The sequence below is a fragment of the Lynx rufus genome, unplaced genomic scaffold, assembly GCF_022079265.1.
Source record: "Lynx rufus isolate CCGP_SWC_20201006 ecotype Redwood Valley unplaced genomic scaffold, mLynRuf1.p SCAF_1, whole genome shotgun sequence".
In the NCBI taxonomy this organism is placed as follows: Eukaryota; Metazoa; Chordata; class Mammalia; order Carnivora; family Felidae; genus Lynx; species Lynx rufus.
Window position 1 is genome coordinate 144,903,962 of NW_025814823.1, and position 67,143 is coordinate 144,971,104.

General features: G+C 41.3%; 1 protein-coding gene across 1 annotated transcript; it reads left to right on the plus strand.

The window, feature by feature from the left end:
- Window positions 1–18,911: 18,911 nt before the first annotated feature.
- Window positions 18,912–38,313, plus strand: CKMT2 (creatine kinase, mitochondrial 2). The gene is made up of 9 exons (XM_047088559.1): window positions 18,912–19,063; window positions 20,485–20,683; window positions 22,041–22,136; window positions 22,514–22,735; window positions 24,848–24,933; window positions 25,801–25,924; window positions 26,614–26,748; window positions 28,141–28,266; window positions 38,194–38,313. The coding sequence occupies exons 1-9, from the start codon at window positions 18,912–18,914 to the stop codon at window positions 38,311–38,313; spliced, it is 1,260 nt and encodes a 419-aa protein (XP_046944515.1).
- Window positions 38,314–67,143: the final 28,830 nt, after the last annotated feature.

Sequence of the window (67,143 nt, forward strand, 5' to 3'; positions counted from 1 at the left end):
AACTCACGGACCGCGAGATCGTGACCTGGCTGAAGTCGGACGCTTAACCGACTGCGCCACCCAGGCGCCCCAAGCATCTGACTCTTAATTTTGGCTCTGGTCATGATCTCCTGGTTCGTGAGTTTAAGCCCTACATGGGGCACTGCACTGACTGTTGCAGAGCCTGCTTAGGATTGTTGCTTTCTCTGAAAATAAATCAATAAACATTTTTAAAAACTTTCAATTCAGTGTAAGCCTGGTCATGATGATAGCATATACTTTAACTGAGGTATGAGCAATACACAGTAAAGTGCTTGAATCTTATGTGAACAGCTTGAGGAATTTTTACACATGTGTGCACCCACACAATCACCCCCCAAATCAAGAAACTTTCCAGACCCCTGAAGGTCCCCTCATGTGCCCTCCCCTCATGTGCCCTCCTCAGTAACCTCATGCAAAGGTAAAATATTTATTTTTTGCCTGGTTTAGAATTAAAAGAAGCGGAAACTCTGAAAGGAAACCACTCCAGGTAGGAGGTTATTTCTGGGCTCCACCCCCTGCTCCGGGTTGGATCCTGATTAAAAAGGGAAAGGAACCAGCTGGTGGTGGTGTGCCCCTGGCGTAGAAGCTGGGTACGTGACAGTCGCCAGAGACTTAGGCAGCTCCCTCTGAAAGGTCAGGGCTGCTGCCAAAGTCCTCGTGGGTCACAGCTATTTACAGTCAATCTTTCCGGTTTGGGGCGCAAGTCCCAAGGAGGGCTATTTTTAAGCAGGGATGTGGCCTGCAGGGCCTTCTGGGCGATATATTAAACTGGTAACGATTGAAAGTGAAATTGTCTAGCAGTCTACCTCAGATTGCGTGATCTAAAAGAGAAACGTGATTGTTGTCCCCGAACCCAGGCCCTAGACAACAAGTTGGAAGATCGTCTGGTCCCTGCTAATCGCCCAGAGCCTGATTAGCAGCTCGAGAGGGAACTTTAGACGTCGTCTTCTCAGACCTCAGCTGGTGGGCGGGGGGAGGGCGTAGAGTCATTCTCCAGAGCTAGCCGGGGCCCCCGAGATGGCGCTGGTGAGGGAAGGAGGAAACAAATCCCCGAACAGGTGAGGCAGTCTCCCTGCCCGCGCGCTTCCACGCCAAAGCCCGGTGCTGAATGGCTGGGCGGCCAGTCAGCCAGGTTGCAGGCCCAGGAACCTGGAAGAGCGCTGGGAGAGGCCGCCTCCAGCACCGGACTTGGGGGAGGGCAACGCTTGAGAGAAAGGGCAGGTGCTGGAGACAGCCCAGTGGGGAGAGTCCCGGGCCAGCGTTCAAGGGCACCGCTGTGGGATCCAGCGCGTCCTGACCTCCGACGGGAGAGACGCGATTGGCGGAGGCGCGCCCCAGCCCCGCCCAGCCTGGGAGCCTTTTCAAGGCCAAGGCCCGCCAGCTTCCGGTACATTTCTCAGCTGTTTGCCGGCAGCGGGACGCGGGAGACTCCGCCTCCAAGGTCAGTGAGCCCACGAAGCCAGGCTTCATTCCTGCAAAGTGGGGGCATTGCTACAGCCAGTGTGAGGGGCCATGTGTGCAGTGGGCCGAGGGCTGCGGGCGGGACCTCGTAGTCCGGCGATAACAGTTCGTTCTCGTGGGCACTGCTCCCGGGTGAGGAATTGGTGGTGCCTGTCTGAAGAAGCCTCCTCCCTTTCCCGCACACAGGCGCAGGTGGCCGTTCTCTGAACACACCTGCAGTGAGGTGCTGGCATCCGCACCTTGTTTGTCTCCTCGTTTTTGTCGGCAAATCAGGAATTTTTCTTGATGGGAAATCTCCATGTCTCTGAATTTGGGACGTTATTCTTCAACGAATCCAATGTTTGCTGGGATTGGTTTTCAACCTCAGTGGCGTCAAAGTGCAAATCGGTGACTTGGGATAAGTAGGTGGAAAATGAACATTTTGAGGCCCTCGAAAGGAGCTAATTGCTAATTAACCCAACAGCTGGACCCAATTTAAACTGGTTAACACTATTACTAGAGATTCATTATTGAAATCGCTAATCCATTAATAACGAGCCAAGTAATTGTTTTGCCCCCAGTGGAAGTAAAAATGCTGCGCAATTGGCCTAAACGTGTTTCATCTTATTTGCTCGGTTGGCTCGCAGGGGGTTAGTGTCAACCCTGCTTTTGTCCCTTGAGTGGATGACATCTCTGCCTTCAAATGCTCTGGTGGGTTTGGAGAGTGATGTGCAGGGACAAACCCAGATTCTTCAGATCTCCTCAGTGCTGCCCTTTAGACCTTCCTTCGAGCGTTGCCCTGGCTCTGCGACCCCGCAGAGGGTCAGCTGGAATCCCGTGAGGTGGGTTTAGTGCCCTCGTGACTAGGCTTTGCCCGTTCAGCTGCTGCCCTGTTTCCAGAAGTGCCACTTTCCCTGTCTGCAACTCCCACACCTTCTCTGTTTCCGAACCCCTGTCATTGGTCTGTTTCCTCTCTGCTCAAGGAGAACAGACCCACCCTCAGAACTTCGCAAGTGGGCTTCCTGGCCAGGCAGGCTCTTAGAGAGTATATGGGTGTTGATAGCTGTGTGCCCAGCCCACTTCCTCCTCTCCATTTGTAGGTGCTTTTCCCCAAAACTTCAGCCTTTAGAGTTAAGCCTTCTCTGGGTTAAGGCTCCATTTCAGCAAAGGGCACAAGTGCCATCTACACCCGTGGATTCTGCCAGTTGCATGATCAAATCCTATCCGTAAAGATTGGACCGGAGGCCAGGTCAGTTTTCTTGACCTGGGAGGTTCAGAAAATCATGGGTTAGGAGGCGGGGTGTGGAATGGGGAGTCCTGGGCATTCAGAGGCGGGAGGAGGGTTGGTTCTGAGACAGACTTTGCCTCGGCTGAGAGCCCCTGGGTCTCCACGTCTGCTACAGCTTGGAGGAACCATTTGTCTTCTTGGGTCTCACTGCAGGGAGCCAGGCCTGAAGGTGACAGTTAGAGGTCATACCCACTTTTGCCTGGAAGCCACAGAGGATCCTATCGCTGGGCAGGGAAGGAGGCCACTCCTTTATAACATTTTAAAGGACTAGATGGTTCCTAACTTAATCTTTTCTTGAAAACAATTTAACTATGAGAGGCGAGTCTGGTAATAGTCCTATGTCTTCATTGTCAGGAGGCCTACGAAAGGCCTCTGGTTTACAGAGAAAGACTGTAAATATCTCCTGCTTATGACTTGCTACTTGCTGAATAGAACAGAAATGACCAAGGGTGCCCATTAGAGTGACTATACATCCAGTGGTGGGGAAGTAGCTTGACCCCTGTGCTCTCTGGGAGAATTGGGAGGGAACAGCCATTTTCTGCTGGCCTAGTAGACCGGCATCATGGGAATTTGTTGAGAGTGGTCTGTGGAGCTGTTCCAACCCCAAGGATGTGCTCTGTTTTGGGGTGGCTCTGTGGAACGAGAGCTGACACGTGGTCCTCCCCTTGGCCTTCCACTGCCCTCCAGCCCCAAGGAGTTCAAACACATGGACACCATGTACAGCTGGATTAGAAATAACTCTGAGTCAGCAGAAAGGCACCCGTGGCATCTCTATCCAGGAATCTCAGGCTTGAGGCAGTGACAGAATCTAAGGCCTCCACATTCCAGGATGTGACAGAACTGGAAAACTCTTAGACCAGACCCCAGACTCTGAGTCTAGCCTAGGACAGAGAGCTATACAGCTCTTATGCACTCTGACCAAAGGACTTAATATGGTGTGGTTCTTATTTTTTAATGGAAGGGGCAAGTAGCAACAAACATGATATTAAGGCCTTTTGCTGTGATCTTGCACCCCAGAGAGAAACCTCCCTGGCTTGGAGCCCTGGAATTCTGCCAGATTTTAGCCACGATGGTGTAACCAATGGTTTTCAAATCTAGAGTCATAGAGGTGTTCCAAGTTAGGGAAACAGGCTGACAGCTTCTATGGAGTGAGGGCCATAGACGACCTCCCTCCTCTCTTCTGAAATCCCTACTTCTGCATAAGGGAGGAGAGAGGAAGGAGGGAGACTAGCTCTATCTCCTTAAGAAAAAGGCAGGCGGGGGGCGCCTGGGTGGCTCAGTCCGTTAAGCGTTTGACTTCGGCTCAGGTCATGATCTCACAGTTCGTGAGTTTGAGCCCCGTGTCAGGCTCTGTGCTGACAGCTCAGAGCCTAGAGACTGCTTTGGATTCTCTGTCTCTCTCTATCTCAGCCCCTGCCCCACTGTCTGTCTCTCTTTCTCTCTCTCTCTCAAAAATAAAAAATTTAAAAATTTAAAAAAAGAAAAAGGGAGGCTGGCTCAGTGTCCCCTACATGGCTGGCACGCACATTGCGCACCTGGTGTGTGAGTGGAGAACACTGACATCTGGGCCACTTCAGGAGTGTGAGGACAAAGAAGGAAAATGGCTTATAATATTCTGGGACTCTGGGGAGTCACACGCTTTGAGGTAATGTTCCTGTGCCCAGGAGCTGTCATGATAAAAGGAAAGACACACCTGGGTTCAAATCCCAGCTCAGTCAACATGCTGTGAGACCTGGAGCAGGTCACCTAATCTCTCTTGAGCCTGTTTCCCCATTTCCAAAATAATGCTTACTTGGCAGGATTGTTGCAAAGACTAAAGACAATTTGTAAGACTTCTTGCATGGTGGTGTCTTATGGTAGGAGCTCAATAAATGTTTAAAAAAAAAAAAAGACAGGTTTGACTGGGCACGCAGGGATGGCGGCAAGGACATCCCAGGTGGAAAGGTAGAACAGAGGGTTAGAAGTGGGTGAAGCCTGAAGGTTGTAGTAGGTAGGTGAGGGGTTGTCAGCTAGGGGTAAGATCCCCTGATAACAGGTGTCAGAGAACTTAACAGCCCCACTAGTTAAATCCAATTACTGAACTCAGATTTTGGTTTTCAGAGCATGATCAGTGGATCTGAAAGTACGCACTGGGCTCCTTGTAGAATGTAGTCTTGCTCTCAGATTACAAATAAAACGATTGAATGAAACATTTTAAATGCTAAAAATGTAAGCTAAAATTAACCAACATTCAGAGAAGGGGCAGACCAGTGCGGTCGAGATAATCAGGGGTGGCTTTGAGGAGAGAGTGGTAAGTGTCCCATAACCTTAGGGTCCTTAGGGAGAAGGGACTCAAATCTATTCAGTGCTTGCTTCAGCCTGTCACTTAATCCTTAAAACATACGGGGAGAGGTTTCGTTGAGCCTGTTCTGTAGATGGAGTTGCTCACACTCAGGTTCCCAGACCCAGTGAGGTCTGGGAATCACCTGTGAAGCTCTTTGACAAACACATGTGATGGCTCCAATCTTGCAGAAACTCATTCAAAAGATAGAGCCTAGAAATCTGGATTTTTAACACACTTCAGAGTTGATTTACTTTTTAGCTTTTTACCTTTTTCAATCACGAAGTTAGATATGCTGTTTTTACAAGTGACACAATACAGAGTTCTATGAAGAAAAATTAGTAGTCTGCTTCCCCCCAGTCTGTTGCTCTGAAGTAACCCTTTTAGCAGTTTGAATAACTAGTGTGAATAACCTTCAATACTTATGTTCACTTAAATATATGCAAATGCATATATATTTATATTGTTATAAAACTGGAACCATTCCTAGTCATTATTAAGCAAGTAGTTTTTCCTGTGAGCCTAAAAATATGGCATAAATGTTTATCCAGGTTAAGTGGAGGTGGTTTTAACTAATTCTTGAATAGCTGAGGAATATTCCACTGTCTGAATGTGCCACACTTACTACGACCCTTCTGATGGGCGGGTGACCTCCAGGTTTTGTTTATTTGTTTGCCACTACAAACAGTGCTCCCTCATCTTGGGACTCTCTTCTTATGTACTGGCAGCTGTATTGCTGCAGGATGGATTCCCAAAGTGTGATGCCGGGCCAGTGGGTATGCGCATGTTCATAGATGTTTCTTGGTTCACTTTCCAAAATGGTTGTAGCGGCTCACTGAGCAGTCCAGGTGATTCTGTTCACAGCAGATGAGGGGAGGGCCCTGCAGAGCCACACCCTGTGTCAACTCCTGCCTCCCTAACCCTCTTGCAGGAGCCTTTTGAGACCTAAAGAAAGCCTCTCCTTGTCCTTTGCATGGGCCTTTATTTACTGCTTCCCCGCAGCTTTGTTGCAGTGAAATTGACATATGACAGTGTATAATTTTAAAGTATACAGTTGGGTACATGTTTCTCTTGTCCAGTGGTTGCCAGCATAGCACTAGCTAACACCTTGATAGCATCCCATAATTACCATTTCTGTTTTGTGGTGAGAACATTTAAGATCTACCCTCTGAGCAACTTTTGAGGATATAATACAGTGTTATTAATTATACTCATTATAGTACACATTAGATACTCAGGTTTTTAGTTTTGTAACTGGAAATGTGTACCTTGGACCAACATCTGTCCACGTCCTCCATTCCCCATCCCTAGTAACCACCACTGTACTCTGTTTCTAGGAGTTCATTTTTTAGGTCCCACATAAGTGATATCATACAGTATTCCTTGTTTGACTTAAGTATAAATATAAATATAAATATAAATATAAATATAAATATAAATATAAATATAAATATAAATATATATACGGACCACATCTTCTGTATCCATTCATCCTTTGGCAGACCCTGGGTTGTTTCCATATTGTGACTGTTGTGAAAAATGCTCTAATGGACACAAAGATGCAGATGACTCTTTGAGATACTGATTGCATTTCCTTTGAACATATAACCAGCAGTGGGAATGCTGATCATATCGTAGTTCTATTTAATTTTTGAGTTATCTACATAATGTTTTCCATAGGGGCTATACCAATCCGTTTACATTCCCACCAACAGTGCATAAAGGTTCCCTTTTTCCACATCCTCACAAATAGTTACATCTTGATTTTATTTTATCTTTTTTACTGAAGTATAATTAACATACAGTGTTATATCAGTTTCCGGTGTACAACATGATTCAACAATTCAGTACATTGCTCTGTGGTCATCACAATAAGCATAGTCGCCACCTGTCACTAAACAATGTTATTAGTATTATTGACTATATTCCCTATGCCGTACTTTTCATCTCTGTAACTTATTTCATAACTGAAATTTTGTACCTCTTAATCCCCACCCATCATGTATTTCATCCATCCCCCACCCATCTCCCTTCTGACAACTACCAGTTTATTCTCTGTATTTAAGAGTCTATTTGTTTTTGTCTCTTTTTTCTTGGTTCGGTTGTTTTATTTCTTCAGTTCTACATATAAGTGAAATCGTGTGGTATTTTTCTTTTTCTCTCTTACTTATTTCACTTCACATTATTAGGTCCACCCATGTTGTTGCAGATGGCAAGATCTCCTGCTTTTTTATGACTGAGTAATATTCACGTGTGTGTGTGTGTGTGTGTGTGTGTGTGTGTGTGTGTGTGTGTATACACACCTCTCTTCTTTATCCATTCATCTATTCATGGGCAGTTGGGTTGTTTCCGTATCTTAGCTATTGTAAATAATGTTGCAATAAACATGGAACTACACATATCTCTTTGAATTATTACTTGTTTTCTTTGGGTAAATACCCAGTAGTAAAATTACTGGGTTCTGTGGTATTTCTATTATCAGTCTTTTGAGGAACTCCCATACTATTTTCCACAGTGGCTGTGCCAATTTGCATTCCCACCAACAGTGCACCAAGGGTTCCTTTTTCTCTACATATTTACCAACGCTTGTTATTTCTTGTCTTTTTGATTATAGCCACTCTGATACGTATAAGGTGCTATCTCATTGTGGTTTTGATTTGCATTTCCCTTATGATTAGTGATAGAGCATCTTTTCATGTGTCTTTGGGCCATCTGCATAGCATGGATCTTTATTTAGTGGTCTCCACAGAAACAAAATTTCTGATTTGGAGTAGCTAAGTGTAATCATCCTGTAGAAAAGGTCCTGCACTCCAGCCTCGGGGTGCCCTGGGCAAGCAGCAGACCTACGAAGTCCCTGTAGATGGGGCCGAGAAGGAGAAGATATCAGGTCAGGGCTGAAGAAAATGAGCGTGCCTGGGAGGAAACTACAGTTACCAGAAGGGTTGCAGTCTGGAGGGCAGAAACAGCGCATCCCTGAAGTACCAGGCATCCTTGGGACAGTGAGGAGCCTAGGGACAAGGCTCAGTCTTGGCTGTGCAAACCCAGGATAACCCCAGAAGACAGCCTGACCCAGAAAGTGGCCTGAGAAAGCACCCTGGGAAGAACCTTACGTGGCTCCAGGCAGGCTCCACAATCATCCCCTTGACCTTCCCAGGTCACTGGTGGGTACTTTCAGTGTGTTCAGTTGGTAACCCTGTCAGTCGTAAGGAGTGAAGAAGCCCTCAGACCACTTCCCTGGGACAAAGCTGGGCTGTTTGCTGAGGTGAAGGGACAATGTTCTCAAACACAGTGGCAGCAGGTAGGGGTAACCTCTCAAAAGTAGCACAAAGTAATATTAACAAAAGTGGACACATGTTCAGCCCTTAATAAGTGCCAGATACTGTTGTCCAGGTTGCACATGGACTTCCTTTTTAATCCTTTCTCATTTTTATTATTTTCATTTTATATTTGAGAAAAGTAAGACTTGGAAAGCAAAGTAAACCTTTCTCAAGACAGTAGAGAATTATAAGTGGCAGAGCTGGATATAAATCCAGGATTCTGGCTTCAGAGCCTCAATCATGATACTACACCTGTGTCTGTTTGTTGTCACTAGTTCCCTGTCACTCTCTGGTGTCCAAACAGGGCCTGGGTGAGCATCCAGGAAGGCTGAATGAGAGGATTTAGAAACAGGGTGGATAGCTGGACAATTGCCATCCTTTCCAGACTAGACCTCTCTTATAAGCCCTCAATCACATTAAAGGACATTCCCTCCAGGGGTGCCTGGCTGGCTCAGTTGGTAGAGCATGCAACTCTTGATCTTGAGGTTGTGTGTTCAAGCCCCATGTTGGGGGTAGAGCTTACTTTAAAGAAAGGAAAGAAAGAAAAGAAAGACATTCCTTCCAGAATACATCACAGACCCCTTCTGTTCAACCTGATCGTCCTGTCTTTGCCTGACCCCAAGGCTGCTCCCCAGCCAAGATTCCCAGTCAAGTGAAATTCTCAAGTCAGCAGAAATTCTTAGTCCACACCTGATTGGTCAAAAAAGCCCTGTGGGCCCATGCACTAAGTATCTTGGAAATTCTGCCATCTATCTCCATGAAACCTTCCCCACCACCATGGGGAGAAGCCTGGAGAATCTCCTGCTTAGTTTATTCCAGGACACTAGGACATCATTTTGCTGCCTCTAGACCCCTTTCCCTTCATCACCAATTTAGTAACATCAGCCACAAGAACTTTTTTTTAAGTTTATTTATTTATTTTGAGAAAGAGATGAGCAGGAGAGGGTCAGAGAGAGAGGGAGAGTCCAAAGCAGGCTCTGCACTGTCAGCACAGGGCCTGACACAGAACTCGAACCCACGAGCCGCGAAATCATGATGTGAACTGAAATCAAGAGTCAGATGCTCGGGGCGCCTGGGTGGCGCAGTCGGTTAAGCGTCCGACTTCACCCAGGTCACGATCTCGCGGTCCGTGAGTTCGAGCCCCGCGTCAGGCTCTGGGCTGACGGCTCATAGCCTGGAGCCTGTTTCAGATTCTGTGTCTCCCTCTGTCTCTGCCCCTCCCCCGTTCATGCTCTGTCTCTCTCTGTCCCAAAAATAAAATAAAAAAACGTTGAAAAAAAAATTATACAAAAAAAAAAAAGTAAAAAAAGAGAAAAAAAAAACAAAAAAAAAAGAGAAAAAAAAAAAAAGAGTCAGATGCTCAACCAACTGCGCCACCCAGGCACCCTGAGCCAGAAGAACGACTAATGCCTTTATGTCAGTATTTGTGCTAAGGGCTCATTTAATCCTCACAAAACCTCTATGAGTAGGGCCTATGATTAGCCTTATTGTACAGGTGAGGAAACTGAGCAACACTTCTCAAACAATTTGTGGCAAAAGCTGTTATTAATATCTAATCCATAGTACACCAATACATTTGTAAAACACAATAAGGCACTATTACTAGAAAAATAAAAGACCCACAAAATACCAGCTTGAATTTTCTTCATTAAAATTTCTCTATCAATGTGTCATAAGTGTTCTAAATGCTTACCCTCAGTTTCTATACTTCTCTCATCATGAAATGGTTTAACAGTCCACAGACCACACCTTGGCAGCGTTAGTCTGGAGCCAACCTTCCATAAATCTAGTAAAATTATTCCTCTGCGAAAAACCCTGTCCTTTGACCATCTCGGAATCAAGTTCCAGGTTTCACAGTGACGTTCTTCTTGTTCTGGCTTCTACAGCTCTCTCTGCAGTCTCTACCCCTGCCTTTGACCTCCCTGGCTGCCCACTGCCCTCATGACTCCCTGCCTCTGCATGTTCTCCTCTGTCTGCAGTGTCCTCCTGGCAAAGTGACATCCCCAGAGGTTTTTCACCTTCTCCAGAAAAATCCTCCTGATCCTCCAGCAGACTTAGGTCTTCTCCCCTGTTAATTCTCTTTGCTCATGTCACTTGTGATTATAATCTGTTTTTACAATGATCTCTCACTCTGTCTCTCTTACCAGACCATGAGCTTCGGGAGGGTAGCCCCAGTATCTGACACAGGAATTGATTCTCTAATGTTGTTCAATGGATGGATAGTCAGACAGGTGGACAAACGGGTGGATGAATAAATGAGATTGAAGGCTAGCTCTCAGGCTGCAGTGTGACCCTCTCCACTGCATTCACACTTTGCATTGGTCACTCACTGAGGGGTTGGCCTTGACCTCATTTGCATGTGTCCCTCAAAGCTACAGGTGTTCTAGAATGTAGAATCAGTCAAGGTTGTCCCTAAATCATGGGGTTTTCCTTGGACCTTTGGGGATAGGCAGCCACCACAAATCCTAGGCAGATTCAGTCCCAGTTTAATTCAACTCTAGAAATTTTAGGGCAATTATTTTCCATAGAGTCCCTCCAAAGCCCAATTTAGGTTAGTGACATTGGCCCAGGATGCTGGGTCTTCATCCTGCTGATTCTGGACCCAGGCAGAGAACAGGGGTATAGTTAGCCTTGATTCCTGTCTCCCTTTCTACAGCATTCAAAGGTAGATTAAGTCTCATGTGTACTAAGGGCAATGGCCATTCTCCCACTTGGAAGATGCCTGGAAAGCAGCTGGCCAGAAAGAGGCAATGCATGCAGGCATCCACAGCCGTGTTTATGCACGTGGGTGTGCAGTGTTGGTCATTGTTTTTGCTCTAATCCTTTGTGGTTTGTGACCTGGTACCAGTCACAGGGCAGGCAAGGGCAAGAAATACCTTGGTCTGAATAACACAAGACAAGTACATTGTAGCTGAATGGTGTGGTCCCAAATCAGACTGTGGTCTCCCAGGAGCTCCCAAGGGGCTCTGGCTTCCCTGGTAGAACACCTCTCCCATGACTTAGAGTGGCCCAGGAATGGTGCTGCTTAAGAGCATAGACTGTGAGAACAAACTGCTGGCCTTGAATTCCAGGAGCAAGTTATGTTACCTTTCTTTACCTCCATTTGCCCATCTGTAAAGTGGGGATAATAAGAACATCAACCGGAGCACCTGGGTGGCTCAGTTGTTTGAGCTTCTGACTTCAGGTTAGGTCATGATCTGGAGGTTCATGAGTTTGAGCCCATACCATCAACATGGAGCCCCAAGCACGGATTATTATCCCCCAAGCAGAGATATATTCTCTCTCTCTCTCTCTCTCTCTCTCTCTCTCTCTATCTCTCTATCTCTCTATTTCTTTCTCTCTGCCCCTCCCTCTAAACAAACAAACAAACTTAAAAAAAAAAAAAAAAGAGCATCAACCTCATGAGTCTGTTGTGAGGATTGAATGGGCTAATAGCCATAAAGCCCAGCACATGAGTGCTACATAGGAATTTTCCCCTCAGACTCTGAGCTCTGTAAAACCTGTCCCATAATAAACACTTAAATATTTATCAAAATAAAATAAAAAGATACCTATCATCACCACCTCATCATCCTGTCTTCCCTCTCCCTTCATCGCTGCTCACTGTGACTTCTCTCCACCTGAAGCACGTCAGTGTCATTCACAGTGACTTTGACCCACACCACCAGACTACTTCTGGGAGTTCGCTGTCAAGATGTTCCTGGAGGGTGGAAGAAGCATTGAGTGTACACCCTTTGGTTCTGCTTTCCCTCAGGGGTGCCCAGAATGATGCCTGTGTGTTGGCTGGCAATTTGGCCATGAGCTCCCTGTGGAAACCCTGACTGAGAGAAACCATTCAGTATCCCTAAGAAACCATGAAGGACCAACGCAGCTGGAACTGACTAGCAGCTACATTCCTTGGGAGACCAGAGGTTGGCTCCATCCAAACGTACTGTAGTTTTGATTATTAAATCTTATAAGTAAAAACACAATCTTCATTTAAATGAGTGCCTACTAAAACTCTATATGTACTTTACCTTCATCTGTGTGACCTTGAGCTGTTTGTTAACCTCTGTCTTTGACTTCCCTCATCTGTGACATGGGGCAAGATATTTGCTCCTCAAGGCTGTTGTGGAGAAAGTACCTGGCGCTTAGACATACTCCCTAATTTTGATTTGCCCCCCTTATTGAGACACGGGAAAATTTTCAATAATTATGTAACAGTGAAATGGGTTGCTCTGGGAAGTGGTGAGATGCTCTGCTCTGCTGGTGTTGGAGGAAGGCTGAGGGAAAGGGGGTGCCTGCACTCCGGCCAACTACTGAAGTCCCTTTGACTCTGAGTCACCATGTTCATTCTCTCACTTAGCATTTATGGCAAACCTTCATGCACAGGCCAGTGGGCTTGAGAAGCAAGAAGAATTGTGACCTCGTCCTATGGTCATTGGGTCTTGTCTCTATGAAGTGTGGGATCAGTTCTGAGGGATGTCCACCCTTGGCTGGGGCCCTGCTGAGCTGCTGACGCAGTATTCCCCCACCCATAGGAAGGGGAGAAAACAAAATTATTGCTTCCTAGTGAAAAAAAGGGAAAGAGCCCCTCCCCTTTTCTTAGAGCATTTTCTTTAGAAAACTTGTAAGTTCTTTCTCTGTCCCTTTGAGATATATATAAATCTTATTAAGAGTAAGCAAGGATCCATCCAGTTTTACAACCTAGAAATGTTTTTCTTGAGGGCCTGGGAGCATTTCTTTGAAATGTATACATCAAGAAGGATAGGCCCCTACCTCCCAGTCTCAAGATGCCAGGCTTCAAGTTGTAAAACTACCTGCTGTCATAGCAACAAGAGAAGCTTATTTTTCTTTTGGGTAGAGGCAATTAGCTAACACAAATGGCCACCCCAGTTTGAGATGAATTTAGAATAAGCTCTGTGTGACAAATAATGCTGTTATGTCCTCTTGAGTTACCTCGAGAGCATGTATATAACAGCCGTATCTGCATGGCTCAATAAAAGGGTGAGATTTGGTTCTGTTTTTGCAATGTCTTCTAGGAGACTGCCTGTAATATGTATCACAGTCTGGCTTAGTGCGTAGTCAGCAATAAATTTCTTCTCTTTCTTTCCTATAATTTGTGGAGAGGCATTTCTGGATGACAGATTTTTGTTAAATTTCCCCAACACCCAGCACTGGCTCCTCGTCTGCCGTCTCCTTCCCCGCCTGCCGGCTCAGTCAGAGAATTCCTGCTGGAAGGAAGAGAATGTATGTTAGGCTTCTTGCTCTGCCAGGAGGCTTTGCCTGTTGTCTGTGGGACAGCCTCTACTGGATCTCCCTTGGAAACAGCTGAAGTCAGGCTCAATTGGCTCTGAGAGCTCAGTTGGTTATGGCAGAGAGATCAGAGGCCTGCACTGGGCTCCTCTCCTCATGGGCAGCTTGTAGAGACCCGGAACTTGAGCAAGGAAATGCTGAAATCCAGCCTACTCGTCTCGCTTGGTTGCTTTTATGATAGGATTTCAAAAGCAATGGCTGAAATGGATGTGTTTCATATAAGTAGACTTTTTTTTTTTTTCCCCCTTAAGTTTTGACCGAGGAAGCTAGCTTACAAAATTGATTCTAAGTTGGCTTGGATACCAGGCCTGGGGCTTCATAGCAAATTAAAAGTGCAAATTACTTGGGAGCAAAGGAGCCAGGCAAGAGGGGTAAAGTGCCTTTGGGAATAGCTCAAGGTAAAGGGTCCATTCCCTTAGAACTACATGCATTGTCTGAAAGGACATAAGCAGGAGGCTGGTAAGATTTCCTCCTCCTGGAAATCAGTCAAAGCACTGCTCACAAATAATTAAGTCAGAGAAGAAATGTTTATTGAGCAGCTATTATGTTTAAGGATCCCATCATTAAAGATTTTGGCCATCAGCTGGGAAGACAATGCTAACATAGTAAGCAGTTCCTTAACATGCCAGGAGATATATGACAGTTGAGTTCACTAACAGGTGTCAAAACACTGTGTAGGGTACATGCAGATGAATGAGCAGCCCACGAGGGCTTTGGAAATTCAGAGAGAAAGCAGTCACCTTGGGCTAGAGGGGCACAGAGAAGTTTTGTGCAGACTGAGGCACCAGGCTATGGTTCAGTCAGGAGAAAGATGGAGAGTAAAGTCCAAATTAGAGGGGCAGTAAGAAACAATACTTTAACCAAACAGTAATGATTTTACAAAAACAAATTTGTGTAGTTTATTGCATTATCACAAAACCACATATAAGTAAACTGATATTTTAAAATATATCTTATTTTATATTATATATATATATATATAGACACTAGAATATTAGATATATGGTATAATATTATATCTATATTACAGAGATTGGTACTGAGATCTACAGCTCTCAACCTGAGAGTCAGGCTGGGGCACTGTGTGTGGTGTTTGGGGCACCCATGACAGTCCCTGTGTGTGTACATGTGCCACGTGAGCTTTCCCAAAATTCCTAATGAGTTTATTTAGTTGACACTTGTGCCTCTCCCCCCAGATAAGTCAGGATTCCTCTCCCAGGGAACACTGGCCACTGAGTATCATAACGCTGAGGGAAAGTGGCTTCTAAACTTCTGTTGCCTGTGTTCCTGTGCCCATCTGTTCAGCTCTCTGGCCTCGCATCCCCCACTCTATCCACTTAGTTGACGCCCGCATTCTCATGTGGATCCCGGCAGCCTCAGAGTGGCTTCCTACCCCAGCAAGAAGCTTACAATTCATTTATGAAATAATGCTACTGGGAGCCTACCAAGTGCCAGGTGCTGTGCTAAGCAATGGTGATGCAACCGTGAGCAAAGGAACCAAGTCCCTTCCTTTGGGGTTTATAATTTATTTGGGGGAGATGGTCAATAAAAAAGAAAACAGATAAAATAATTATAGGTGGGGATGAGTGCCAAGATGGAAACAGACAGGGTATTATTCAGAGAAACTGGGAATGATGCCGAATTTCAAGCAAGCTGTCAGGCAAAAAGAACAGCAAAAACCAAAACCTTAAAGTGGATCCCTCTCTCCCTGTGGTGAGGGTGCCTGGATGCGGAGGCCTTTGTCCCTGGAGAAGCACCACAGCTGCTCTGGCCCCTCATCTCCTGTCTCCAGCCATCTCTTCACAGAACAGTTCAGTATGTTACACTAATGCTTGGGGCATGGAGAGAACCAAAAAAATTAAAAAGCTTTGCAAGGAAACCTCAGATTATTTTACACGTCAAACCTCTGTCCTGATCGTTTCACAAGATATACTGACTCATAAAATCACCATGTTTAGAAACTAGGCAAAGCCAAATAGCGACCACTTTGGTGGACATGGATTATCTCTTATATACCTTTTTCCAGCTTATTTATGCCACGTGTTACCTATCATCTTACCATCTGTGTAGGTAACAAATCCAGCCTCTTCTAAATAGAGGCTTCAGCTGTAGATAGTGCTTATGTAATATTTGGGGCCTTCTGGGTAAAGTAAAGCAATGTTCTTCCTGTGTAGCTTAAAAAAATTTTTTTTTCAATGTTTATTTATTTTTGAGAGACAGAGACAGAGCATGAGCTGGGGAGGGGCAGAGAGAGAGAGAAAGAGAGAGAGAGAGAGAGAGAGAGAGAGAGAGAGAGAGAGAGAGAGAATGAATGAATCCCAAGCAGGCTCTGCCCTGTTAGCACAGAACCTGACGCAGGGCCCGACCTCACAAACGGCCAGATCAGGACTTGAGCTGAAATCAAGAGTCGGATGCTTAACCGACTGAGCCACCCAGGCGTCCTGAGGAAAAAATGGTTTTAATGCAAGCCTGGCTCTGGCTCTTTGGGGAGCAGCTGTACCCAGGGTCCCCAGGCTATTCAATGAGACCCTTGGCTCAGTCTCACTCCCAAGTGTATCAATTGGGACCTCAACCGTGAAATTCATTGTTCCTGCGTGTCTTGAAGAGTGAACGACATAGAGTCAATGATGTACGAATCTTCACTAAAACTTTGTGTCAGAATCACAGAAAGAGCACTGAGGACTTTGAGCTCCAGGATTGCTTTGCTTGCTGCACCCAAAGCCTCCGCAGGATTACTGGCAGGGATCCTACGCCATTGCTCGGACAGGAGTACAATGTTGGAACTCTTGGATGTAAATTAACGTTATTTCCAAAACCAGAATCTAGATAAGATGACATTTCAAACATTAATATTCTGAGTCAGACACCCTCCTACACCTCATCCTCACAGGAAGGCCTTTGAAGACCACTGGTTGTCAGCTGGCTACACACAGACACCATTCCCTCCCCTTCCTCCTGACTCTGCTCAAGATTTATCTTCTCAGGGCGCCTGGGTGGCTCAGTCGGTTGAGTGTCTGACTTCGGCTCAGGTCATCATCTCATGGTTCATGAGTTCCAGCCCCGCGTCAGGCTCTCTGCTGCCCGCACAGAGCCTGCTTGTCCCTAGTCTCTCTGCCCCTCCCCTACTTGTGCTCTTTCTCTCTCTCAAAAATAAATACACATTAAAAAAAAAATTGACCTTCTCAAACAGACTCTGATGTGAATACATACTTGTGTACAAGCAAATTAAGGAAAGAAAAATAAAGATGACATTTGAGTCAACCTCAGAAACAGATGCATTTCTTTGTCTGAACTGTCCTAGCTTATTTTTTGGCCCATATATTGCTTGAAAAGCATTTGGACAAAGCTTCTTTTACTTTGACGAGTTCTCTGATAAATCTCAGAGATGACAGCATTGCCTTTCTGCTCAGGGAGTAGACTGGAGGGTGTGGACAAAGGTGAAACAGACCCTATAGATGGAGGTTAGTGTTGCCTGCCACACCCAAGGGTCAGGAAGTATCAGTGCAGTTCTTGGAGAAGCCCTCACCTACTCTTGGATAGAGACCAATAGTAATAGCCCGGGTTGTGTGATGGGATTAATGTTGGGCCATTACAAATCCCTAGTACATCTTGAAGAATGGCCCATTTCTCTTGCCTATTGATTAATAAAGTGATTGCTGTTGTCTTTAAGACTTAGGGAATTGTTTTGAGGCATTAGCATAGAGGAAAGGCTCTCTGATTTCCTGGGCTAAAAAAAAAAAAAAAAAAAAAGTCCTCACTTTTTTCAAGGACTTTGGTGCCTTTTGTTGAGACGTTCAAGTTTCCCTATAGTATTGCTTAAAATGATGTTAAATAGAGACTTCCAGGTGGAGACCCTGGAAGCATAAAAAGTTCAGACTGATCCCAGTTCCAAAATGCAATCATGGAAGAGAGTGGATCTCCAAAGCGAATTGTGTGTAAGCCATGTCACCCTGACCTTATTAAAAGTCTGTCTTCCATTGGGTGGCCCAGGGTTTCAGCCACAGCCATACAGTGGGCTCTCTGCACCATCCAACCCAGCCAAGCTTGGAGGATCTTGAAACAGAGTCTCTGGAACCTTCTCAATTTTAGGGAAAAAAATTCGCACTCCATGTATGTGGACATCCTAGAGATCAGTATAATGCAAGAGTACTTAGAGTGACCTGCTCTATTGCTCTCTACTCAACAACACATATTAAAAAGCTCCCAGCTGGGTGATGATGGATTAACTGGTCATTCTGATCTCTGGGCAATAGCACACACAGCAGGATATCTGTTTGGGCATGTGCTTATCCTGATTTTTATTTTTTGTTGATATCATGTAATTACTTGTTTAGATGTATATATGTTTTCTCCATTTTGTCTGTATCTCAGGCTGTCCTTCTATTGTCTGCTTTTCTATTTCCTAAAGTATGTATTTTAGTGGCTCCTTTGTTACTGATCTACGCTTTCTTTTCATTCTCATTTTTGAAAGATAGTTTGATTCTCTTGGCTCCTAATTCCTCTTTGTGTGCTTGATCTTTGAGGGCTTGTTGCTTGATCTTCATCTATCTGTAGGAACCCAGAGCCTACACTGAGTATACTTACCTGATTATGCTCTGCTGGAAGCCAGAGATGGTGGGGGGGAGGGGGGGGGGTTGCTGACCTTGGACCACTTTAGCTCCTCTCAAGGGTCCTAATTCACTAGGGGAGTCACAGATGGAGCTCTCCAACTCACCGCTGGTATCCCAACCTTAGTGCTCAGATGGACAACCGTCCTCAAGATAACCCAAACCTCCTGGCTTGTTACTTGGAGCTGTGACACCATCTCATTTGGGGTGAGTGGAGTAGGAGGGTAGTCCTCAGAGATGTATTCTTCCAAGCCCAGGAACCTGTCTTACGCAGGCTGTCCTCAGTGTGCAATGGCAGGGTCTGACGGAGCACCTGGTGTGTCAAATAGCCAGAAACAGAAACTCTGTTGTTTCTTTTTTTCTGTATTATTACCGGAGAAAATGGCACGGACTTGAGGCAGTTTGACATTCACAATGTCTAAAACTACCCAGATTTCCCCAACCAGTGTGAAGGGGTGTGGGCAAGGAAAGAAGAAAGAGAAACACAAAGCAAACCAAAAGAGAGGTGATGGCTCCTGAAGTTCTTTCCCTTGCCTGGTGGTCTCTGTGCTATGGTAAGTGTCTATCCCGTGAGGGTGTCTAATCCCGTGTCTCTGCTTCCAGACACTCATCCAAGAGGAAGGATGGCCAGTGTCTTCTCTAAGCTGTTAACTGGCCGCAATGCTTCTCTGTTTCTTGCTACCATGGGCACCGGGGCCCTGACCACCGGCTACCTGCTGAACCTGCAGAACCTGTGTGCTGAGGCCCGGGGGCAGCACAGGCTGTTCCCACCAAGGTAAGTCCTTTGGATTTAAAAAAAAACTCCAAGTGTCAGCCAGAAATATGCTTTCCCCTGCTGGAAACTGTCAGCCAGGGTCCCTCTTTTTTGCTTTTGAGAATGATTAAATCAGACTAACAGTTTTAAGACTCACTAAGCACAGTGACCTGTGGTGAACTCAAGGAAGTACAGTGTCTTCATTCCTGCCCACAACTGGTGGTCTAGTTCAACAGCAATAATAGTAATAATTAACCTTTACTGAGCATCTTTGTGTGTTAAACGCTATATATGGAGTATCTACTTTTTTCATCTTTGCATCCCTTTGTGATAAAGTGGAGGCTTAGAAAAATGAAACAGTGCCCAAGTTCACACAGCTAGTGTGGCCGAGTGCAAATCCGATGACCCTGATTCTAGATCTATCCATCATCCACTGCTGTCCCATCTTCTGGAAAATGAGGCTCTAGTACTTATATGAAGCATCAGCTTTAAAGGACACCGCACAGGGAAAGTGGGGGAGTAGCATGAAGATGGACATGTTTTCTTGGCCCTTGGAACCTTGCCATGAATGAGACTGCACACACGGCATAGAGCTGGCGTGCAGTGGTGACTTGAAGAGGCTCCGCATGGGCAGGTATGGAGGAGAGAGACAAGGAAGTTCCGATGTTTTGCCTAGAGACATTCACTGGCTCTTGTGGGAATCAGAATCTCTGAGGGAGTCATCATCACCCACCATGTACTTCAGGAATTCCTGAAGGCGATTCCTTGTGTTTGAGCCCGTGATAGTCCGGAATCCCCTATCTTCAACCAGTACACATCCTAGCAAAAGATTTTATTTCACATCATTTCTTTCTGTGTACTGTTCCAACGGATACGTACTGAATGCCTATTTCAGTAGCCAGGCACTGTTCTCAGCAACACAGGAGTGTCTGCTGTCCCGGAGCTTGCATCGTAGGTAGAGGACAGATAAATTACTGAATGTTTATGTAGCTCCATCTGCAGGTTTCTAACCTCTCTACCACAGACCGAAGGGACCAAAATGTGGCTGTTGTGTTTTAACAAAACTTTTGAGTTAAAAAAAAAAAAAAAAACAAAGTTCGCATAGGATTTCCACTTATTTTGTCATTTTCACTCTGCTCTCTCTCCTTTTTTTTTTTTTTAGTATATGTGCTGCCGAAGCGAGCATTTCACTCTGCTCTTTACACGAACCTAAGGCAGAGTTTTGTGGACTCCTGCAGCCGGCATCTTGGAATCCTTAAGCGGGGCCAGGTCCCTTTGTCTGGCTGTTCAGGGGACTGTGTTTTCCCTTTTTTATCTGTCTTACTTAAGTCTTGACTCCTGGTTAAAGAGAGCCTGGGGGAAGGATGGCCAGAAACAAAGCACTTTCCTAGGCCGCTTCCCTCAGGCGCTGCTCACTGAAAGCCTCTCTCGTCTGCGTGCAGTGCGGACTACCCTGATCTGCGCAAGCACAACAACTGTATGGCCGAGTGCCTCACCCCAGCCATCTACGCCAAGCTCCGCAACAAGGTGACCCCCAATGGCTACACCCTGGACCAGTGTATCCAGACTGGAGTGGACAACCCAGGCCATCCCTTCATAAAGACTGTGGGCATGGTGGCTGGTGATGAGGAGTCCTATGAGGTAAAACTATTTGCTGCTGATTCGAAAGTGGGGGAGATGCTCTGGGTCCCAGAGTTCGCCTCTTCTCTGTGGGCCCCTGTTCTGCCTGCTCAGGAAAGGTCCCATAAAGGGCAGCCAGCGTCAGCAGAACAGCTGGAATGTTCTGGACAAGGAGGTCTGTAGCTTCCCAGGGACAAGGCTTCTTTTGCTGCCACTCTAGTATCCCACCCCTTGGAGGAATGAGTTGCGTGACAGCATGCTCAGAGACTGTCAAGGGGATGAACTGGTACAGAAAAAAAAAAAAAAATCTTGTAATTGGTGTTGTACATTTACCAGTAAAACATTGGGGAATCGTGTGTTTGTGGCTAGACTTTATTGAGGAAGGAGGATGGTCTCTGTCTTTAGTTTTGGAGTTACTGATTGCACAGCCACTGGAGTCTCGGCTATCGAGTTCACCAAGTCTCTCCGAGAAATCCCACCGTCCCCGTGTCCTCATCCTTGAGGCAGAAGCGTAGAACGGCCTGCTGCTAGTGCAGCTCAGCCACCACGCAGCCCTCTTCACAGAGCAGCCTCACTGTCGCAGCAAATTGCAGGGAGACTTCTTTGTGTCCTTCTGTTGCAGGGAGCTGAAGGCAGTCCCCTGGGAAAACAGCTATCAAGAGGAGGGAGGGCGTCCTCCTAAATAAACCAGACGGGTAGCTCACTCACATACAGCACTGCACTACTCTGGGCTCCCAGAGTTTCAGACTGGAGCTGGCTCCCTGGACCTAGCATGCTTCCCCACCCCTGGCCTGCCCACTTCACATAGTTCCCAAATGCGGCAGGAACCCTATTAGGACTTCTCTTAATGTTATTTTCTTAAAGGATATATCTGAAGTTTTTATTAAAAAAAAAAAAAAGAAAGAAAGAAAAAAAGATTTGGCACCAGATAGTTTGGGCTGGGGATGGACTTCACAGGGTGAGCGCTCCCAGATTTGCCCTGACTGTTGCTTGTAGTGCAGCTAGCTTTTCATGAATTTATTATGTTGCTTACACTCTAGAAACTGATCATCCCTTTGGACCACAAAACTGCTTGTGTCAGCTTCTTTGATCTCACAGAGGCAAGAACTTGAGGAAAACCCTCAAATTTTAAACACAAGATTTTCTTGCTTAGTCTCATGGCAGTGAGTTTGGCAGAATCACTGGGAGGTGGTATAAGCCTATTATTATTATTGATAACCATCAATCCACTCACGCCTATTTCCTGCATGGTAGCCCTGAGAATTACAGAGAAGGGCATCAACTTTGGCCCTGAAGGTAGAAAGGGGTAAATGAAAGGAATGACCTTGCAATAGATGAACGAATTAAAGAGGAAACAGGTGCATCTTCCCTCCTGCAGGTGTTTGCTGACCTTTTTGATCCTGTCATCAAACTAAGGCACAATGGCTATGACCCCAGGGTGATGAAGCACCCCACGGATCTGGATGCATCCAAGGTAGGTTGCAGCCCCATGTGTACTTTGCCGGGAAGCTGGCCTGCCAGAGCCTGAAGTGAGGAGCACCTGACAGGAGGCTGGTGTTGATCACTGAGAATTGTAAGCCTTTCCTAAAGGGTTTTTTTTTTTTTTTTTTTTTTTTTTTAAATCCCAAAGCTAGTGCGGTAAAGGATTCCAGATGGCATTGCATAAAGTAGCTCTGCCCCTTGTGTATAAGGCCCCGCCCCCATAATTCCAAAATGTGCTCAGCATGTCCTGCACCGTGCCTGAGGGCCCCCTGTAGGGGACCCTGAAGGTCAGAGGGTTGGAACCCACAGTGGTTGTGGCAGGACGGTAGTCCGCAGCTGGCCGTGGTAACCCTGCGCTCTGCTTGGCAGATCACACAGGGGCAGTTTGATGAGCACTACGTGCTGTCATCTCGGGTGCGTACAGGCCGCAGCATCCGCGGGCTGAGTCTGCCACCTGCCTGCACCCGGGCTGAGCGGAGGGAGGTAGAGAATGTGGCCATCACGGCCCTGGAGGGCCTCAAAGGGGACCTGGCAGGCCGCTACTACAGGCTGTCTGAGATGACGGAGCAGGACCAGCAACGGCTCATAGACGTGAGTGGCCCTTGAACCACCTGACCCTGCCTGGGGTGGGGATGCGCCCTGAGCTCTAGTTGGTACAGTGAGGTCTCACAGGAAGCCTGCTGGGACTTCATCTTGTTTAGTATAAGGAAGGAAGAGGAGGCCTTAAAACTGGAGATCAAGGGGCGCCTGGGTGGCTCAGTGGGTCGAGCATCTGACTTCTGCTCAGGTCATGATCTCATGGTTCATGGTCTCAAGCCTTGAGTTGGGCTTTGTGCTGACAGCTCAGAGCCTGGAGGCCGCTTCAGGTTCTGTGTCTCCCTCTCTCTCTGCCCCTCCCCTGTACCTGCTTTGTCTCTCTCCCCCAAAAATAAACAAACATTAAAAAAAATAAAAAATAAACTGGAGACCAAGCCACAAAAGTAGTCTGTGGTTACAATCTGCCGAGAAAACTCCAATAAGGAATTGGTGGGTTGGGGATCCATGGGTGGGGGTTAATAGAGGATCGCCTTGCTTGTTGATAAATAGGAACAATTAAGTGTTGGAAATCCTGTGTGTACCTGGAGGATGGTCTCCATTGACACACCCAAATAAAGTCCTGGAAAGTAAGAAAATCTGGAAAGGAAATTAGCCCTGACTCCCATTGGAGCCAGCTCTGGGATTCCTGCCGCCTCCATGAGTCCTCTAAAGCTTCACTCTAACACTGGGGAAGACAAAAACCCAAGTCCTTATTTTCCCTTATTTTTTTTTAGCACAGCTGAAAAAGGATGGCAATTTCAAAAGTAACTTTTTTTTAAGTCTATTTATTGAGTGAGTGCGGCAGGGGGGACATGAGCCAGGGAGGTGCAGAGAGAGGGAGAGAGAGAGAATCCCAAGAGGACAGTGCAGAGCCTGATGCAGGGTTCAATCCCATGAATCATGAGAGGATGACCTGAGCCAAAATCAAGAGTCAGACACTCAACTAGACAGAGCTATCCAAGTGCCCTTCAAGAGTAACTTTTAATTAAACTCTAAGGAAAAGCAGAAACCAGTATCTGCCATTTCAGGACATGCAACGCCACAAAATAAGTCCCACCGCCAAACCAGATGAACTAGCGTGCTTGTCTCTACAGACCACAGTCTCTTGGTCTCTGTAGCCATCAGGCCAACCCTCTGCTTGCTCTGTTAAGACAAGCCCAACTCTGCCTCAGGTAGCCACTTGAGGTTTCCAGCATCAGGTCACCAAGCCTGTTCTAATGTCTCCTACCCCTTTCACTCACAGATTATAAAGGGACTTCCCTCTCCATAATGTCTTTATTTCTTACTTCAATTTAATCATATTTGAATATTCATGTTCTTACTGTATACACACACTAAGAAAAATGCCAGTCTCTTGACACTGATTTTGATATGAAGAGTAGTGTACTGTTGTTAAAGGCACAAACTCGGAAGTCCTACAGGTCAAGATTGAATCTAGGCTCTGTCACTTCCTAGCTGCCTAATAGTTGGTAGGTTGTTTTTTTACTCTGAATCAGTTTTCCTCACTCATAAAATGATTATACTTGCCTCATAGTGTTGTGAGGATTGAAGAAAATTAAAAGCATATTAATTAATATGCAAGCACAGACTTGGCACATAGTGACCACTAAATCAATGATAGCTATTTTTATTTACAAATTATTTTACATCTCTAATACTTTGTAGTAGAAGGAATGATAATAAAAGAACCAGGAATGCCAGACACATAGAGAGAATGGTGGCTGTGGATAACAGACTTTTCAAGATAGTGTCCCTCACTCACGGCCTACTCTGTCAGGGCATAGCACTGGTGCTGGTGGGTAAACATAATCTATAGTGATTAAGTATTTCTATCTGGGCTAAGCTAACGGTTTTTGGCCTTAGCTGTACACTAGAACCATCTGACGAGCTTTTAAAAATCCCAATGTTCAGGCCACACCCCATAACAAGTAAGACAGTCTCTGGGGGAGGGCAGGAACTGGGTATTAGTATTTTTTACAAAGCACCCAGATTATTCCAGTGGGCAGCCAAGCCTGAGAACCACTGCCTGACAGACCTCAACCAAGTTGAAATTTGGCCGCGTAGCACTTGTCCTTGTGTCTGATCTCATCCATTTCTCCTTTCTGCTTTGTCCCTTTTGGCCTGCAGGACCACTTTCTATTTGATAAGCCAGTATCCCCTTTATTAACATGTGCTGGGATGGCCCGTGACTGGCCAGATGCCAGGGGAATCTGGTATGGACATAGCATTTTCACATTTGCAATGTGTGCAGAGGATTTCCTTCAGATCACCTGCTTGTCCTAACCTGCAGTTGACAGCATGCCTGGCTTGAGCTAAATGAAGACAGTATTTGGAAATTGTGTCTGTGTATAATACCAAAGTATTGTAATGTTTCTAACATGTGTAAGAATGTATGCTGGTTTATATGAATTATGCATGAGAAAAAGACTATTTTTAAGAAAAATTAGCTTCCTATTATTTGACCTCACAGAGAATCTGTTTCATGACATTAAAACAAAAGAGCAGAAAATGAAATATATTGAGGATTTAAGCAAAACCCTACAAGGAAGAATGGATATCGAGTATACACGTATTTTATCTTGGCCAACAGTCCTCAGTCCACTTTGATTCCTGTACTTTGGTAGGTTGTTATGATACTACCCAAAGGAGCGAAGTGTTCATGAGCACTTGCTCAGTGTGTGGGGACAGTAAGAATCTATGCAGCAAACATATGTGAAATATTTTATACCCCAAACATCTTGGGTTGTAGATTAAAAAAAAAATTAAGCAGCACAAGATTTTGGTTGAACTTATTAGGAGAATTAGTGTCAAAACCAAACGTTACTCATATTTGAATTATTGTCATCCATTATAATCTTGTTGGGCAAAAATATATCTTTAAGGGTTAGAGTTGGTCTTATTCTTCATTATGTCAAGGTAACATCATTTTGTACTACTTGTTCAGGCACAGTGGAAGAATTAGGGCCTTCTAGGAAATGAGGAAGGTGAAATGAAGCAATCAAGCTACAGAAGTAAAGGGAATTTTCATGTGTTGAAACAAATGTAGTTAATGTGCAACACCATATTTCTCTCTTCATTAGGCATAATTATGACAAGACATTTCTCATCTGGATTAATGAGGAAGACCATACCAGGGTAATCTCTATGGAAAAAGGAGGCAATATGAAAAGAGTATTTGAGCGATTCTGTCGTGGACTAAAAGAAGTAAGATGTTATCAGAGATTTCTGAATATTCATTAAAATAAAATCACATTTTCATTCTTGAAAGAAGACACTATGATGAATTCCAAAATGGGGCTAATATTTTCTAGGAATCATGGCACTCTTTGGGGGTAGGACTACTGGGTAGTGCTTCAAAAAATAGGTGACTGTTTTTTTGTTACTAGTAAGTTCCTATGCTTCCCTCCCCAGTCCAGCATGTTTTAGGGAAAAGTCTGTGGATCTTTAATTATTTTCCAATTTCTTCAACAGTGTTCTTGTCTATTCTAAGCATAGAGACAGTATAGGATGTAACTATGTTCATAAGTAAACTGACCACAACCTTACCTGCTGAGAAATCCTATATTCTCCTATTCTCACATGAAAAATAGTAACAGCAACTGACATTTATTGAATATTTAGTTTGTGCTAGATACTGTATTCGATGCTTTACATGGGCATCTAATTTAATTGGATTGGACCATTTTAATATTTTAATATTTTAAATAGTATTTAAATACTATTAATATTTTAATACTATTTTAATAATAGTAATATCATTTTCTATTAAGGAAGTAATACAAATTTACCTAAATTTCATTCACGGCAAACATACAGTACACAAGTCTCTTCCTGGTGTTTGGGATGTAGTGAGTAGATGGATATTTAAGAGTTCCATTTGTTCTTTGTTGTAGGTAGAACGCCTAATCCAAGAGCGAGGCTGGGAATTCATGTGGAATGAGCGACTAGGCTACATCCTGACCTGCCCTTCGAACCTTGGCACAGGATTACGGGCTGGTGTCCATGTTAGGATCCCCAAGCTCAGCAAGGTAATGTCACGTAGCCAATAGCCCTGTCATGTTCCGTCAGGATAAGCTCAGGCATGCCTTCTTTGTGGAGGAAGAAATGGTCACTGATCATTCCTTAACCGTTACTTTCTGCACCTACAATAGAAAATAACAACAAAGGGTTAAGTTTACTTCAAAAGACACTTGTATCAGGACCAAAGGTTAAATGCTGTAAGAAAGAGATGTGGCTTCAAGAACACAGAGTTTAAATTCTCCTTCATGTTACAAGTCAGGATGGGCAGGCAGGCTGCTCTGCCCAGCCCCTTGGAGTTCCTTCCATCTCTGTCTCTCCTGGTATAGGGGTTTTCACACTTGAACCTGCAGACTCAAGGCTGGAGACTTGTAAAAACAGATAGCTTGGCTCACCTGCAATATTTGCATTTTTAACAAGTTTCCAGGTGATGCTATGCTGCTGGTCAGGGAACGGTACCTTGAGGACCACTGTCTTAGTGTCCCCTTTGCATGGTCACAGTCAGGCTCATGTTCCAGCTTGTGCAAAGGGGAGAGAGGATGTGTGGCCATGTAAAGATTTAAAGTCTAGGCCTAGAAGTGTGCACATCACTTGTGTTCATTCCACTAGTAAGAACTTAGCTAGTGGTTATTTCCTGAGCTCCATGTGTGTATTAGTAAGAAAAAGGATTCTGGGGCGCCTGGGTGGCGCAGTCGGTTAAGCGTCCGACTTCAGCCAGGTCACAATCTCACGGTCCGTGAGTTCGAGCCCCGCGTCGGGCTCTGGGCTGATGGCTCAGAGCCTGGAGCCTGTTTCCGATTCTGTGTCTCCCTCTCTCTCTGCCCCTCCCCCGTTCATGCTCTGTCTCTCTCTGTCCCAAAAATAAATAAACGTGGAAAAAAAAATTTTTTTTAAAAAAGAAAAAGAAAAAAAAAAAAGAAAAAGGATTCTGGTAGGCAAATAATACTAGCAAATCACATACTTTAAAACAATTTAAGAAAATGAGCTTCCTACCAAAAACAGAATGAAAATTATTCCAGTGTTAAGAAAATTATTTGATGTGATTTAACTTCATGATTTTAATTATACAGTGAAAACTATTATACAGATGAATAATCAACTCACCAAAGCTGGCATCCAAATGTCAGAAGTGATACAGAAGTTAGTAACAGCTCTGCTACCTTCTGTGTGACTTTTATTAAGTTAATTCCTTTGAGCCTTGGTTTCCTCATCTGTGAAATGAGAATGAAAGCAATACCTACTTCATGGTATAAAGGTTTCAGCATAGTGGCCTGGCACATAGTAAGTATGAGCTTAATAAATACTGTTACTGTCTCTTACAGTACATCTTTTCTAAATGAATGTGCCAATGCTGATGAATCTGTTGTGCTTCTTATGACACTCAGTATTATCCCCTGTCCCAGGATCCACGCTTTTCCAAGATCCTGGAAAACCTAAGGCTCCAGAAACGTGGCACAGGTGGTGTGGACACAGCAGCAGTGGCAGATGTTTATGATATTTCCAACATAGATCGAATTGGTCGATCAGAGGTAACTAACATCTCTCTCACTTTCCAAACACGAGCTAAGAGTATTAGCCCAAGAGAAAAAGGGAATAGAGAAGTAGCCTAAAGAGCCTCGCCTTATTCACTAAAGAGCCTTGTCCTGAGTCCTGTTAGTGTTTCATTCCATAGTACCGTTCCTACATGGGAAGTAACTGCATAAAGGTAAGCACAGCATAAGCTGAGAACGTATAGGCGAGTAAAGGAGTTCACGGTGGGACTGTTGTCAGTCCCTCACCCGAGAGGTATTCCAGCAATCTTTCAGCATTAAGAGCTCAGTTATGCAAAAGGATGGTGGTATTTTATCACTGTGATATCACGGAACATGTATGCTCTCTGAGGGTGGTAAAACAGTGGAATTTTCTTTAGATTCTGAACTTACTCTGGTGAAGGCCACATGCTGCATTTTTAGATCCTTGATAGTTTCTAAAATTTTATTTCGGGGGGCTAAAGATGGCAAATAATGTATACACTAGGTACATATAAGATTGTGCTCATAAAGTAAGATTCTGTGTATACATAGGATGAACAGCATTCATAAACTGTAGGTAGGCCGGGAGTGATACAGGAGACGAAGCATAAAGAACACACTTAGATAACATGCAGCTAAATCCTAAGCAAGTCCTGATCCCCGTAAGTCATACCAATTTATCTGGATATAGTCCTATTGAACGTATTATGCCCATTTTTAATTTAAAAGTCTCTTCCTCTTATAACATACAAATCTTAATAACTTATTGGCTGGTTATTAAATCTTTGCATTATTGATGCTCTTTCTTCTTCCTTGCCAGCTTTCAAATATTTCATTGCCTATTGGTATCCCTACCAAAAAACTGAGAAAAGGGAAGGAGGAAACACTCAAAACAAATCACCGTATGTGCTCCCACCTCTGGTAAAGTACTTGAGGAAGAAGGAGCTATAAATAAATACAGCTTCTGAAATTTACTGAATAATGTATAGTGTAGTGAATAAAGAAGATCTGGAGCCTAGGCCTATCTGCTTCTAATATTAACTAGATTTTTATTACTGGAAAGCAAGGCAGTCACCACCTAGAAACATTTTTTTAAGTCTGTAAGTTAATAGGTGACCATTATAAAAGCTAGAAAAATGCCAAAAACATTTTAAAATAACACTACTTATTTAACTTAACACTAAGAAAACCATTGTGAACATTATTCTGTATTGTCTACCATTTTTAAATGATTGTTTTATGTAAAATTTATTTTTTGTATACTTTTTATTCATATGAACAAATTTATTCATGAGTTTACAGCTGTTATTTAGGAAAACCGTGATTCTCCTTAATGTATCAGGTAAATCACCTTGCTCCAGATGAGTCTGGACTTCATTTTTCTTTTGCTGCATCCATTGAACTTCACTCTTTTTTCCTGAGTGCTGTGGAATCTGGTCATTTTGGGTTTTTTATTATTATTGAAGTATAGTTAACACACAATGTTACATTAGTTTCAGGTGTACATCGTTATTTGACAACTCCTTGTGCTATGCTATCCTCACCACAAATGTAGATATCATCTGTTAGCATAAAGTGCTATTATAATAACACTATATTCTCTTTCATCCTGTCACTTACTCATTCTATAATTGGAAGCCTATACCTCCCACTTCCCTTCACCCATTTTGCCTCTGGCAACCACTAGTTCTCTGTATTTATGGGCCTATTTCTGGTGTGTGTGTGTGTGTGTGTGTGTGTGTGTGTGTGTGATTTTAGATTACACATATAAGTAAAATGATACATTTGTCTTCCTCTGATTTTTTCACTTATAATGCCCTCTAGGTCCATCCATATTGTCACAGATGGCAAGATCTCAGTCTTTTTTATGGCTGAGTAATATTCTATTGTATGTATGTGCGTATGTATATATACATATATCACATCTTTCTCTGTTCATCTATCAATGGACACTTAGGTTGCCTCCATATCTTGGCTGTTGTAAATAATCCTGCAAAAAATGTAGGGGTGGATATAATTTTTCAAATTAGTGTTTTTTGTTTTCTTTGGGTAAATACCAGTAATGCAATTACTGGATCATATGGTGTTTCTCTTTTTTTTAATGATTATTTTTGAGGGAGAAAGAATGCAAGTGGGGGAGAGGTGGAGAGAGAGAGAGACAGAGACAGAGACAGATAGGGTCTGAAGCAGGCCCTGCACTGTCAGTGCAAAGCCTGACAGCGGCTTGAACCCATGAACTGTGAGATCATCACCTGAGCTAAAGTCAGATGCTCAACCGAGGTGCCCCTGGTGTTTTTTTTCTCTTCTTTTCTTTTTTTTTAATGTTTGTTTATTTTTGAGACAGAAAGAGACAGAGCATGAATGGGGGAGGAGCAGAGAGAGAGAGGGAGACACAGAATCCGAAGCAGGCTCCAGGCTCTGAGCTGTCAGCACAGAGCCTGACGCGGGGCTCGAACTCAAGGACCATGAGATCGTGACCTGAGCCGAAGTCGGATGCTTAACCCACTGAGCCACCCAGGCGCCTCGTCTTCTTTTCCCTTCCTTCCTTCCTCCCTTCCTTCTTTCCTTCCTTCCTTCCTTTTGTGTGTGTGTGTTTACATTTTTAATGTTATAAGGAACCTCCAAACTATTTTCTACAGTGCCTGCACCAGTTTACATTGCCACCAACAGTGCATGAGGGCTTCTTTTCCTCTGAAATCCTCAACATTTGTCATTTCTTGTCTTCATGATGCTGGCTATTCTGACAGATATACCGTATGATTGTGTTGTTTTGGTTTCCATTTGCATTTCCCTGCTACTTGTGATGTGGAGCATCTTTTCATGTGTCTGGTTGCCACCTGTATGTCATGCTGGGGAAAATGTCTATTCAGGTGCTCTGCCCATCTTTTAATCTGATTTGTTGTTTCATTATTTTAGCATAGTCTCAGAGGTTTGTCACTGCTTTTGTTTTATCTGCCAGAGGAGACCTATCCATGGATCTATTGCTGAGGCCAGTGTCCAAGGATTTACTGCTTAGGTTTTCTCTTAGGAGTTTTATGGTTCCATCCGTCACATTTGGGTCTTTAATCCATCTTGAGTTTATCTTTGCATATGGTGTAATAAAGTGGTACAGTTTCATTCTTTTGCATCCAGCAAATTTCTCCAGCACCATTTATTGACTATCTTTCCCCGTTGTATACTCTTGTCTCCTTTGTCTTTAGATTTACTGTAGTAAATCTAGTAGTTATATATAAAATTTATTGTTAAATTGGTTTCCATACAATACCCAGTGTTCATCCCAACAGGTGCCTTCCTCATTGCCCATCACCCACTTTCCCTTCTCCCTCACTCCCCATCAGCCCTCAGTTCTCAGTTTTTAAGAGTCTCTTACGGTTTGCCTCCTTCCCTCTCTAACTTTTTTTTTCCCCCTTCCTCTCCCCCATGGTCTTCTGTTGAGTTTCTCAGGATCCACATATGAGTGAAAACATACGGTATCTGTGTTTCTCTGCCTGACTTATTTCACTTAGCATAATACCCTCCAGTTCCATCCATGTTGCTGCAAATGGCCAGATTTCATTCTTTCTCACTGCCAAGTACTATTTCATTGTATATATAAACCACATCTTTATCCATTCATCAGTTGATGGACATTTAGGCTCTTTGCATAATTTGGCTATTGTTGAGAGTGCTGCTATAAACATTGGGGTACAAGGGCCCCTATGCATCAGTACTCCTGTATCCCTTGGGTAAATTCCTAGCAGTGCTACTGTTGGATCTAGGGTAGATCTATTTTTAATTTCTTGAGGAACTTCACACTGTTTTCCAGAGCAGCTGCACCAGTTTGCATTCCCATCAACAGTGCAAGAGGGTTCCCGTTTCTCCACATCCTCTTCATTTCTGAGCACTTTGTCTTGTTCCATGAATCTATGTGTCTCTTTTTATGCTGGCACCATACTGTTATGATGACTATAGCCTTGCAGTACATCTTGAAATTTGCAATTGTGATACCTGCAGCTTTGTTCTTCTCTCTCAAGGCTGTCTTGGCTGTTCAAGGTCTTTTTTGCCTTCATGGAAATTTGTAGATTATTTATTCTCGTTTAGTGGGAAATTCTAGTGGTGCTTTGGTAGGGATTCCATTGATCTATATATAGTGTGATTTGGACAGTATGGAAATTCCAATGATATTCATTCTTCCAGTCCATGTGCATGGCATACCTTTCCTTTTGTGTAATCTTCAAATTTCATCAGTGTCTTCTAGTTTGCAGAGGATAGGTCTTTCACCTCCTTGGTTAGATTTATTCCTAGATATTATATTCTTTTTGATGCAATTTTAAGTGGCATTGTTCTCTTAATTTCTTTCTGCTTTGTTATTGTATAAAATACAAGATTTCTGTATATTAATATTATATCGGGCAACTTTACTGAATTCACTTAATCTAGTAGTTTTATGATGGAGTTTCTATGGTTTCCTATGTACAGTACTATGCCATCTGCAAGCAAGTAGCGCCAGCTTTACTTCTTCCTTACCAATTTGGATTTTTTTTTTCTTGTCTGATTTCTGTCACTAGGTGCAGTACAGTATTATGTTAAATAAAAGTACTTCAAGTAGGCATCCTTGTCTTTTTCCTGATCTTTGAGGAAGAACTCTGTTTTTTCACCACTGAGTATGAAGATGATGTTTTTCTGTTTATCATATAGGGCCTTTATTATGTTGAGGTCTGTTCTCCCTGAACTCACTTTGGTGAGTTTTTATTGTGAATGGATATGGTATTTTGTTAGATGCTTTGGTTTGCTTAGGGTGTTTATCCTCATTAATGTGTTATATACCATTATAATGTGTTATATATCAGGTTGATTTATGGATATTTATCCAATCTTGCATCCCTAGAATAAATCCCACTTGATCATGGTGAATCGTCTTTTGAATGTACTGTTGAATGTGGTTTGCTAGTATTTTTTTGAGTATCTTTGCATCTATGTTCATTAGTGATACTGGCCTGTAGGTTTCTTGTAGTGATTTCGTCTGGTTTTGGTGTAAGGGTAATGCTGGCCTCATAGAATGTATTGTGATGGTTTTCTTCCTCTTCTGTTTTTTGGTATAGACTCTTCTTTAAATGTTTGGTAGAGTTTGCCTGTGAGCCCATCTGGTCCAGGAATTTTGACAGTTTTTGGTTACCTGCTCAACTTTGTTACTAGTAATTAGTCTGTTCAAATTTTTTATTTCTTCATGGTTCACTTTTGGAAGATTATATGTTTTTAGGAATTTATCTACTTCTTCAAAGTTATCCAATTTGTTGGCATATAATTTTTCATAGTAGTCTCGTAAAATCCTTTGTATTTCTATGGTGTCAATTGTTACTTCTTTTTGATTTCTGATTTTATTTGGATCCTCTATTTTTCTTTGATGATTCTGGCTTATGATTTATCAATTTTTAAATCTTTAAGGAGGTAGTTCTTGGTTTCATTGCTTTTTAAATTTTTTTTTCTTGTTTTTTAAGTCTCTTTTTCCTGCTCTGGTCTTTACAATTTTCTTCCTTCTACTCACTTTGGATTTTGTTTGTTGTTCTTCCCTTACATATAAGGTTAGATCATTTACTTGATATTTTTTATATTACTTGAAGTTAGATTTGTATTGCTATAAACTTCCCTCTTTGGGACACAGTGAAAGCAGTCTGAGATTTTTGACCCAGAGTTTTCATTTTCACTTGTATTCATATATTTTTTAATTTCCTCAATTTCTTTGTTGAGGAATATTGGTTGTTTAATAGCATGTTGTTTAACTGCACTTGTGTTTTTTCTAGTTTTCTTGTAACTGATTTCTAGTTTCATACTGTTGTGGTTTGAAGAGGTGCTTGATAGGATTTCAGTCTTTTTAAATTTACAGAGACTTGTTTTGTGGCCAAATGTGTTATCTATCCTGGAGAATGTTCTATGTGCACTTGAAAAGAATGTGTATTCTGGTTTTGGATGGAATGGGTCCATCTGATCTGATATATTGTTCAAAGCCACTATTTCAATATTGATTTTATGCGTGGATGATCTGTCCATGGATCTGAGTGGGGTGTTAAAGTCCCTTATTATTGCATTATCATCAATGTCTACATTTATGTCTGCTAATACTCACTGTATTTAGGAACGGCACAAATATTTACAGTTGGTATATCCTGTTGGACTGATCCTTAGAACATTACATAATGTCCTTTGTCTCTTGTTTAGTCTGTTTCAAAGTCTGTTTTATCTGATGGAAGTATCACTGCCTGGTTGTTGTTTTTTTTTTTTTGTTTTTATTTTATTTTTTTTGCCTTCCATTTATATGGAATGTCTTTTTTTTTTTTTTTTGCCCTTTCACTTTTATTTTGTATGTGTCTTTAGGTCTGAAGGGAGTCTTGTTTTTTATCCATTCCACCACCTACTGTCCTTTAAGTGGTATAAATGCTCCAACCAAAGTAATTATTGATAGATATGTACTTACTGCCATTTTGTCAAGTAGTTCTTACCTGTTCCTTTCTTCTTCTCTTGCTCTTTCCTCAAGATTGATGACTTTCTTGTGTGTGTGTCCCTCTATCTCTTACAGGTTTCTGGTTTGTGGTTACCATGAAGTTCCTATGTAACATTTTAAGTACATAGGAGACTATTAAATTGATGGCCACAGAAGTTCGAACACATTCTAAAAGAACTTGATTTATACTGCCCCCTTTGTGTTAATGTAACATAGACATAAAACATTTTATTTTGTGTATCCCCTAAGTTTTTTAAATATATAATTGATTTTGTTACTTTTGTCATAAAACTTTCATACCTGCTTTATAAGTGACTGCTCTACTGCATTTATTCCATGTTTGCTTTAATTCATGACATTTTTTCCTTCCTAATTTTCTTGTAATTATGGCCTTTTCTTTTACCCTTTAAGAAATCCTTTGAACATTTCTTGTAAGGCCAGTTTAGTGGTGATGAACTCCTTTAACTTTTGTTTGGGAAACACTCTCTCTTCAAATCTGAATGATAACCTTGCTGGATAAAGTATTTCTTGTTGGAGATTTTTTCCTGTCATACTTTGAATATATTAATGCCATACTCTTTTAGCCTGCAAAGTTTCTGCTGAAAAATCGGTTGAAAGCCTTATGGGGTTTCCCTTATACATAACAGGTTGTATCTCTGGTTATGCATCATGCATCATGGTTGTGGTATGGACGTCCATCTTAATGGAAACTATCTATGGTTCATCTTAATGGGAACTATGGTTTCTGAACCTGGATGGTTGTTTCATTCCCCAAGCTAAGAAAGTTTTCAGCTATCATTTCTTTCTTTTTCTTTTTCTTTCTCTCATCCTTCTGGAACCACTATAATGCAAATGTTTCTTTGCTTGATAATGTTCAAGAGATCATTTAACCTATCCTTATTTTTTAAAATTCTTTTTTCTTTTTGTTGTTCAGCTCTGGTGCTAGTACCCTGTCTTCCAGACTGCTTATCTGTTCTTCTGTATCCTCTAATCTGTTGATTCTACCTAATATATTTTTTATTTATTGCATTCTTCAATTCTGGTTCTTCTTTAGATTTTCTCTTTCTTGAAGTTGAGTTCATCTACCCTCCTCTCCAGTCTAGTGAGCATCTTTATGATCATTATTTTGAACTCTTGATCAGGTTGATTGGTTATCTGTTTCATTTAGTTCAGTTTTCTGAGGTTTGATCTTGTACTTTTGTTTGGAGTAAATTCTTCTGTCTCCCAATTTTTTTGACTTTCTATTTCTCTGACTTGGGTGGAACAGCTACTTCTAAATTTGAAAGAATGGTCTTACGTATAGTTTTCCCATATGTAGACTGTGTGTGTGCCTGGCGACTGGATGGCTGCAGCTGTGGCTGGGATGGGCTGGGGTTCCCAAGGCACTCTGTGTTGGGGCTGTCCTGGGGCTCTCCAAGCACAAAGCATACCTTCTATTTTTTTTTTTTTGCAGTTATTCAAACACCTCTTTTAAAAACAAAATTTAGTCATATATTTGTTACTATAACTATTCCATCATGAGCATTTTCTTATAATAAGTATTTAAAAACATTTTTAGTGACAGTAAAGACACTCCATTATCTTTTTAATCTGATTTTTTGATATTTTATTTGACCATATCTATACATAATTCTATAACCATATCTATACATAACTCTAATCACAAGTCTGATTATTAGGATATAATTTTAAGAAAAGAATTCCTAGGTTAAAGATGAAGGGACCTTAAGACCAAACAAGATTTGTATCAAGATGGAGCCCTCGTCGCAGTCAACGAGAGAATCATCTCATTACAAACCCTCAAAAACACCAAGATAGGTCAATGAGATAAGTAAAAAAAATATGTGTTTCAATGACTAGTTTTCTGACTGAATCCTCTTTTGGGGCTCAGTTTCCTTATGCATGAAAAGGAGTGGGGAAGGGACTACAGTCAATCCTACCTAAGGTATGTTCAGCTGTAACAATAATCCCTCCCATCCTTGCTGTTCATTCTTGAGTTCTTATCAAGCATTTTAATGCTGTCTGGAATTAAGTAATTGCATACTAGCAGAGTTTTCATTTCTTTAAAAAAAATTTTTTTTTAATGTTGGTTTATTTTTGAGACAGAGACAGAGCATGAATGGGGGAGGGGCAGAGAGAGAGGGAGACACAGAAGCAGAAGCAGGCTCCAGGTTCCGAGCGGTCAGCACAGAGCCCGACGCGGGGCTCGAACTCACGGACCTTGAGATCATGACCTGAGCCGAAGTCGAAGGCTCAACCAACTGAGCCACCCAGGCACCCCAGAGTTTGCATTTCTTTAGGAACAGTACAATTGATTAGGTAGAGGATCACAGGAAAAAGAAATTCGTAGGTAGATGTGCTCGAACTTAATAAAAACTAGTATTTGTGAATCAAAGTTCTAACTTTGTTTTAAAGCAGGAATTATAAAAAGGGGGGGGTGGGCACCGATTGATTAGTCGGTTAAAGATCCAACTTCAGGTCATGATCTTACCATTTGCGAGTTTGAGCCCCACATAGGACTTGCTGCTGTCAGCGCAGAGCCTGCTTCCAGTCCTCTGTCTCCATCTCTCTCTGCCCTTCCCCTGCTCACACACACACACACACATACACACATACTCTCTCTCTCTCTCAAAACAAAAATTTATAAAAACCAGGAATTTTTAAAAGTTTATCATAATATAACTTACAAACTTTCCTTTAAGAAGCAAACTTATCTTGGGGCACCTGGGTGGCTCAGTCAGTTGAGTGTCTGACTTCGGCTCAGGTCATGATCTCACAGCTCATGAGTTCAAGCCCTGTGTAGGGTTCTGTGCTGACAACTTGGAGCCTGGAGCCTGCTTCAGATTCTGTGTCTCCCTCTCTCTCTGCCCCTAATCCACTCAGATTCTGTCTCTGTCTCTCTCAAAAATAAACATTGAAAAAAATTTTTCAAAAAAAGCAAACTTACTTGATACAGTGAAAACATGATTTTATTGCCAAACATTTGATTTTAAACAATTTTTCAGAGAGCTATCCACTGTGTAAATAATATCTGAACTACAGATTACTGAGTGCTCAGCTTAGCGGCAGGTCTTAAGAGAGATCCAGGTCAAAGAACAAAACAAGGCGTCAGTGTAATTTTACTTTTAGATAAACTCATAGCAGAGACTGATGGGGAAAAAAGGGTTTGAGAGGCACATTAATGATTTTCATATATTTAAAGAGTTCTCAAATGTAGTAACTCCATCTTTGAAATAATAATAAAAAAAAGACTGAGTAGCCCTGTAATATCTCTGCTCATCATCTCTGGCAATGACCATCAGATACCCCTCCTCTACAACACTTAGTAACAATTTCTTCTTTCTGATTATTTCTCTCAAGTCCATCTAACATGGCACTTTTTATTTGTCCCAGTATTGTTCTTATTAATTAATGCCTTGCATGTGTCTTCTATGCAAATTAATCATTTGTCTTTTTCACTATCAAAGGTTGAGCTTGTTCAGATAGTCATCGATGGAGTCAACTATCTGGTGGATTGTGAAAAGAAGTTGGAGAGAGGCCAAGATATTAAGGTCCCACCGCCTCTGCCTCAGTTTGGCAGAAAGTGAACTTTCTCTTTTCCAAACTGTAAATAATCTGTCTGCTGGTATGACAGACATGAAGGTATTTTACTCTGAGAGTTTTTATAGACTTGCAAAAATGTAACACTGTATGTCCTATCTTTACAATAAAACTCTCCTTAATATGTTTAGTTTCCCCGATTTTTTAAAATCCTGAGAAAGGCAAATGCATGAAATTACAAGTAGCAGCAGGCAAAAGTGTTTTAAGGCACTGATAAAACATATTTCTAAGACCACTTACACACCAAGCTAAAAACCCTCCATTCATCTAGATGCTACAATATCAGCACTGTAACAAAACTTTATGGACAACATTGGTAGATTAATTCCTCATTTCCCAATCATGTTTCTGGCAACTAGAACAAGAAGAAATTCATCTTCTTGAGAGTGTGGAAATAATTATAACTACACAAATGAAGACAAACAGAGGTTACTTAGGGATGGCTACAGAAAAGGAGTCAGCCACGATCACTAAGTTGCTGACAAATTCAAGATAAGCATATAAAAGCATTCTGGTGACAAATATGGGAAAGTTTCAGATATACCCTGATTGGGGTTGTAGGCACTGGAGAAACTGAAGGCAGAATACATGGAAATGGGGTATCCAACAGAACTGGTTTGAAAAGCATATATGGCTTCCTTTGGTTGGTCCTGAGGTGGAAGAAGGGTAAAAATATTAGGGAAGATTGAGGTCACCAAATCCAAATCGAGGGTTATTCCCTAAGCCTGAATGGCCTCATTTCAAATCTTGTTATGCTTTTACATTCATGAAGTGATGTCAGAAATATGAAGTGGCATGACAGAAGAGTTGAGAACTCGGTAGCAAGTTAAGAAATTGTACCACAACATTAAAAAATAGTTAACTTCAGGGGCGCCTGGGTGGCGGAGTCGGTTAAGCGTCCGACTTCAGCCAGGTCACGATCTCGCGGTCCGTGAGTTCGAGCCCCGCGTCAGGCTCTGGGCTGATGGCTCGGAGCCTGGAGCCTGTTTCTGATTCTGTGTCTCCCTCTCTCTCTGCCCCTCCCCCGTTCATGCTCTGTCTCTCTCTGTCCCAAAAATAAATAAACGTTGAAAAAAAAATTTAAAAAAAATTGTTAACTTCAATGACAGGAATGAGATCAAATTCTACATTCTGTAGGTGACACTGCAGAAGCTAGAGTAAAAAAACAATGTGCTCATGCTAGTGCTTACAAGCACCACATTAATTTATGAATGGCAAATTGGTATGTGGTAAAAATTTAGACAAGGAAACTGGACCCAATATAATTGAGGATATTATGTTAAGTACCCTGAATGGGATGGGGTAGAAACTGGACCCAATATAATTGAGGATATTATGTTAAGTACCCTGAATGGGATGGGGTAGAGGGCTGTTCTGCCAACCAAGGCCTGTAGACAGATAAGAGATCAGAACTTCACGTAGTAATGAGCATTCTAGGGGCAGAAAGATAAAGGGTAGAGAACAGAGGTATCCTGGCCAAGCATGTTGACTCTATAGCCAGACTGACTAGGCCTAAGTCCCAACTTTCCCACCATATGACATCAAATGATTTAGTTTCTGCGTTCCTCAGTTTCCTTTGTATAAAATGAGCACAATGATCATGAACACCTCATAGGGCTGCTGGGAGCAGAACAGTGATCATTGGGAAGTGCATTTAGAAGTGCTCATCACATTGCATGTACAATGTAAGGGGTTTGTAGAAGAAGGCATAATAACTTAAGAACCAATATTGTATTATTATGATAACTGATCTCTGAATATCCCTTAAACCGTCCTTTGGGCAAACCAACAGACATCAACATCCCTCTTCTGAAAGGACTTACATGAAAATAGGTAGATGAAGGCAAATACATATAGCTAAAGAGAAACATAAGCATACAGGAGTTGAAGAGACCCAACAACAGGGGCATATGCCAACATTATTCCTTTTCTTTTTTCTTTTTTTTTTTTTTGGAATAAGAGCTGAAAAGCAAGCACTGGCATAAAAATATAGGGATACTGATATAAAAAGGAAGCAACCCTTATGATCTAAACCTACACCACAACATTTACAGAAGAGTTAATACCTATTTTTCTCAAACTATTCCCAAAACCCAAAGAGGAAGGAAAAGTGAAATTCATTCCACAACATCAGCATTAGCCTGATACCAACACCAAAGACACAAGATAGAAAAACCACAGGCCAACATCCATGATGAATACAGGCAAAACTCCCTGGACAAACATGAACAAATTAAATTCAACAATACATGAAAAGGATCATTCATCATGATCAAGTGGGATTTATTTCTGGGAAGCACAGTGATTCAATACCCACAATCAATGAGATATACCACATTAATAAGAGGAAGGATAAAAACCATATAATCATCTCAATAGATGTGGAAGAAGCATCTGACAAAATATACTATCCATTCATGATACAAATTCTCACCAGAGTGGGTTCAGGAGAAACAGACATCAATTTAATAAAGGCCTTATATGAACAACTCACAGCTAACTGCATACTACTTAATAGGTGAAAAATGGAAAGTTTTTCCTCTAAGATTAGGAACACGATGAGCATGCCCACTCTCACTACTTTTATTCACCATAGTACTGGACATCCTAGCCACAGCAGTCAGACAAGGAAAGAAATAAAAGGCATCTAAAGTGGTAATGAACAGGTAAAACTGTCACTACTTGCAGATGATATGATACTATACATACAAAACCCAAAAGTTCCCATCAAAAAAAAAAAAAAAACAGGAAGAAAGTATAATATGTGAAATCAGTAAAGTTGCAGAATACAAAATTAATATACAGAAATCAGTTGCATTTCTACACACCAATAATGAAATAGCAGAGAAAGAAATTAAGAACGATCCCTTTTACAATTGCACCCAAAAAGAACACACACTGGAATAAATTTAACCAAGGAGGTGAAAGATCTATATTCTGAGAACTGGAAGATACTAATCAAAGAAATTTGAAGATTACACAAACGGAAAGATATAACATGCTCATGAATTGGAAGAATGAATATCATTGGAATGTCTGGGCTGCTCAAACAACCTACAGATTCAATGCAATACCTATCAAAACACTACTAGTATTTTCCACCAAACTAGAATGAATAATCTCCAAATTTCCACGAAGCCAACAAAGACCTTGAACATCCAAGGCAGCTGTGAGAGAGAAAAACAAAGCTGGAGGTATCACAGTTGCAGATTTCAAGATGTACTGCAAGGCTATAGTCATCATAACACTATGATGCCAGGAGAAAAAGAGACACATAGGTCCATGGAACAAGATAGAATGCTCAGAAATGAATACATGATCCTGTGATCAGTAAACGTACAGGCAAAGGAGACAAGAGTATATAATGGGGGAAAGACAGTCAATAAATAGTGCTGGGAAAATTGGACTGCTAGATGCAAAAGAATGAAACTGTACCACTTTATTATGCCATATGCAAAAATAAACTCAAGATGGATTAAAGACCCAAATGTGAGGCAAGGAACCATAAAACTTCTAAGAGAAAATCTAGGCAGTAAATCCTTGGACACTGGCCTCAGCAGTAGATCTATGGATAGGTCTCCTCAGGCAAGTAAAACAAAAGCAGTAATAAGTCATTGGGACCACCACAAAATAACAAGCTTTTACACAGTAAAGGAAACCACCAATAGAACAAAAAGACAACCTACCAAATGGGAGAGAATATGTACAAGTGGTATTTCCAATAAGGGGTTCATTTCCAAAATAGCAAAATACTCACACAATTAAAGAAACAACAAATCATCACATGAAAAGATGGGCAGAGCACCTGAATAGATATTTTGCCCCAAGACATACAAATGGCCAGATACATGAAAATATGCTCCACATCACTATCATCAAGGAAATGCAAACCAAAATCATGAGATAGCACCTCATACCTGTCATAATGACCAGAATCACAAAGACAAGAAATGACAAGTGTTGGTGAGGATGTGGAAGAAAAGGAGCCCTTGTGCACTGTTGGTAGCAATGTAAATGGGTATAGCCACTGTGGAAAACTATGGAGGTTCCTGAAAACATTAAAAATGTAAACACCATAAAATCTAAGAATTCCACTACTGGCTATTTACCCAAAGAAAACAAAAACACACATTTGAAAAGATATATTCACCCCTATGTTTACTGCAGCAATATTACAAAAGACATGATGTAGCAACAGCGTAAGTGTCCACTGAGAAGTTGAACAGATTAAGAAGAGCTCATCTATGCATACAACAGAATATTACTCAACCATAAAAAAGAATGAGATCTTGCCCTTTGCAACAGCATGGATGCACCTAGAGAGTATTTTGCTAAGTGAAGTAAGTTAGAGAACAAGCAAATACCACATGATTTCACTTATATGTGGAATGACAAACAGAAAAGAATAAAAAACTAACAGATCCATAAATACAGAAAAGAAACTATTGTTTGCCAGAGGAGAGGTGAGAATGTGCGTGTGGAATCACTGAAATAAGTGATGTGGATTAAGACTTAAAACTTCCCGTTATAAAATTAAAAAAAAAATAACATGAGAAGTACAGTAATGGAAACATAGTCACAGGGGAAAAAAACAAATTTCTGAAATCTGTATTACATCATCCTCAACAGCATAATTAACAGGAAGAATTAACAGCACAGAATGTATGGCGAGTATCTCTTCCTTTTTGTTGTATTTTTACTGAATTCATTTGTCACCTTTGCCACTAATTCTACTCATCAATATCAAAACCACATTTGCATTGAATATTAGTTTGCCCACAGACTTTAATTATCTTACCTACATTTGAAATTCTTGATTTATAAGGCTATTTGACCTTTATTGTATTTCCAGGAATTATTCATCTGTAACTTTCCTTTTTAAGAACAAGATATTCATATCTAAAGACATGCATTTAATAACCATGTCTACAATGAATTCCTAATGCTCAATCTGGCATCTCAATTTTTGTTGAAATCTCCATATTCATTAAATATCCTTCCCTGACTGCTCCTCAGACAATTTTCAGATCATGTAACAGCATCTTAATTAGATAGGAGAACATTCTTTCTCCTCAAGCATTGCCAAATATTTGATAGATATAATCCTGTTTGCAGAAGTTGTGCTAAGTTATACTTCTGGCGCACAAAACAAGCACATTGGCAAAATTATAGTGCAAATAAAAGATGTTTTATATGAGTCTCCTGAAAGAGATAAAGAGACTTGTAACTATTAAAATTCTAGTTGAATGTCATGTTTCAGCCAAAGTAGTCATAGCATGCCAGTAGTTCCCATTTCCTAAGGTCTAGTTCAATCGACATTCATGAAGCAATGATGTGCACAGAATATTGTTCTGAATCACAGGACCTTTTTAATTTGAAACGATCTTTGCATCTGAAGCAGAATGCAGAAAGAATAAGCTTTGGCAGCTGAGAAATCATTCTGGCCCTCTTCCGTGGGGAAGAGAAATGTTGTCCTTCTCCTTGACTTCTGTGCTGCCACATCATCATCATAAGTATGTTGGCTCAAAGGGAATTGGTTATTCTCTCTCAGGCCAAAAGTCACCCAAGAACATGTTTTGGAGGCAGCCACAAGACGTTGTTTTGAGGTCAAAAGATTTGCTTTAAATTCAGGCTCTGCTACTAATTGACTATATGACTGAGGGCAAATTTTTTCCATACTTTTATTTTTTTCTTTTTCAGATTTTTATTTAAATTCCATTTAGTTAACATACACTGCAATATTAGTTTCAGGTGTAGAATTTAGTGATCCATCACTTACTTACAACATCCACTACTCATCACAAGTGCCCTCCTTAAATACCTACCACCCATTTAACCCACCCCCCTGCCCACCTCTCCTCCAGCAATCCTCAGTTTATTCTCTATAGTTAAGAGTCTGTTTTATGGTTTGCCTCTCTTTTTCCCCCTGCATGTTCATCTGTTTTATATCTTAAATTCCACATATGACTGAAATCTTACGGTATTTGTTTTTGAATGACCTATTTTGCTTAGTATGATATTCTCTAGCTCTATCCACATCACTGCAAACGTCAATATTTCATTCTTTTGATGGCTGAGTAATATTTCATACAATATTACATATGTATGTATACATATATATACAGTATACATATAACAACTTTAAGTTTGAGAAAGATGGAGAAAGCAAGTGAGGGAGGGGCTAGAGAGAGGAGCAAAGAGAATCACAAGCAGGCTTTGCACTGCCAGCATGGAGCCTGATGTTGAACTTGAGCTCATGAACCATAAGATCATGACCTGAGCCAAAACCAAGAGTAAGATGCTTAACCAACTGAGCTACCCAGGTGCCCCAATATACCTCAACTTCTTTATCCATTCATCAGCTGATGGACACTTGGGCTTTGTCCATAGTTTGACTATTATTGATAATGCTGCTATCAATATTGGGGTGCATATATCACTTCAAATCAGTATTTTTGTATCCTTTGGGTAAATACCTAGTAGGGCAATTGCTAGATCATAGGATAGTTCTTTTAACTTTGTGAGGAACCTCCATACTGTTTTCCAGAGTGACTTTACTAGCTTGCATTCCCACCAACAGGGTTCCCCTTCTCTGCATCCTCATCAACATGTTATTTCCTGAGCTGTTAATTTTAGCCATTCTGACAGGTATGAGGGGATATCTCATTGTACCTTTGACTGACATTTCCTGATGGTGAGTGATGTTGAGCATCTTTTCATTTATCCATTAGCCATCTGTATGTCTTATTTGGAGGAATGTCTATTCATGTCTTCTGTCCTTTTTTTAACTGGATTGTTTTTGGGGTGTTGAATTTTATAAGTTTTTGTACATTTTGGATACTATCTCTTTATCAGATATGTAATTTGCAAGTATCTTCTCCCATTCCAAAGATTGCCTTTTAAGTTTTTTATCTTAAGTGCCAATAGTTCATTTTTGCTTTTGTTCCCTTGCCTCCAGAGATGTATCTAGTAGGAAGTTGCTACAGCCAACATCAAAGACTTTATTGCCTGTATTCTCCTCTAGGATTTTTATGGTTTCACATCTCACATTTAGGTCTTTCATCCCTTTTGAAACTCAGAGTTTTCCCCTTATGATCAGGAACAAGACCAGATGTCCACTCTCACTACTTTTATTTAAAAAGTACTGGAAATCCTAGCCACAGCAATCAGTCAAGGAAAAGAAATAAAACATCCAATTAGAAGGGAAGAAGTCAAACTGTCACTATTCACAGATGACATGATACTATACATAGAAAACTCTAATTACTCCATGAAAAAACTACTACGAATTCAATAAGGTTGCAGGATACAAAATCAAAATACAGAAATCCACGGCATTTCTATACCCTAATAATGACACAGCAGAAAGAGAAATTAAGAAAACAATCCCATTTACAATTGTCCCTCCCCCAATAATAAAATACCTAGGAATCAACTTAACCAAGGAGGTCAAAGACCTATACTCTGAAAACTCTTAAGTCACCGATGAAAGAAATTGAAGATGACACAAACAAATAGAAAGATAGTCTATGCTCGTGGATTGGAAGAATATTGCTAAAGTATCTAGACTATCCAAAGCAATCTACAGATTTCATTCAATCCTTATCAAAATACCAACAGCATTTTTCACAGAGCTGGTATAATCCTAAAATTTGTATAGAATCACAAAAAACCCCAAATGGCCAAAGCAATCTTGAAAAAGAATAATAAAACTGGAGGCATTACAAACTCAGATTTCAAGATAAACTATAAAGCTGCAGTAATCAAAATAGCATGGTACTGGCACAAAAACAGACACACAGATCAATAGCATAGAACACAGAGCCCAGAAATAAACCCACAATTATAAGGTCGATTATTCTTTGACTAAGGAGGCAAGAGTATGCACTGGGAAAAAGTCTCTTCAACAAATGGTGTTGGGAAAACTGGACAGCTACATGCAAAAGAATGAAACTGGACCACTTACACTATACACAAAAATAAGCCCAAAATGAATTTAGGATATAAATGTGAGACCGGAAGCCATAAAAATCCTAGAAGAGAGCACAGGCAGTTTCTCTGACATTGGCTATAGCAACATTTTTTAGGCATCACTTCTGAGGCAAAGGAAACAAAAGCAAAAATAAACTACTGGGACCACATCAAAGTAAGAAGTTTCTGCACAGAAAAGGAAAGAATCAACAAAACTAAAAGATGAACAACCAAATGGGAGAAGATATTTGCCAATAATGTATCTGCTAAAGGTTTAGCACTAAAAATCTATAAAGAACTTAATACAATTCAACACAAAAATACAAATAATCCAATTGAAAAATAGGCATTTGAACAGACATTTCTCCAAAGTAGATATACAGATGGTCAACAGACACAAGAAAAGATGCTCATCATTCCTCATCATCAGGGAATATAAATCAAAACCACAATGAGGGAGCACCTCTCACCTCTGAGAATGGCTAACATAAAAAACACAAAGAACAACTGTAGTACGGGTGTGGAGAAAAAGAAACCCTGTTGCACTGTTGGTGGGAATGCAAACTGGTGTATCCACTGTGGAATACAGAATGGAGGCTCCTCAAAAAATTAAAAATAGAATTACCATATGATCCAGTAAATTCACTACTGAGTATTTATCTGAAGAACACAAAAACACTAATTTGAAAAGACATACGCACCTGTTTACTGCAGCATTATTTACAATAGCCAAATTATGGAAGCAGCCCAAGTGTCCACTGCTAGAGGAATGGATAAAGAAGACATGATATATAAATACTACATTATATTTCTCAGACATAAAAAAGAATGAAAGCTTGCCATTTGCAACAAAATAGATGGATCTAGAGAACATAATGCTAAGTGAAATCAGAGAAAGATAAATCCTACATGATTTCACTCTTATGTACAATTTAAGAAACAAAACAAAGAAAAAAACCCAAAACAAAACACAGACTTAACTACAGAGAACAAACTGACGGTTATGAGAGGGGAGGTGAGTGAGGGGGATGAGTGAAATACATCAAGGGGATTAAGAGTACACTTATCTTGATGAGCACTGAATAATGTATAGAATTGTTCTATACTGAGTAATGTATAGAACTGTATACTGTATTGTATACCTGAAATGAATGTAACACTGTATACTAACTCTTCTGGAATTAAAAATTTAAAAACACAGTAAGTCAGGAGACTGATACCCTGAAGACACTGGAAAATGCAAAAATGCTGATTTTTAAAAAATGTTTATTTTTAAGAGAGAGCGAGTGAGCAAGCAGGGAAGGGACTGAAAAAAGCAAATAGAATCTGAAGCAGGCTTCAGGCTCTGACCTGTCAGCACAGAGCCCAACACGGGGCTCAAACCCACAAAACATGAAATCATGACCTGAGCTAAAGTTGGTCACTTAACTAATTGAGCCACCCAGGCACCCCCTAAAAATGCTGATTTTAATAATAGTCTGAATCCTACTCAGTGAAAATGACAACAAAAAACTACGGATGCATGCAAAAAAACTGATAAATCTCCAAAACATAAAAAAAACCATTCAGCTAAGCCCAGGCAACCCAAATAATCATAAAAGATAATAAAATGGTCTTTGTTTTAAGTCATAAAAAGATACAGGGAGGACATTTTATAATTATACACATGTAAATCCACTAAGAAAACTTAAAAATTCTAAATATGTATCCATTTAGTAAGTTTCAAAATACATGAAGCCCAAACTGACAAAACTTAAAGAGGAAATAAACAAATACCCAACATTCCTTTCTCAGTATTCCATAGGACAAGCTGACCAAGTATCAGGAAGAATTCAAAGGACTTAAACCTCAACTGTGTATGGATCTGCAGGGAAAGCAGATGCCATGGCAGGATTCAACATGAAAGTGCTATTTGTAGGAAGGAGCAGGGGAAGCAGATGTGTTTGAATCATGACACTAGACAGAGAGATAAAAGGAAGTCCCAGACTACAACACAGGTCCAGGAAAGTTTCATGCAGGCCAATGGGGGTCTTCACACCTGTTAGAAGAGTCATACATCTCCTAAGGCAAGAATGGGCCTTGCTCATTTATGGGCTGCAAGCAGACCATGAGAACACTGGCCTCAGTACGAACATTATGGTTGATCCAGAGGGGCTGTACCTGGAGCTGTCAGTCAATTATGCCCCCTGCAAGAGAAGATCTCAGTAATACATTTTCACGGCCACTACCATCTACTCTTTGTATCATATACACTTACTTCTAGAAGAAGCTCCTCTGTGGCTTCCAGGAATCTCACTTCCTACAGAAGATCTTAGAAGACAGGTTAGTGGTATGAACGAAATCCCCTTTGTTGCAACTGGTATTTCTCTTCAGCTGCATCCATTATCCATTCTAAATTTTCCTCATTTTCAACTATCACCTTGGCTGACGTTAGGGCCTTTTCTTCTGTGTGAGCAAAACCTTCAATCCTGAGGCTTGGCAATTGCACCCTTTTTGCATCGGTCCTGTTTTACAATGTTACAACAATACAAGGGAGTACCAGGAGGTACTCCAAGTACCTCCAAGTGGACATCTGAATTCCACACCTATTTCTCCCTGTCCCTTTGTATAAAAGCAGCTCTGTACCTCCTTCTCCTGTCACGACTGATTATCCCTTCCACAAATGTGACCACTTCTCACTTGCTTGTACCCAGAAATAAATTTCTTATTCATTTCTGAATGTCAAAAAAACTTCGTAACTACTTTTTAAAATTTAAAATGGAATCAAGTCTAACTGTTTAATGTGAAGAGATATGTAGCTGTTGTTAATTATAATAGAATAAAACTTTGGTATAAATTATGGACTATCTATTGTATTTAATTCAATAATCAAGGTAGAAATGAAGTAATCACCATCTCTCCACATTAAAAATACAGTTGACCCTTACACAATGTGGGGGTTAGGGGTGCCGATCCCCTGCACAGTCAAAAATCTATGTATAACTTTTGACTCCCTAAAACTTAACTAGTAGCCTACTGTTGACCAGAAGCCTTATAGAGAGCATAGTCAATTAACACAGATTTTGTATGTTATATGTACTATATACTGTATTCTTATAAAGTTAGAAAAAAAAAGTCAAGAATATCCTAAAGAGAAAATACATTTATAATATTCTACTAAAAAAATCCACATGTAAGTGGATCCATGCAGTTCAAACCCATGCTATTCAAAGGTCAACCGAAATTATTTAATATAGGTAGGTAATTATACATGGGCTTATAATTTAATTGAGATACAAAGCATATATGAGGGAGGCTCAACACCCTCAAGAAAAAAAAGGTAAATAAATAGTCATCTGAGAATTAAACTAGAAAAATCTGCACATAATGGATACTAGTCATCTGGAACTCCAAGTCTACAATCAGGTGATTCAGAATAAGAACCCAAATTAACTATATTTTATCCTTTCTGCAAAAAAACAAACAAAAGAACAACAATAACAACAACAAAACTTATGTGAAGAGAAGGCGAATGGTTATCATGGAATCTAGAAAAGGGAAGGTCACATCTGGTGGATAGGCCTTTTACATCACAAGAAAGCCCTTCCCACTTGCTTACTTATGTCTCAGTACTCTTGTTTCCTCCTCTGGTAGGGATGGTGTTAGACCATTTGATTACCTGCTTTGGACCCCTATGTTTATTGAGTCACTTATCCTAGTGCTGTAAAAATGCCCACAACAGAGGTCAAAGATTAAAGAGGTAGCACCATAATTATCTATCCTTTCTGTAAGAGTAACTTATATTTGCCAATGAGTAAATCAGTTTGAGAGCTATAACTAAGGAATTGTAAAAGCAGGATTTAAGAAGATGTGGTATATATATACAATGGAGTATTACTCAGCCATTAAAAAGAATGTAATCTTGTTATTTGACCACATGGATGGATCTAGAGGGTATAATGTTAAATGAAATCAGTCACAGAAAGGCAAATGCTCTATGATTTCATTCATATATAGAATTAAAGAAAAAAAAGAAATAAACCAGTTTCTTAATATAGAACTTATGGTTGCCAGAGGGGAAGTAGGTAGGGTAGGGAAGGAAACAGGTGAAATAGGTGAATGGGATTAAGAGTATACTTATGATGAGCACTGAGAAATGTATAGGATGACTGAATCATGTTGCACACCTGAAGCTAATATAATACCGTAGACTAATTATACTTGAATTAAAAAATTTACTTTTATGAATCTTAGAGCTACAGTGGAAATACAATGAACTGATCCTGTTATTTGCTTTTTAACATACACATCAGACTCCTTACTTTTCAAAAAGGCATTGGACTCATATAGGCTATCTGTATATTGAATCTGAAGATATGGGGAAGAAATGTTTTGTTTTAGCATCTCCACAAAATATTTGTACAGAACTCAGTTGTATAAAAGCATCTCTGAAAATAGAAATCTATTTTAAATAACATAGGTGAGGTTCAAAAAGAAGACACTGGGCTCCTGGAATGTAAAAGCTGTGCTGAAGACATGGGCAAACATGCATGGAGTAGATATAAACAGAGACATGTAATTTGCCATCATAGCCTGAATTACTGGGAACTCATCAGCACTGATGAGGCACTAACTACATTCCGGTGCACTTCAATCAGAACCAGATTATACCATTAAAATTAATGAAGCACCACAAGACTTTAATGAGTAAAAGAGAGTTGGTTTCAAAGTCTTTTATGCATTTTATTCATTTCACAACAATTTGGTTGACAGTGCTATCACATTCCTCTTGTAAACAGGTAAGAAGTTTTAGTTACTAAAAGTTTTAAGTAACACATTATATTCAACACACTCCCTGGCACAACTGAACATTCACTTAAATGGTCTAATGCTTTAACTTAATTAAAACAGATCAATTTGTCTTTTGCCATCATGTCTGCCTTTTAAAAGAAACCAAACAACTGTTCTCTCTCAGATCCCAAATTTTCTCATTATACTGATGAGTTGTTTTTTCTCTTTTAAGCTCCTAGTACCTTTCAAGCCAATAAGGCCCTGTTTTTGTCTTTTCTAGAAGTAGACACATCATGAGTATGTGTGTGTCAGAGGTGGGGGATGGGGAAGGGAGCCCAACCACCTCCAAATAGGACTCCACTATGAGATTCAGCAGAATATTAAACTGGGAAGGACTGGTGAATATTTTTCAGGTATGAATGTACTTTAGCATGTACCTGAAAAATAAGAGAATGAATTAGTAGGCAACCACAGGAAGGTGACATAGCCGTATCTCTGAGCACAGGAAAGGGACCAGACATTTTAAATCCTGGATCCAGTTCTGAAAAATGTAATGTTAGTTACGCTCCCCTTAAGTTTTTCCCCAGTGTAAATAACTATTACTGTGCACAAGTATTAGTATATAATGAGTAGTACCATTCATAACTATCTGGGAAGCTTTAGAGCATAAAATGCTTAATAAATAGGATTTTCAAAAAGGGCTTTGTTCTCCACAAATAATACTTTCTAAATTCAAATTGATAACTGATTTTTTATAAGAAAGGGAGATTATACATAGGTAACAACTTGATTCTTAAAGAACAGCTTCTTAAACAGCAAATAAAAGAAAGAAGTGAAAGCAAGCTTCAAGAGAATCAAAATGAAAACACTACTTTTAAAGGGTAAATATCAGTTTTTCTATTTTGTAAATTGTGGTAAAATATACATAAAATTTACCATTTTAACCATTTTTAAGTGTACAATTAAGTGGTACTAAGCACACTCACAGTGCTCCATAACCAGCACCACTATCCTAAATAGGTTTTTAAAACAAATCCCCCATAACAGGAAAAGCAGCAACACTTAGAGATTGAAGACTGTAAAATCTGGTTTAAAAGAAGTCCCACTATCTGGTTTGCTTTCCTGCTCCAACACACATTGTTTAGATATCTAAAGGCAACATATGCCCAATATAGCTAATGTTCTATTTGAAAACTAGCGAGGGATAACCATATTGAGCTGCTTTGGGCACACCTGGACACAATTCCACATTTGCCCTCCACTTATGCCTTGGGGTATTACTGGCTTAACTGTTTTTCTGGAGGTATGGACTGCTCAACTTGTCTTCATAGAACTCACCATTGTATGGTCACATCTTCCAGAATATACACAATATGATTTTATACATATTCCTAGTCCATAAATATTTCCTAAAATATTTGCAGGACCTTTTTCCCAAGACCATTTATTTTCTATGCCAAACCTTTTGGAGGGCTACGTTTTCCCTACTATGTGGTGCTCTTACATTAGTTCATCCTAAGTCATTTATGATTTTTTACCCAGAGACTTGAAGGTAGATTATTTCTTATGTAGTTATTAAATCTGTACTACACATTTTGATCACTTAGTTATGTTCACTTTCATCCTTTCTAAAACATTAGCTTAAATTTTTCTCCCTCCCTCTGTGCACACACCTCATTTACCAAAGCATTTCAGCTTACTGGAGAGAATGATTAAATTGACTAGGGCTTTTTTACTGACTCCTTCCCATTACCTCTCTTATCTTCCTCCCCAGTTGTCTGCAACACATTCTACTGTGAAGTTTTCTAAAATCTCCCAGAAAGTATGAATTCATCTGTAATCTTTACTACAGTGTAATTATTGTGTAATATTAACTACATTATTGTGTAAATAAAAATTATTGTGTAAAAGTAACTACAGTGTAATTATTGACAATAATTACAGTGTAATTCCTTCACTTACCGCCTTACGAGTCGTTTATGAATCTGCATGCCTTACTCTCAAAGGCTATTGGGTAGACTCTGTCGTTTTTGTGTATCTAGCATTCAAGAAGGTACTGACATACAGTAGAGATTAAAAAAAAAAAAAGGAAACAACAAAACTAAAAGGCAACCAACGGAATGGGAAAAGATATTTTCAAATGACATATCGGACAAAGGGCTAGTATCCAAAATCTATAAAGAACTCACCAAACTCCACACCCAAAAAACAAATAATACAGTGAAGAAATGGCAGAAGACATGAATAGACACTTTTCCAAAGAAGACACCCAGATGGCCAACAGGCACATGAAAAGATGCTCAATGTCGCTCCTCATCAGGGAAATACAAATCAAAACCACACTCAGATATCACCTCACGCCAGTTCAGAGTGGCCAAAATAAACAAATCAGGAGACTATAGATGCTGGAGAGGACATGGAGAAAAGGGAACACTCTTGCACTGTCGGTGGGAATGCCAACTGGTGCAGCCACTCTGGAAACCAGTCTGGAGTTTCCTCAAAAAATTAAAAATAGATGTACCCTATGACCCAGCAATAGCACTGCTAGGAATTTACCCAAGGGATACAGGAGTGCTGATGCATAGGGGCACTTGTACCCCAATGTTTACAGCAGCACTTTCAATAATAGCTAAATTATGGAAAGAGCCTAAATGTCCATCAATTGATGAATGGATAAAGAAGTTGTGGTTTATATATACCAACGGAACACTACTTGGCAATGAGAAAGAATGAAATCTGGCTTTTTGTAGCAACATGGATGGAACTGGAGAGTGTTGTGCTAAGTGTAATAAGTCATAGAGAGAAAGACAGATACCATATGTTTTCACTCTTATGTGAATCCTGAGAAACTTAACAGAAGACCATGGGGGAGGGAAAGGGAAAAAAAAGAGAGGGAGGGAGCCAAACCATAAAAGACTCTTAAAAACTGAGAATAAACTGAGGGTTGATGGGGGTGGGAGGGAGGGAAAAGTGGGTGATGGGCATTGAGGAAGGCACCTGTTGGGATGAGCACTGGGTATTGTATGGAAACCAATTTGACAATAAATTTCCTATTTAAAAAAATGCTTCTTCCTCACTTACCCCATTTTATAGGATTCGTAACTACAGACCTCCCACTGCTCCCTATGAAGGGACCATCTAGCTCCCAAATCAGGTAGCATTTCCTCAGACATAAGAGGAAGAGAAGTAAGTACTCATTTCAGAGAGGAGAGCCTGGAAATCTCACCACTTACATCTAATTTAGCTTTAAGTATTCACTTGAAGCACTTGATGTCATACCGCTAAAAAGCATGATTAGGAACTTGAACTTGAGAGGTACACCAGAAGAGGGTTAGAGTTGAGTCAGAACGCCACGTTACTTTTGTGATTAATATTTCCAATGTTATTCTTTATTTTTTAATTTTTTATGTTTTATTTTATTTTTGAGAGAGAGAGAGTGTGAGTGGGGGAGGGGCAGAGAGAGAGAGGGAGACACAGAATGTGAAGCTGGCTCCAAGCTTCAAGCCGTCAGCACAGAGCCCAACGCAGGGCTCGAACTCATGAACTGTGAGATCATGACCTGAGTCGAAGTTGGACGCTTAACTGACTGAGCTACCCAGGAGCCTCCCAATACTATTCTTATTCATGTTTAAGCAAAGAATAAGATTCAAGCTTTTTCAGGGGAGAATATAAACGTCATATTATTCCTATTCCCTACTGCTTAGCCACCTCAAGCAACTTCCATTAATGGGTTTCTCTTATTAAACCCTTCAGATACAATTTTTTTCCATTTTTTTTTTTTTAAGAGAGAGCATAAGCAAGGAAGAGGAGCAGAGGAATAGAGAGAGAATCTTAAGCAGGATCCATGCTCAGTGTGGAGTCTGATGCAGGGCTCAATCCCATAACCCTAGGATCATGACCTGTGCTGAAATGGAGTTGGATGCTCTACTGACTAGAGCCACCCAGACACTCTCACTTCTGAAAGAAAGCAGTACTGCTTTTAACTTCCTGAGAAAACCAACACTGCAATTGAAGAAATAAAAAAATAAGGCCATATCCATGTGCATGTCAGGTAATAAAACTGTCAGTGTGTTGGGGCGCCTGGGTGGCGCAGTCGGTTAAGCGTCCGACTTCAGCCAGGTCACGATCTCGCGGTCGGGGAGTTCGAGCCCCGCGTCAGGCTCTGGGCTGATGGCTCAGAGCCTGGAGCCTGTTTCTGATTCTGTGTCTCCCTCTCTCTCTGCCCCTCCCCCGTTCATGCTCTGTCTCTCTCTGTCCCAAAAATAAATAAACGTTGAAAAAAAAAAAAAAGAGGAAAAAAAAAAAACTGTCAGTGTGACAGTCACTTAACTTCTCTGTCCTTTCATTTACTGACCTGTAAAACAAGAATAGATTTTTTAAAGGTATGTATTTCTATAAATCTGTATATATTGGAAATTCTCATGTGTGGTCTCAAAATTCTCATGTATTAAAAAACTGTTTAGTAAAAATTCTAGGGGGTGCCTGGGTGGATCATTCAATTGGGTATCTGACTCTGGATTTTGGCTCAGGTCACTATCTCACAGTCATGAGATAGAGCCCTGTGTGTAGTGTGGCATGGAGTGCAGAATCTGCTTGGGATTCTCTCTCCCTCTCTCTCTGCTCCTCCCCCTCTCGTGTGCATGCTCTCTCTCATGCATGTGCTCTCAAAGTTAATTTAAAAACTTAAAAAGATCAGGAGGAAGATGGCGGAGAAGGACACTGGGCTCACCACGTCCTGTGGATCACTTAGGTTCCACCTACACCTGCCTAAATAACCCAGAAAACCGCCAGAAGACTAGCAGAACAGATTCTCCAGAGTCAAGCGTAGACGAGAGGCCCACGGAAGAGGGAAGGAAGGGTGGAGAGACAGTGCACATTACATGGACTGGTGGGAGGGAGCCGGGGTGGAGGGGCAGCTTGCCAGCAAAGCAGACCCCCCCCCCCCCCGCCCAGTGTGGCTTGCAAAAGTGGAGGGGCCGGATGGAGTGTGTTCGGACAGCAAGCAGGACTTAACATCTGGAAGGTTATAAGCTAACAGCTCTGCTCGGAGAGCGGGAAGGCTGGAGGACAACGGGAAGGAGAGTTGTTGAGCCCCAGACAACAGAGTTCAGCTTGGTGGGGAACAAAGGCGCTCGCCAGCTCCATCTCCCTTGCCCATCCCCCCAGCCAAAATCCCAAAGGGAACCAGTTACTGTTAGGGAACTTGCTTACACCGTGCAAACACCCAACACTGTGCTTCTTCGGATCCATCCCTTCAGCGGGTCTGACTCCTTCCCCGTGCTGCAGGTTCCCTCCTGAAGCGGATCTCCGAAGGAAAAGAGTGCTGAGACTGCCCATCCCGCCCCTGTACACCTTTCCGATCCACCCCAGCTAGTACGCCAGATCCCCAGCACCACAAGCCTGGCAGTGTGCAGGGAGCCCAGACGGGCCACGCCCCTCCACAGTGAATCCCACCCCTAGGAGAGGAGAATAGAAGGTACACACCAGTCTGACTGTGGCCCCAGCAGTGAGCTGGGGGCAGACACAGGGTCTGACTGCCGCCCTGCCCACCAACGCAAGTTATTCAAAACAGCACAGGGGAAGTGCCCTGCAGTCCTGCAACACTCCAGGGACTATCCACAATGACAAAACAGAAGAAGTCCCCTCAAAAAAACCTCCAGGAAATAACAACAGCTAACGAACTGATCAAAAACTATTTAAACAATATAACAGAAAGTGAATTTAGAATAATAGTCATAAAATTAATCGCTGGGCTTGAAAACAGTATAAAGGACAGCAGAGAATCTATTGCTACAGAGATCAAGGGACTAAGGAACAGCCAGGAGGAGCTAAAAATGCTACTAATGAGCTGCAAAATAAAATGGAGACGACCACAGCTCGGATTGAAGAGGCAGAGGAGAGAATAGGTGAACTACAAGATAAAATTATGGAAAAAGAAGAAGCTGAGAAAGAAATAAAAAAATCCAGGAGTATGAGGAGAAAATTAGGGAACTAAGTGATGTACTAAAGAGAAACAATCTATGCATAATTGGTATTCCAGAGGAGGAAGAGAGAGGGAAAAGTGCTGAAGGTGTACTTGAAGAAATCATAGCTAAGAACTTCCCTCATCTGGGGAAGAAAAAAGGCATTGCAATCCAAGATGCACAGAGAACTCCCTTCATAACTGATTCAATTTCTTCACTGGTTATGGGTCTGTTCAACCTTTCTATTTCCTCCTGATTGAGTTTTGGAAGCGTGTGGGTGTTAAGGAATTTGTCCATTTCTTCCAGGTTGTCCAGTTTGTTGGCATATCATTTTTCATAGTATTCCCTGATAATTGCTTGTGTTTCTGAGGGATTGGTTGTAATACTTCCATTTTAATTCATGATTTTAACTATTTGGGTCATCTCCCTTTTCTTTTTGAGAAGCCTGGCTAGAGGTTTATCAATTTTGTTTATTTTTTCAAAAAACCAACTCTTGCTTTCGTTAATCTGCTCTACAGTTTTTTTAGATTCTATATTGTTCGTTTCTGCTCTGATCTTTATTATTTCTCTTCTTCTGCTGGGTTTAGGCTGTCTTTGCTGTTCTGCTTCTATTTCCTTTAGGTGTGCTGTTAGATTTTGTATTTGGGATTTTTCTGGTTTCTTGAGATAGGCCTGGATTGCAATGTATTTTCCTCTCAGGACTGCCTTCGCTGCATCCCAAAGTGTTTGGATTGTTGTATTTTCATTTTCCTTTGTTTCCATATCTTTTTAAATTTCTTCTCTAATTGCCTGGTTGACCCACTCATTCTTTAGTAGGGTGTTCTTTAACCTCCATGCTTTTGGAGGTTTTCCAGACTTTTTCCTGTGGTTGATTTCAAGCTTCATAGCATTGTGGTCTGAAAGTATGCATGGTATGATCTCAGTTCTTGTATACTTATGAAGGGCTGTTTTGTGACCCAGTATTTGATCTATCTTGGAGAAGGTTCCATGTGCACTCGAGAGGAAAGTATATCCTGTTGCTTTGGGATGCAGAGTTCTAAATATATCTGTCAAGTCCCTCTGATCCAATGTATCATTCAGAAGAGAGATCAGTCACGAGTCTTATAGGTCTCCCTTTATATGTTAGGGCACGTTTATCCCTCGCTGCTTTCAGAATTTTCTCTTTATCCTTCTATTTTGCCAGTTTCACTATGATATGTCGTGCCAAAGATCAATTCAAGTTATGTCTGAAGGGAGTTCTCTGTGCGTCTTGGATTGCAATGCCTTTTTCCTTCCCCAGATCAGGGAAGTTCTCAGCTATGATTTCTTCAAGTACACCTTAAGCACATTTTCCTCTCTCTTCCTCCTTTGGAATACCAATTATGTGTATATTATTTCTCTTTAGTGCATCACTTAGTTCTCTAATTTCCCCCTCATACTCCTGGATTTTTTTATCTCTCTTTTTCTCAGCTTCCTCTTTTTCCATAATTTTATCTTCTAGTTCACCTATTCTCCCCTCTGCCTCTTCAATCTGAGCCGTGGTCATTTCCATTTTATTTTGCAGCTCGTTTAAAGCGATTTTCAGCTCCTCCTGACTGTTCCTTAGTCCCTTGATCTCTGTAGCAAGAGATTCTCTTCTGTCCTCTATACTGTTTTCAAGCCCAGCGATTAATTTTATGACTATTATTCTAAATTCACTTTCTGTTATATTATTTAAATCCTTTTTGATCAGTTCATTGGCTGTTGTTATTTCCTGGAGATTCTTTTGAGGGGAATTCTTCCGTTTGGTCATTTTGGATAGTCCCTGGAGTGATGCGGACCTGCAGGGCACTTCCCCTGTGCTGTGGTGTATAACTGGAGTTGGTGGGCGGAGCCGCAGTCAGACCAGATGTCTGCCCCCAGCACACCGCTGGGGCCACAGTCAGACTGGTGTGTGCCTTCTCTTCCCCTCTCCTAGGGGCAGGATTCACTGTGGGGTGGCGTGGCCCGTCTGGGCTCCTTGCACACTGCCAGGCTTGTGGTGCTGGGGATCTGGTGTATTAGCTGGGGTGGATAGGCAAGGTGCACGGGGGCAGGAGGGGCAGGCTTAGCTCGCTTCTCCTTAGGTGATCCACTTCAGGAGGGGCTCTGTGCAGCGGGAGGGAGTCAGACCCGCCGCCAGAGCGGTGGCTCCGCAAAAGCACAGCGTTGGGTGTTTGCGCGGAGCAAGCAAGTTCCCTGACAGGAACTGGTTCCCTTTGATTTTGGCTGGGGGATACGCGAGGAAGATGGCGCTGGCGAGCGCCTTGGTTCCCCACCAAACTGAGCTCTGTCATCCCGGGGCTCAGCAACTCTCCCTCCCGTTGTCCTCCAGCCTTCCTGCTCTCCGAGCAGAGCTGTTAACTTATGACCTCCCAGATGCTAAGTCCTGCTTGCTGTCGGAACACACTCTGTCCGGTCCCTCCGCTTTTGCAAGCCAGACTCGGGGGCTCTGCTTGGCCGGCAGGCGGCCCCTCCGCCCTGGCTCCCTCCCGCCAGTCCGTGTAGCATGCACCGCCTCTCCGCCCTTCCTACCCTCTTACGTGGGCCTCTCGTCTACGCTTGGCTCCGGCGACTCCGTTCTGCTAATCCTCTGGTGGTTTTCTGGGTTATTTAGGCAGGTGTAGGTGGAATCTAAGTGATCAGCAGGACGCGTGGTGAGCCCAGCGTCCTCCTATGCCACCATCTTCCCTAGATCCTCCAGAGAACTCCCTTCAGACATAACTTGAATCGATCTTCTGCACGACATATCATAGTGAAACTGGCAAAATACAAGGATAAAGAGAAAATTCTGAAAGCAGCGAGGGATAAACGTGCTCTAACATATAAGGGGAGACCGATAAGACTAGAGACCCATCTCTCTACTGAAACTTGGCAGGCCAGAAAGGAATGGCAGGAAATCTTCCTATGATGAACAAAAAAATATACAGCCAAGAATCCTCTATCCAGCAAATCTGTCATTTAGAATAGAAGGAGAGATAAAGGTCTTCCCAAACAAACAAAAACTGAAGGAATTTATCACCACTAAACCAGCCCTACAAGAGATCCTAAGGGGGATCCTGTGAGACAAAGTACCAGAGATATCGCTACAAGCATGAAACCTACAGACATCATAATGACTCTAAATCCATATCTTTCTATAATAACACTGAATGTAATGGACTAAATGCGCCAACCAAAAGACAAAGGGTATCAGAATGGATAAAAAAAACAAGACCCATCTATTTGCTGTCTACAAGAGACTCATTTTAGACCTGACGACACTTTCAGATTGAAAGTGAGGGGATGGAGAACTATATATCATGCTACTGGAAGTCAAAAGAAAGCTGGAGTAGCCATACTTATATCAGACAAACTAGACTTTAAATTAAAGGCTGTAACAAGAGATGAAGAAGGGCATCATATAGTAATTACAGGGTCTATCCATCAAGAAGAATTAAGAATTATAAATGTCTATGCGCCGAATACGGGAGCCCCCAAATATATAAAACAATTACTCACAAACATAAGCAACCTAATTGACAAGAATGTGACAATTGCAGGGGACTTTAATACCCCACTTACAACAATGGATAGATCATCTAGACACATGGTCAATAAAGAAACAAGGGCCCTGAATAATACATTGGATCAGATGGACTTGACAGATATATTTAGAACTCTGCATCCCAAAGCAACAGGATATACTTTCCTCTCGAGTGCACATGGAACCTTCTCCAAGATAGATCAAATACTGGGTCACAAAACAGCCCTTCATAAGTATACAAGAACTGAGATCATACCATGCATACTTTCAGACCACAATGCTATGAAGCTTGAAATCAACCACAGGAAAAAGTCTGGAAAACCTCCAAAAGCATGGAGGTTAAAGAACACCCTACTAAAGAATGAGTGGGTCAACCAGGCAATTAGAGAAGAAATTTAAAAAGATATGGAAACAAAGGAAAATGAAAATACAACAATCCAAACACTTTGGGATGCAGCGAAGGCAGTCCTGAGAGGAAAATACATTGCAATCCAGGCCTATCTCAAGAAACCAGAAAAATCCCAAATACAAAATCTAACAGCACACCTAAAGGAAATAGAAGCAGAACAGCAAAGACAGCCTAAACCCAGCAGAAGAAGAGAAATAATAAAGATCAGAGCAGAAACGAACAATATAGAATCTAAAAAAACTGTAGAGCAGATTAACGAAAGCAAGAGTTGGTTTTTTGAAAAAATAAACAAAATTGATAAACCTCTAGCCAGGCTTCTCAAAAAGAAAAGGGAGATGACCCAAATAGTTAAAATCATGAATTAAAATGGAAGTATTACAACCAATCCCTCAGAAACACAAGCAATTATCAGGGAATACTATGAAAAATGATATGCCAACAAACTGGACAACCTGGAAGAAATGGACAAATTCCTTAACACCCACACGCTTCCAAAACTCAAACAGGAGGAAATAGAAAGGTTGAACAGACCCATAACCAGTGAAGAAATTGAAGCAGTTATCAAAAATCTCCCAACAAATAAGAGTCCAGGACTAGATGGCTTCCCTGGGGAATTCTACCAGACATTTAAAGCAGAGATAATACCGATCCTTCTCAAGCTATTCCAAAGAATAGAAAGGGAAGGAAAACTTCCAGACTCATTCTATGAAGCCAGTATTACTTTGATTCCTAAACCAGACAGAGACCCAGCAAAAAAAGAGAACTACAGGCCAATATCCCTGATAAATATGGATGCAAACATTCTCAATAAGATACTAGCAAATCAAATTCAGCAGCTTATAAAAAGAATTATTCACCATGATCAAGCGGATTCATTCCTGGGATGCAGGGCTGGTTCAACATTCGCAAATCAATCAACGTGATACATCACATTAATAAAAGAAAAGATAAGGACCATATGATCCTATCAATCGATGCAGAAAAAGCATTTGACAAAATTCAGCGTCCTTTTGTAATAAAAACCCTCGAGAAAGTCGGGATAGAAGGAACATACTTAAACATCATAAAAGCCATTTATGAAAAGCCCACAGCTAATATCATCCTCAATGGGGAAAAACTGAGAGCTTTCCCCCTGAGATAAGGAACCCAACAGGGATGTCCACTGTCACCGCTGTTGTTTAACATAGTGTTGGAAGTGCTAGCATCAGCAATCAGACAACAAAAGGAAATCAAAGGCATCAAAATTGGCAAAGATGAAGTCAAGCTTCCACTTTTTGCAGATGACATGATATTATACGTGGAAAACCCGACAGACTCCACCAAAAGTCTGCTAGAACTGATACATGACTTCAGCAAAGTTGCAGGATACAAAATCAATGTACAGAAATCAGTTGCATTCTTATACACTAATAATGAAGCAACAGAAAGACAAATAAAGAAACTGATCCCATTCACAATTACACCAAGAAGCATAAAATAGCTAGGAATAAATCTAACTAAAGATGTACAAGATCTGTATGCTGAAAACTATAGAAAGCTTATGAAGGAAACTGAAGAAGATATAAAGAAATGGAAAAACATTCCATGCTCATGGATTGGAAGAATAAATATTGTTAAAATGTCAATACTACCCAAAGCTATCTACACATTCAATGCAAGCTCAATCAAAATTGCACCAGCATTCTTCTCGAAGCTAGAACAAGCAATCCTAAAATTCATATGGAACCACAAAAGGCCCCCAATAGCCAAAGTAATTTTGAAGAAGAAGACCAAAGCAGGAGGCATCACAATCCCAGACTTTAGCCTCTACTACAAAGCTGTCATCATCAAGACAGCATGGTATTGGCACAAAAACAGACACATAGACCAGTGGAATAGAATAGAAACCCCAGAACTAGACCCACAAAAGTATGGCCAGCTAATCTTTGACAAAGCAGTAAAGAATATCCAATGGAAAAAAGACAGTCTCTTTAACAATTGGTGCTGGGAGAACTGGACAGCAACATACAGAAGAATGAAACTAGACTACTTTCTGACACCATTCACAAAAATAAACTCAAAATGGATAAAGGACCTGAATGTGAGACAGGAAACCATCAAAACCCTAGAGGAGAAAGCGGGGAAAGACCTCTCTGACCTCAGCCGCAGCAATTTCTTACTTGACACATCCCCAAAGGCAAGGGAATTAAAAGCAAAAATGAACTATTGAGACCTCATGAAGATAAAAAGCTTCTGCACTGCAAAGGAAACAATCAACAAAACTAAAAGGCAACCAACGGAATGGGAAAAGATATTTGCAAATGACATATCAGACAAAGGGCTAGTATCCTAAATGTGTAAAGAGCTCACCAAACTCCACACCCAAAAAACAAATAATCCAATGAAGACATGGGCAGAAAACATGAATAGACACTTCTCTAAAGAAGACATCTAGATGGCCAACAGGCACATGAAAAGATGCTCAACATTGCTCATCAGGGAAATACATATCAAAACCACACTCAGATATCACCTCAGGCCAGTCAGAGTGCCCAAAATGAACAAATCAGGAGACTATAGATGCTGGAAAGGATGTGGAGAAACGGGAACCCTCTTGCACTGTTGGTGGGAATGCAAACTGGTGCAGCCACTATGGAAAACAGTGTGGAGCTTCCTCAAAAAATTAAAAATAGACCTATCCTATGACCCAGCAATAGCACTGCTAGAATTTACCCAAGGGATACAGGAGTACTGATGCATAGGGGCACTTGTACCCCAGTGTTTATAGCAGCACTCTCAACAATAGCCAAATTGTGGAAAGAGCCTAAATGTCCATTAACTGATGAATGGATAAAGAAATTGTGGTTTATATACACAATGGAGTACTACGTGGCAATGAGAAAGAATGAAATATGGCCCTTTGTAGCAATGTGGATGGAACTTGAGTGTTCTGCTAAGTGTAATAAGTCACAGAGAGAAAGACAGATACCATATGTTTTCACTCTCATGTGGATCCTGAGAAACTTAACAGAAGACCATAGGGGAGGGGAAGGAAAAAAAAAAAAAAAGAGGGAGTGGGAGAGAGCCAAAGCATAAGAGACTCTTTAAATTTTTTTTTTTGTTTTTTTTCAACATTTATTTATTTTTGGGACAGAGAGAGACAGAGCATGAACGGGGGAGGGGCAGAGAGAGAGGGAGACACAGAATCGGAAACAGGCTCCAGGCTCTGAGCCATCAGCCCAGAGCCCGACGCGGGGCTCGAACTCACGGACCGCGAGATCGTGACCTGGCTGAAGTCGGACGCTTAACCGACTGCGCCACCCAGGCGCCCCAACAGACTCTTTAAAACTGAGAACAAACTGAGGGTTGATGGGGGGTGGAAGGGAGGGAGGGTGGGTGATGGGTAATGAAGAGGGCATCTTTTGGGATGAGCACTGGGTGTTGTATGGAAACCAATTTGACAATAAATTTCATATATTAAAAAAATAAAAATAAAACATAAAAACCTAAAAAAATAATTATAAATGTAAAGCATATTCATTAAAGAGCATTTGTAAAATGCTGAAAGAAGAAAAAAGGAACTCAATTTCTTTACCCATTAGCCTTATTGTAAGGGTTCTAAAGCAGCTTAAATGATTGACAGATTTTGAAGAAAGCAGCTGTTAGAATGTCACTGGTCTGGACCTCTTTTTTATTTCCAACAGTAGGGTCATTAATTCTTTTCCTCTCTCTCTCTAGATGTATTTTTCTATAGAGTCCAAAGAAGTTCAGCAGGTGTCAGTGTTCCGAGCACTGCACTGGGTACACGTTTGTACTGTATGTAACCCTCTTCTCTACATCTATCTTAGGAGATGCACTGTATAATCTAAAAAAATATGTATAGTTCTTCATTGCTTAAGCTGTCAAGGACAAAATGCAAACATTTTGTTTTTTCTTTTTTTTTAATGTTTGTTTATTTTTGAGAGAGAGACAGAGAGAGCACAAGTTGGGGAGGGGCAGAGAGAGAGGGAGAGAAAGAATCCAGAAGCAGGCTCCAGGCTCTGAGCTGTCAGCACAGAGCCTGATGCGAAGCTTGAACTCCTGAACCTTGAGATAGATCATGACCTGAGCCAAAGTCGGATACTTAACTGACTGAGCCACCCAGGTGCCCCAAAATGCAAACACTTTGATTTAGCATTAAAAAAACACTTCAATTGACAAAATCTGGTCCCACCCATCCTTTCTAGATTCACTATCTTCCATTCCAAATTACAGTTAAACAGCTTGTTTTTTACATTTATTTATTTTGAGAGAGAGAGAGAGAGAGAGAGAGAGAGAGAGAGAGAGAGAATGAATCCCAAGCAGGCTTGACGCTGTCAGTGGAGCCCAATGTGGGACCCAAACCCATGAACTGTGAGATCATGACCTGTGCTGAGATCAAGAGTCAGACATTTAACTGAATGAGCCACCCAGTTACCCCAAACAGCTTGTTTTGAAGCTGCTCACACTGGTTTGAGACTCAGTTAGAGGGCCAGCTCCCTGAGGCTGGGCCTTAGACACTCCTAGTTCTGCAGCATCTAGGCTTATCCAAGCACCTCTCACTCTGAGACAATCTAATCAAGAGTGAAGCTTCAAGGGGCACCTGGGTGGCTCAGTCGGTTGAGCATCCAACTTTGGCTCAGGTCATGATCTCACAGTCCATGGGTTCAAGCCCTGCGTCGGGCTCTGTGCTGACAGCTCAGAGCCTGGAGCCTGCTTCAGATTCTGTGTCTCCCTCTTTCTCTGCCCCTCCCCGCCCCCCCCCCCCACCCCGCTCAAGCTCTGTTTCTCTCAAAAATAAATAAACATCAAAAAAAATTTTTAAATAAAAAAAAAAGAGTGAAGCTTCAAAATTCTAATGGGAGCGGTTCCAATTTCAGGTAAGATGAATTCAGCACACTCCACCCTGTGTCGCCCACTGAATGCATCTATAAAGCATAGATCAGCTATTTGAAGACTTAAAAAATAAGTAGTAGCAAGCAAATTATGGAAGACCAGAATTCAAAGTATCACTCAACCAATGCTAAGTTTACATTCTGGATTTTTATCCTGGACATTGTGGATGTTATTTTGTATATACTCTGAATTGGTTTACTCCTCATGAAAAAAACATTTAAGAAGGCAATTAACTTGTTTAGACTGGCATTACGGGCTTTGTCTCATTTTTTCTGACTGGCCATTCAAATCTCAGTTCATTTCTTTAAGCCTCTGAGTTTGTCTTGTGCATGTGGAGTCAGAGCCTAGCTCAACACTTCATGTATAGAAGTAGAAGCATCCTTTTTATGGCTCTCTCCCTTTCAAAATTCCCCCTCACTATCCTGGTATGGCTGTTAATTGCCTTTTTTCTCTGGTTCCTGCAGCCAGAAAAATGATGGCAGGCTTTCTTAAAATTTTTTTAAAAATTTTTAACATGTATTCATTTTTGAGAGAGAGACAGAGCATGAGCGGGGTTGGGGCAGAGAGAGGAGAAGACACAGAATCTGAAGTAGGCACCAGGCTCTGAGCTGTCCCCACAGAGCCCGACATGAGGATCGAACTCAGGAGCCATGGGACCATGACCTGAGCCGAAGTCAGACACTTAACTGAGCCAGCCAGGCACCCAGCAGGCTTTCTATTATAGTTTTAACTGCTCATGCACTTTTTGACTGTGGCCCATTTTCAGTGCAAACACACACACACACACACACACACACACACACACACACTAACCCATGTGCTAGTTGCTTCTTCAAAGTTTGACTCCCCTCCACAAGGGTCTGCTTTTATTTACTCTTCAGGATCCTCACACAGTGAATTTTATATTTTTCCCAGAATTTCTAGTTATCAGGATGAGAGTTGGTTTATAGAAATCTTATATCATCATAACTATTTTGTTTGAAACATAAAAATGTGTTGCCCATGTAAAAAATTACATTAACATAAACTGGCAATGGTCAGCTTCTTAAGCTGGGTAGTGTTTACATGAACTTGTGTTTTGTAATTACTTCAGATGTTTTATATTGCTTTCTGTATGCATAATACACTTCACAATTTTCTAAAAATGAGGTACTTCAGGACTTCATAACTGAAACTTTAGCCCCTCACTTAACATTTACCCTGTGGATGATAGTGTTATGAAAATAGCATATTTGTAGTATTTCAATAATATCTGAATAGATAAGACTTAATAAAAAGATAATACCTT

Excerpts from the sequence above, each read along its gene's own strand:
- CKMT2 (XM_047088559.1), top strand. The coding sequence starts at position 18,912 with ATGGCCAGTGTCTTCTCTAAGCTGTTAACTGGCCGCAATGCTTCTCTG. Across the intron at positions 19,064-20,484 it reads CACAGGCTGTTCCCACCAAG|TGCGGACTACCCTGATCTGC; the intron begins GTAAGTCCTTTG and ends GTCTGCGTGCAG. Across the intron at positions 26,749-28,140 it reads GGATCCCCAAGCTCAGCAAG|GATCCACGCTTTTCCAAGAT; the intron begins GTAATGTCACGT and ends CCCCTGTCCCAG.